General features: G+C 26.2%; 9 protein-coding genes across 14 annotated transcripts; 4 read left to right on the top strand and 5 right to left on the bottom strand.

The window, feature by feature from the left end:
- Positions 1 to 2079: 2079 nt before the first annotated feature.
- LOC112593614 (cytoplasmic tRNA 2-thiolation protein 2-A) lies at positions 2080 to 7601 on the top strand. Its single transcript, XM_025338098.1, has 9 exons — positions 2080 to 2374; positions 2486 to 2560; positions 2618 to 2817; positions 2878 to 3100; positions 3188 to 3323; positions 6017 to 6160; positions 6236 to 6385; positions 6445 to 6672; positions 7503 to 7601. Exons 1-9 carry the CDS (start codon positions 2316 to 2318, stop codon positions 7599 to 7601), a joined length of 1314 nt encoding a protein of 437 aa, XP_025193883.1. The 5' UTR covers positions 2080 to 2315.
- Positions 7602 to 8137: 536 nt separating this feature from the next.
- LOC112593613 (deoxynucleoside kinase-like) lies at positions 8138 to 11622 on the bottom strand (the record flags this gene model as incomplete). Its single annotated transcript, XM_025338097.1, has 5 exons — positions 8138 to 8510; positions 8936 to 9093; positions 9153 to 9271; positions 10990 to 11132; positions 11191 to 11622. Coding segments are annotated over 5 exons (1068 nt in total), but the record flags the coding sequence as incomplete, so codon positions are not given.
- A 2293-nt stretch (positions 11623 to 13915) lies between these two features.
- LOC112593503 (DDB1- and CUL4-associated factor 1) lies at positions 13916 to 24350 on the bottom strand. 2 transcript variants are annotated; one of them, XM_025337906.1, is made up of 27 exons: positions 24187 to 24350; positions 23884 to 23991; positions 23486 to 23636; positions 23273 to 23404; positions 23083 to 23210; positions 22822 to 22994; positions 21846 to 21991; positions 21623 to 21790; positions 20473 to 20606; positions 20263 to 20401; positions 19958 to 20191; positions 19734 to 19900; positions 19394 to 19667; positions 19199 to 19321; positions 18741 to 18894; positions 18481 to 18626; positions 17003 to 17179; positions 16362 to 16516; positions 16060 to 16278; positions 15817 to 15997; positions 15534 to 15745; positions 15373 to 15457; positions 15094 to 15303; positions 14820 to 15018; positions 14585 to 14739; positions 14462 to 14528; positions 13916 to 14372 (listed from the first exon to the last, which is right to left on the bottom strand). In XM_025337906.1, the coding sequence occupies exons 2-27, from the start codon at positions 23985 to 23987 to the stop codon at positions 14173 to 14175; spliced, it is 4233 nt and encodes a 1410-aa protein (XP_025193691.1). In that variant the 5' UTR covers positions 23988 to 23991; positions 24187 to 24350; the 3' UTR covers positions 13916 to 14172. The 2 variants fall into 2 exon arrangements, with proteins under 2 accessions (XP_025193691.1, XP_025193690.1); XM_025337905.1 differs by lacking the exon at positions 24187 to 24350 and having other exon boundaries at positions 14173 to 14372; positions 19728 to 19900; positions 23884 to 23987.
- Positions 24351 to 24461: 111 nt separating this feature from the next.
- Positions 24462 to 26435, top strand: LOC112593504 (cAMP-regulated phosphoprotein 19-B). Of its 4 annotated transcripts, XM_025337908.1 has the most exons (5): positions 24463 to 24600; positions 24774 to 24868; positions 25580 to 25644; positions 25720 to 25839; positions 26139 to 26435. In XM_025337908.1, exons 3-5 carry the CDS (start codon positions 25591 to 25593, stop codon positions 26340 to 26342), a joined length of 378 nt encoding a protein of 125 aa, XP_025193693.1. In that variant the 5' UTR covers positions 24463 to 24600; positions 24774 to 24868; positions 25580 to 25590; the 3' UTR covers positions 26343 to 26435. The 4 variants fall into 4 exon arrangements, with proteins under 4 accessions (XP_025193695.1, XP_025193693.1, XP_025193692.1 ...); XM_025337910.1 differs by lacking the exon at positions 24774 to 24868 and having other exon boundaries at positions 24462 to 24600; XM_025337907.1 differs by lacking the exon at positions 24463 to 24600 and having other exon boundaries at positions 24607 to 24868.
- A 1787-nt stretch (positions 26436 to 28222) lies between these two features.
- On the bottom strand, positions 28223 to 28792 carry LOC112593751 (cytochrome b-c1 complex subunit 10-like). The gene is made up of 2 exons (XM_025338277.1): positions 28583 to 28792; positions 28223 to 28444 (listed from the first exon to the last, which is right to left on the bottom strand). The coding sequence occupies exons 1-2, from the start codon at positions 28636 to 28638 to the stop codon at positions 28318 to 28320; spliced, it is 183 nt and encodes a 60-aa protein (XP_025194062.1). The 5' UTR covers positions 28639 to 28792; the 3' UTR covers positions 28223 to 28317.
- Positions 28793 to 31731: 2939 nt separating this feature from the next.
- LOC112593737 (succinate dehydrogenase [ubiquinone] cytochrome b small subunit, mitochondrial) lies at positions 31732 to 33730 on the bottom strand. The gene is made up of 4 exons (XM_025338254.1): positions 33505 to 33730; positions 33308 to 33408; positions 33038 to 33240; positions 31732 to 31968 (listed from the first exon to the last, which is right to left on the bottom strand). Exons 1-4 carry the CDS (start codon positions 33536 to 33538, stop codon positions 31791 to 31793), a joined length of 516 nt encoding a protein of 171 aa, XP_025194039.1. The 5' UTR covers positions 33539 to 33730; the 3' UTR covers positions 31732 to 31790.
- A 434-nt stretch (positions 33731 to 34164) lies between these two features.
- LOC112593735 lies at positions 34165 to 36374 on the top strand. Its single transcript, XM_025338253.1, has 6 exons — positions 34165 to 34756; positions 34815 to 35183; positions 35258 to 35394; positions 35530 to 35746; positions 35921 to 36091; positions 36174 to 36374. Exons 1-6 carry the CDS (start codon positions 34322 to 34324, stop codon positions 36372 to 36374), a joined length of 1530 nt encoding a protein of 509 aa, XP_025194038.1. The 5' UTR covers positions 34165 to 34321.
- A 4107-nt stretch (positions 36375 to 40481) lies between these two features.
- On the bottom strand, positions 40482 to 42614 carry LOC112593585. Its single transcript, XM_025338058.1, has one exon. The coding sequence runs from the start codon at positions 42525 to 42527 to the stop codon at positions 41958 to 41960; it is 570 nt and encodes a 189-aa protein (XP_025193843.1). The 5' UTR covers positions 42528 to 42614; the 3' UTR covers positions 40482 to 41957.
- Positions 42615 to 59735: 17121 nt separating this feature from the next.
- LOC112593699 lies at positions 59736 to 70867 on the top strand. Of its 2 annotated transcripts, none has more exons than XM_025338214.1 (3): positions 59736 to 61194; positions 62767 to 62925; positions 68331 to 70867. In XM_025338214.1, the coding sequence occupies exons 1-3, from the start codon at positions 60729 to 60731 to the stop codon at positions 70358 to 70360; spliced, it is 2655 nt and encodes an 884-aa protein (XP_025193999.1). In that variant the 5' UTR covers positions 59736 to 60728; the 3' UTR covers positions 70361 to 70867. The 2 variants fall into 2 exon arrangements, with proteins under 2 accessions (XP_025193999.1, XP_025193998.1); XM_025338213.1 differs by having other exon boundaries at positions 59738 to 61194; positions 62764 to 62925.
- The last annotated feature ends 1222 nt before the right edge of the window (positions 70868 to 72089 follow it).

Below are 72089 nucleotides of genomic sequence, written 5' to 3'. Positions count from 1 at the left end.
TTTAATGAAATATACTATTTACTGTTAGAGTAAAAAAGTTATATTTATTTTTGTAATTAATTTATTATTATTATATTGTTTTTTTTTTTCAAATTCTTCTAATTTTCATTTTTTTTTTTTTTTCATGTTGATATTGAATATTATTATTTTATGAAATTATAATATTATTGAACTTGTATTGACCATAAATATATAAAATGAAGTTCTATAATTTAATTCTATGCAATTTCTTATTTTAAGATAGTATTAAACTTTTTATTGACTTGTGTATGTTATTTAACATCTAAAATTATTGCTTGTTCATAATTTAAGCTATTATGTTTAGTTCCTATAATATATTGAAACATCATTTTTAGCTTAATTTTTAGTAAAATATAATTTCATTGTGATTTTAATACTATTTTATTTGTATTTATTTTGCTGTGCTAGTCTTATTGTAATACTTAAACTTATTAATCAAATTAAATTATTTTTTTAAATACTTATTTTTGTTTGTTACTAATTTTAAATTTTATTCATATCTGTATTAATAAAGTATGTACTAAAGACTGGTCCTCCATCAAGAGCCTCTTCCAATCTTAGTATGATGTGAAAAATAGGTAAATAAAGAAAACACATACTTTTATATTTATTTGTAACTTTATATAATAATACATTTATTGACGATTAATTTGCCATTATTTATTGTGATTTGGATTAAAGCAACATTTTGATACTAACTTTATAAAAATTTATACAAACTAAAAAAGTTGGAATAAAATACAATGGATGTTCTGAATAAATTTAAATAAAGGTTTTAATAGGAGGTATAGTTACATATCTTTAACATGTTATAATAGAAAAAAAGCTTTAATATACATCTTGTCTACATATAAAGCCCATTCTTTACTCTGCAGTCACTAAAACCATCTGGATTTCTTTCTTAAGGTTTAGTGATTTTTAGTAAAGTATTTATATTTGGAAAATTACTAGGGAGAGATTAAGAGAACATATTTTGGATCATTTTTGAATAATTAAATGAATTATTAATTTATTACGGAAATGTTTACAATGAATTTTTGCATGTTCATTTACTGTGGATATCTATTTTAATTTTTAAGATCCTTGTGCAAGAATTTGTTTGTAATAAGCCAAAGAACTCCAGATGTAAGTCTAAGATTAATAGACTAAAAAACTTGGATAGGATGTATGTTAGATGATTTTGTTGGATCCCAAATTTGTATGCCATATGACCAGACCATCGACTGATCTAACTGTGACTTTACTTACAATAGTTTTAAACTTGAGTTGCATTTTAGATTTAAGAAGACAGAAGGGGTCTAAGAAAATAGTCGTGTATTTGCCTGTTTACGTTCGACTTTAGCATAGTAGGCCCGTGTGAGGCGCTTATCGAGAATTATTCCTAAGTATTTACTATTTAGTTGAGGGCAGGATTAGGATTGGATGATTGGTTTGTTGTTTATTTGGAGTTAAACACATTCATTTTGATTTAAAGAGAAGTTAACTTGGACTGATTTCTCTTCATTGATATTTATTTTCAAATTTTTTGCCCAAGAATTTATTTTAGTTAGACGAGTCTAAAGGGTATTGACTCGCAGTCAATAACAGATCTTTTTCTGTTGCTAAAACCATATTATCGTCTGTAAATGTGGCCAGTAGGGTTTTATTTGAAGTTGGTATATCAGATGTGAATACATTATGTAGAATAGGTGAAAAGTATTGGGACTCCTACTTTTATTGGTTAAGTGTTAAGAAAGTTTAAAAGACGTAAAAAAAAATGGCAGTTTTCCAAATATGATTTTAAAATTAAATAGTAGGTAGTAGGAAGAAATGATTCAACTTGTAGAGTTAACCTTCGAGCCACATACGATAGAAAGCTTGAACAATATCTAGAAATACTTCAGAATAGCATTGTTAGTTTTCTAAAGAAGTGGCAATTTTGCTTGTGATTCAGTGGATTTGATGAATTGTAATGAGAACATAAGTCAAATTAAAATTTTTGGAATTATATTTTTTCTTAAAGTATATCTTTAATTTAATTATTTTGGAAGTATATCTTTTAAGTTTTATTGTATAAAAAAATCGTTTCTAATAACATTTACAAACCTTCAGATAATCGTTTATAACATCAAAGTTAAACCTCCAAGAATCGGTTATTAACATTATCATTTATCAACTATTAAGCAGAGTATCGCTTCTGATCTGAAGAGATGGAGACATGTAATAACTATTAACTAGATAATTTTATAACTTTTATTTATTAAGCACTGCAAATAATTATTAATTACCGTCAGTTATAAACATTTTCTGTGGCAATGTGTAGCGTTAACGAAGAAGGTGCAGAAGTCTTCGAAACACTTAACCATATTGAACCGTAAGACTTAATAGTATACTCATTATTTTGACAATTTGATATTAAATCATCGTTTTTATAAATTAAAAATTTCAACTAAAGTTTATATTTTTGATCCGTTTTTTTACACAGATTAGAATTAAAATGTCGTAAATGTCTAATTAAAGACGGAAATGTTGTTTTACAAAAAAAATATGTGTATTGCAAGTGAGTAGACATTATTCAACTATTAACTTCTTTAATTAACAATAATTTGTATCATAGGACTTGTTTTGTGACTATGGTAACTCATAAATTTCGTGCTACCCTTGGAAAATCAAAATTAGTTAACAGAGGTGAACGTGTTCTGGTATGTGTAAGTGGCTCCCAATCTTCAGTATCTTTACTGCATATGGTATGGACAGGACTACAGCAATCTACTTATAAGAGATTAACATTTGATCCTGTAGTATTATACATTGATGGTAATAACATGGTTAATTTAAAAAAATTAAATTAAATTAATTAATTTTAAACCATTTTAGAAAGTGTTTTACACAAGTACCCCCAAGATCAAGAGAATAATATTAAAGAACTTTTTGAAAAATATGGTTTAACTTATCACATAGTAAAGTTTGCTGCTGCTGTTTACTCAGATAATTGTTTAAATGAAGAAACACATGTCGACCTATATAATGATAAACTTCAAAATATTTTTAATAATATATCTGACCTTACATTAAAAGAAGATATGTTAATGAAACTTCGGTAACTGTCATATATATATATATATATATATATATATATATATATATATAATATTGATACCTATTTTTATTTTTTTTAAATTTTTAGCAAATATGCAATAACAAAATTAGCTGAACTATTAAAATGTACCCGAATAATGACGGCAGAAAATGAACATAAATTGTCTATTCAATTACTTTCAAATGTAGCTCTAGGACGTGGATCTCAAACATTTTTGGACATGGTAAATACAAACACTTATAATTTTTACATTTATTTTAATATCAACATTATTTCCAATATACTTACTATTGGTACAAACTTTCTACAATTTGTAATTCCAAAAACCAGACTAAATTTCAGTGACCAAGAGTATTAGATTTTTAAAGTTTTCTTAAAATAATGATTTTCAAGACACTATCTTTATTGTAATACATAAAATTTAATTTATATTTATTATTTTGTTAATTTAATATTTAAAAAGTAGAAAATACATACACATTTTTTCAAAAATAAAATCATGATTTGCAAATATTTGTTAACAAATAAACTTAATTCAATTTGGTACATTTTTTAAATTTAATTTGACTTCCAGTGCTTTAAATTTAAAGAATACTTTTTACTTTTAATAAATGTATGTTTAGAAACTTTAAGCTAGATATCAGCCTTAATGAACTCTATCACAGATCTACTACAATTTACTATGAGTTAATTATTATTTTTATACATCAGATTAGATGTTTATGTATTTTTTTTTTTTTTTTTTTTTTTAATAGTTTATTAAGGCTTCAACAACACAGGTTTTTAGCCTACTTTAATTAAAATTTATACAAGAAAAAGAAAGAAAGAAAAATATATATATGTATACATTAAGTTTTACAATAAATTTTACTACATTATTATAGTTACTATTTACAATGGGTGTTTAGTGTTTATATTATGGATAAATGTACTGATTGCAGCTGTGTTCTCATCTTTGAAGGCTTGATAGAGTGATGCTGGATTTTGGAGTATCTTGCGTGCTTCAGTGTATTTGGGGCAGATGATTACGATATGTTCAATTGATAGAGTTACGTTGCAAGTATCACATATGGGTGCTGGTTCTTTTTTGATGAGATGTACATGTGTTAAGTAAGAATGGCCTATTTTGGCTCGAGTGACTGTTACTTCGTCTTTTCTTTTTGTGCCGGGAGGGTAATTTAGTTTCTTGACGAGTAGTTTTGTATTTCTCAGTTTGTTGGTAAGGGGAATATTTTCCCAAAAAAGTTGCCATTCTTCCATTATTTTTTGGTGGATTGTGCCGAATATTTCAGATGAGGAAGTAGAGCTGATTTTAGTGGACTGTGGAGATGTAATGGCTTCATAGGCTGATGTGTCTGCTTTTTCATTCCCGGGTATCCCAATGTGTGAAGGGACCCACATGAAACATGTGGGGATGTTTATTTCAGATATTAATTTCTGTATGTGTTGAATAAGTTCATTTTTAGGGTAGGGGTTAGAAATTGCAGTAAGAGCACTCAGAGAGTCACTGATAATGATGTGACAGTTTGTTGGGTTTGAAGTTGAGATGATTGATAGTGCTTGGTAAATAGCATGAGTTTCAGCTGTGTATATACTAAAAGACGACGGTAGTTTAAAGAGATGGTTCTCCCAATCTGTGATTACAGAAAAGCCCACCCCATTTTTACTTTTGGAAGCATCTGTGTATAGTCCGGATATTGTTGTGACATTATTTCTGCAAAACGGTTGAGTATGATTCGACTATCTGTATTATGTTTGCAGTATTCTGCCAATTGGGTGTTGATTTTTGGCGACCAGAGCCACGGAGGGAGAGGAGGCTGAATTTTGTTTAGTGATTGTGATTGGAAATCTAAGTTATTACTGATTATTTTGAAGTTTTCGAATACTGTGTTTCGGGAGGGTAGTATATTAGTAGGTAGAGGGCTGTGGATGATGTTTTCAGTGATGTGGTTAGTCAGATTTTTAATTTTAGTCACATATTTTAGTATATGGCTATGGCGTTTATATTGTAGAGGGGGTTCTCCTGCGTAAAAGAGTATGCTATCGACAGGACTCGTCCTGAAGGCTCCAATGGCCAAGCGAATGCCTTGGTTGTGTATAAGATCTAGGGTATTTAGATCTTTTTCTTTTGCTGAGTTGAATATTATGTCTCCATAGTCAATTAATGAGAGTATAAGTGCTTTATAAATTGTGATTACACTAATAGTTCTAGTATTTTTAAGAATAATTAATTTTCTGTTGTATGAAACTACTTTATTTTCTGAAACGTCAAAGCCTGTTACCTAAGACAATATCAAAGTTTATCATAAAAAAAAAATACTACTTAGTTCTTTATATAGTGTTTTAATAAGCATGGCATATTTATATGTTAAAAATTTTAATAGCCCAAACTGTTACTTTTTCAGTTTAAAATAGACTGGAGATTAATAATATTCAATAAATAAAAATTAACTATAAAATAAATACATTTTAAATCTTGAAGTGTTATTACTTCTTGAACATTTGAATAAGACTCCTAAATTACTTTTAATCAGCGAATAAATGTAATGGATAGACAAAATCAGTAATATAATGATAGGTAATTTTAAATTTGAACACTGAAATACAATGCATGGACATTGTTAAGATAATGTTAGTCAAAATAACGGATAGTTTTGTATCATCAGTTAATGTTAGATAAAATCATCAATTTATTTTTCGATACTTTTTCATTTTTATTTGTAATGAGCACTCATTCTAACCATTTATGACAAACTACTGGTTACATTAAAAGAAACAGGCTAATCTTAGTAACTTGTTATAATTTATTTCTACTGTATTCTTTGATTGGTAATAGATAAATTTTTGTGGCAATTTAATTAATAGTTTTAATTATTAACTAGCTGTACATTTTTAAAATTTAAATGTTTATTTTAGGGACTTGCAGTTAATAATAAAAATAATGACAAAACATCTTTAATTACAATACGACCTATGAGGAATTTGTCTGCTAAAGAAATTTCTTATTATGCTTTGTTCAATAATTTAGATGATTTTATACATTCAAATTTCTTAACAGCTGTATGTATATAAAGTCTTTAAATAGTTACATTTATATTGTCTGAAAAAGTGTACTTATATTTCTAAAAATTTTAGACCAATGATGATGAATCAATACAAAAAACAACAGAACGGTTTGTAAATGATTTGCAAGTTGATTTTCCTTCTACTGTGTCTACAATATTTAGAACTGGAGAAAAAATATCTGATAAATCATCAGCTATAGCTTATTGTTTATTATGTCAAGTATGTAGCTTATTCAATTCTATTATATATAATGTATTTATGTAGAATAATGTTCATAGGGTATTATGGATGTTAACATGTCACCTTCTTCAGCTATGGAAGCAACAAAGTATTCAAAATATGTTTCACTTATGGGAGTTAAAGCATTAGAACTTAGTTTAAAAGACGTTAAAAATGAAGAGGCTAATCAAAAAAATTGTAATAGTTGTAAATGTAAAAAACAGGATTTAAAAGAAGAAATTATTGAAAGCTTATGTTATGCGTGTACACATATAATTCAAAACTTAGTAAGGTTTAATTTATTATTTTTTTTAAGATTAAGTATAGGCCTGTTAGTCCAATTATCACAACTACCACTTTTATAGCTCTAATAACTCAAATATAACATGCAAATTCAACAATTTCAGAGTTCTATTTATGTGCTATAAGTATTTAAAATTTAGTTGAATTAACATTTTGTAAGATACCTTTATACTACACCCCTTTCATAAAAGTAAAAAACTTAAAAAATTATTTTGGTAAAAAATATTAGATATAATTTCTTTTTTTTAAATATTGTTTATTTTAACTTTAAGTCATGTAAGAAAAACAAATAATTAGTTATTCATGTTAAGGATTTGCCCTATAAAATGCAATATTGAATAATACGAGGTATAGCATATAGTCTTAAAATTATAATACAAGTTCATACTACTAACAAATTTTTCAGGAATTGTGAAGTTTATCATGATAAATCACAAAAATTCTCCAGTAATTGAGCCCTATATTTGTTTGCAATTCACAAAATAAAAGTAATAAATCTTAGTGAAAATCATACCTTTTCTTTATTGTTCTACTATAGATTTGATCCAGTCATTTAGATTTACTTATCGAGAATCCTACTTGAATACTTTTTCATCTTTGCGAATGGTATAATACAATTTAGTAAGACATTTAACAATACATTGTATTCTGTGTTGAAAAATCATTAATCAGTCTAGTTTTTGTAATCCATTCCCGATAGAATTTAATTATTTTAGGTTATTATTAAATTTAAATTATAACATTGATAGTACATAAAATATATAGTTTAATTTGTAATGTTACAAGATAATTTATGATTAAATGTTATTTTCAGGAATCTTTGGATGACTTACCAAAAGAAATACTTAATAAAGAAAAAGAAAGATTGCAGTTTAAAAAAATGGAAGAACAAATAAAAGATTTTTTGTTGTGAAATTTTAAATACACAATAACTAAGTCTTTTGTACAAAACTTTATTTTTATTTTATAAATTAGGTATTAAAAATATTTATCTTTAAACAAAGCAATAAATCTAAAAGAAATATTATTCTTTAAAATATGTTTACATAGTGTGATAGGATACTGTGTTAGTTAAGGAATAATAATGAACTTGAAGTAATCAAAAATATTTACTTTATTTATCACAGTAATTTCTACGATTTTAATAAGTATTAGATTGGTAATAATACTAATAACTAATTGGTTTTTATAAAGAAAATTGCATTTTAATTTAATAGTATAAACAAAAAGTAATATTTACTTGATTCTAGTATTGTCAGGTATAGGAAATTAATTTATTTGCTTTTATACAATTTTGAATAGTGTGTTAAAGTCAATAAAATAAATTTCAATGTGCAATAAGTAACATTTACCCAGTAAAATAGTTTAAACAAAAAAATTAATTTCATAATACTAAAAAAAAAAAAAAATTAAATAATAAATAATGATTTTTTTTATAAATAATTATATTGCAATATGTATTATATTATATATAATTAAAAGTTATGTAGGAAATTTCAAGTAACCCATGTCCTTTAATTCAATATTATGTAAATATAAGTATAAATTGAAAGTAAAAAATATATATGTCTTACATCTAAAGCTGACAAAGTAAAGAATGTTTAAATTAGACTCTTTGAGCTGGAACGATAGCAGAGTCTGATATCAATTTACAATTAGATGAGATGTGTTGAATGTCTTTTATATTTTTACCAATTTCAGAAATTGTAGGAATCGTCTTTGACTCTACAAGTGCTGAAGCATTTTTAGTTATTAGATCTCTAATACCTTTAAATTGTTTCCTAACTAAATCCATACTTTGATTAGCGTCAACAATCACTACCTAAAACAAAAAGAAAAAAATAATAATAATACATTCAATAAAAATTTAAATATTATGATCAATAAGAATTAGATTCTTTTAATATTTTTAGTTTTTAAAGTGAACTTAATTTTATTAAGATATAAATAACAACAATAATGATGTAAAAAGATTGAAATTGATAAAATAATGCAGTTTTACAATCAAAAGTCCAGTTTGTCTCAATATCTCAGATAAATCAAAGTATTTTATGCTATTTTAAAATAAAGATTATAAAGAATATTCTAATCGAACGCACGCGCCGTTAATGGGTTGAAAAAACTGTCAGTATGTAATAAAATGTTTGTCAAATTAAGTGTAGGAATGATACACAAAATTAATAGAATATACTTTATATTGTAAACTTTTATTACTACCATATCTAAAATTTTGATACATTCACTTACAGGTATATTTTTTGGTATGTTAGTATTATGTACATTTAACCACTTGTCATGTAATTCATGTAAATGTTCTATGTATTCAAATGAAACATCTTTTTCTTCAAACCTATTCCTAGTTTTAATCCTTTGGTAAGCAATTTCAGGATCAGTTCTCAGATAAACTAAAAATAAAATATTAATGTTTAATAATAAAAAAAAAAAAATTGATATTATTCCATACTTATGAGGTCAGATTCAATTTTAACATTTTCTATTAGCCACTTATACCATGCATCTAACACGGAATACTCAGGAGCTGCCATAAGTTTGTCTTTGTATAAGTTTTCAACAAATATGTTTCTGAAATGTAAATATTTTATTTTGTTAATCAAATTATAACTTATTCATCTAATAATTTAACAAAAATATTTTTAAAATAATGTACTTAAAAATTTGTTTCATTGTGTAGTAATTTAGTACTACTTAAAACCATAATAGCAAAAATATAAAATATCACCTATTTTTTTAAAATTATATTTGAATTTTTTCTAAGTAGACATGGCATTTATGTAATTGTAAAATTTAGGGATTAACCAAAATTTGTGATTAGTTGTTAACTAATTTAGTTGACACATGTATATTTTTTTAATTAATTTAAATTTAATTGTTGGCAACTTTTTCTAACTACTAAATCTAATATAGATTGGAACAAAAATATAAGAAATTAACATTAGCTATATTGAAATAAGATAAATGTGGTGCAGTAAGATTAAATTTCCATTACACCATTAATAAAAATCCACAAACACTACTGTGAGAAAAATTAGTTTGTCATTGATTAAAAATTATATGACCTATTCATTACTATTTTGTTGATATTAATATCAACAAATTAAATTTAATTGAAAATGTTAAAAAATGTTGAATTAAGATTTATAAACGACAATACCTAAAAATTATAATTATAGTTAAGCTATTATGAGTAATGACTAGAATTCATATTTTACTATTGTAATTTAATATAATCATTAATTAATATGGAACAATGAGATTTTTATTATTTAATTAAATGACTCAGTAACATTAAAAATCTATCAATTTAAATAAATTATTGTTTGAAAACAATTATTTATGACTCATTTATTGAAATGAGTAAATCATAAAATATGATAAATCATATTGTATTTATATCTAATAGACATGGTCTATTACTTTTAAGACTTTATAGACATTATTAACATAATTTCATGGTAAAATATTGTAAAAAATAATATGCCTTAATAGTTTATTTGTATATTATTAAAATATTTAAAAGATAAATTATTTTTTAAAATTAGAAAAGAAAATATTATTAACTACTGTCTATTTACTATAGATTAAAATAATACTTGAAATAATAAATTATGAGTTTAAACAATAAAATGTAGTATTATTGGACTAGTTAACATGAAATTATTTCCATAATATAATACTAAATATTGGAAAATAATTTGGGTAGATGCAAATCAAAACAAAATTTAAATAGTAGATGTTGGAAATACTAGATTGTTATAATTATAATAGTTGGATATTCTTTAAGGTTAGGAATGTCATGTCTGTGAATACATTAACAACATTAAATTATAATCAAACACATTTGATTGGTTATCAAGTCACTTGAAAACAAAAAAACCGTCATAGCTCCTACTATCAATACATAATAAATATAATCAAACACAAGTCACAACACATGAATAATTTAATATGAATATCTATCGACTAAATTAGATATTTAATTACATAAGGAAATCGAAACTACCACGTAATATTAATATAATATTTTACAAAACCTTATAAAACTGAGTATAATACCAACTGAAAATACCTACTGTAAAAAAATATTAATTAAAAAAAAGTCATCTATACTATCCATTAAACTTGTTAATTCAATTGTCATTATATTTAAACGGATAATGGGTATTACCCTAGAGATGGTCTGCCTACGATAATAATAACAATACAGTATTATTTTAAAACAATGACAGTGTGGGCGGGAAAAATAATACGACTGCACATCTGTCATCTACACCAGCTATTACCGGGCACTGTATATGGATCGTTCCATTATCTTGATGTTTTGACCAGGACGTTCCGGCCTGGCCTGATGCAGTTCCAACATGGTTCTCTGCACAATCGACTGGAATGCGAAGCTCCATCGCTTCGGGTCCTTGTACATCAGTCCCTGAAAAACACGAAAACTTATAATACACTATACAGGTGTACATCGACAACGTGCTCACCAAAAAGTTGTGGCCTTGCACGTCCTGCCACTTGTGCACAGGTTCCTTAGCGAGGTACACATTCGAACAGTCGGCGAATTGTTCCAAAAACGTAGTTTTTCCACTACCCACATTTCCCTCGACAAACACCGTGTACGGCCGATTGCAATATTCGTTGACGGCCATGTTTGATCTAGTCTTGGAAATAAACTCCGCGACAATGTCTTTGACGTCGTGTGGAAGTCGAACGGAACAACTGTGAGACGTGTTTGATGGTTGAATAGGATGGAGCAAAAGCGGCGAAGCACAACGGAGCAATGACGTCGCGGTTGTCGACAGGCCGCGGTAGCGGCAACTCAAACACAACGAATTCATTGCATTTAACCGCCAAAACTTGTTGTCCCCCCCTGACTGGTTGTTGTTGAGTTGTAAGCTTATGTTGGGCCGCCGCTGTTATCGCTGTAGAGACTATTATCAAATCAAGTGCCATGCTGCCATCACCCGCGCATGACCGGCAACGGCACCATAATTGGGTTTAATGTTTAATTTGTCACTTTGGAAACTTTATAAATTATAATATAATAATAATAATTTCTTATTCGTAAACTATGCAAAAATCACTTCTGTACTCCTCCGTGGTCAGTGCTTCAGTGGTGATCATACGATTTTCCTAGAGGTATTTTATTTTTCACTTAATGTTTTATTTTAATGCATTTTAAAATATTTTTTTAAGTTAAATGATTTTAAATATATATACATTATAATTAATTAAATATTAATAATATACTAAAAGCAATGTTTTCCGTAAAGATTAATTCAATCTATAATATTAATGAAAATAAAATAAATATCTGTAATATGATAATATACTTACCCAATGACGGAATAAGTACATTCAATACTTATCAGTTATCATCAATAGGCTATAAGGGTTTAATGGCTACAAACCAAATTTAGGTGTACCTAAATAATACTTGACAGTTGACATACACGTGTTATAAGCACATATATAGTAGAACGGCCACCTATTATAGTTGGTAGGTACTTAACCACTTTTTTTATAAAATCCATTTGCAGGTAGACGATTGTTTTAAAGGGATTAAAACGAAAAAAATCATCAATGTGTCAATATTAATTATGAGTTTAAGACATACACATGTATTTACTATTTGATAAGTTCTTATATAGTATATACTATCAGTAGACTTGGATAGCTATTATAGTTAGGAATGCATTAAAAAAAATAATAAGTTCTAATTTTTCTAATTTTAACTATTTTTGTTCGCGTATACGCAGTAAAATAAAAATTTCTTAAATAAGAATCAGTGTTTTCGAGATTGAATTTGGATGGTGTTATTATTTCTATGTAACTTTAACTTTAACAGTTAAATGATATTTTCAAAAATTACATATTTGAGATGGTCAAAAATTTCGAATTGGTTAATTCGTAATTATTGTATTTTTTAACCATCTATTTTAAAATATTATATAAATATTTAATTAAACAATATATCATTTTTTTTTTTTTTGGATTTTATGCTTTCATCAACAATAATAGTTATTAACCTGTGGTTGGTTTTTTACTATGGAAGAAAGGACGAGAAGGTACTGTTTTTAGAACATGTATATATAAATGTGACTAAAAAGATTTGTCACTAAAAACTCAGATAGTCATGTAAACTGTACATATTTTTTTATAGTTTTGACCAAATATAAAATGTAGTTCTATAAATAAATATATTCAATTATAATAGGTAGTTAATAAATATTTGTTTCTCAAGAGCCAGAAAACTAATTGCCGTGTGAACACTTCTTTAAAATTGACTTTTGTGGTGCACATCCTTGGATATAGGCTTACTTATGTACTCATTTCAGAACTGAATATAGTAGACTTACCTGTGGATAACTTACACACAAAAATTACTTTTCATAAATATATTATATATTATAATATGTATGTACATGTAGATAATAATTTAAGTTTTTTTAAAAATATTTTATGATAGGTACATGGAATTTAATATTTATTCAAATTTTATATGCAAATACATGATCTTACAAGTCTTATTGGTCATAATTGGTTGAGTTAATAGTTTAATTAAACTTTTTGTCTTTTCTACTAAAAAAAACAACTCAACATTATTTTTCATTTCATTTCTTAAAATAGTTGAAATATCATTATTCATTATGTTATGTGTTTTTATATGCATTGTCATGTTAACAATTTAATAAATCATTATCTTAATCCATAGCTTAGAAATTCAATACTGAGGTAGTCATTTTAGCTTCCAATTATAATGATTAAGACATTTTTAACACTGATATGAATCAGATAACAATCATACTTCATTCACACAAAACAAAATCAGATTGTGCTACTTAATAATAAATTTTAGTAAAATTGGTTTAGGCTTAATATTCGAACATTGTTAAATATGGTAGGCTTAAAAAGTCACACAAGTGTAGAGCTCTAATATTTAGGCCATTCTTATTTTTAAATAAAATATAAATTAAGATACATAATACATATAATTAATAGTTTATATTTGGGTAATGAGTAGGTGGTTTTTTGTTTGAATAAAATAAAGCAATGTTTGGAATATTTAACCAGATTAAACATATAAATATTTAAAAGATCAGAATTAAATGAAAAATAATTTGTATTAAAACTAGAAATTATGATATATTATTGTATAATTGACATCTATGTACAAAAATTATTTTATCGTGAACAAATTATATAACAGTACTCTCCAGAAGTTTTCAGAAAGTCTTCATTAAGTTTTCTTTTAAAACTATTTTATCATATTATCATACATACAAATTTAATAGTAAAATAATACATAAGATAGAAAACTTTGTTATTAATCATGAACATACAAAACAACACAGTGATACAACAATATGGTAAATTGAAAATTTTATGTATTTCAGAAGTAATTTCTTATTACATTTATCACTTCTTAAATTAAAACAATAAAAATATATTAAATTTAATAATAATCAAGCATCTGTGTTTTCTGGGTCTGAATTTCCACCAGCATCATAACTTGCGTCATTACTTGAATCAGATAATGGAGTAAATGAACGAGAACTATCACCGATACTGTCAAAGCTGCTACTACTACCACTTGAAAAGTTATCAGTCATCCCACCTGCAGACATTCCTTCAGCTATCATATCTTCCAATAATGATGGAAACACTAATAAATAAACACAACTTGTATTTTAAACTACTGTTAACTAGCTATTTATAATATGAAACAAAATAATCAACTATTGAATTACGTACTAGATATGTTTTCGTCTTCTGAACCTGAACCTTCAGAATCAACTTCTTCGTCTTCATCTTCTTCTACCTAAAATTACAAATATGATGAATTCTAATTTATCAAAAAATCATAAAAAACCTTACCGTTTCGTCTTCATTTCTAGATCTACCAACATCATAAATTCGTACAATTGATTCATCAATATTTTCAAACATTCCTTGATTTTCAACAATAGCTATTTGAGTATCAGAGCTATTGCAAGCCATATGATAAATGAATTTTTTAACATCAACAGTGGCTAAGCACATAGAATTATTATATTTTAAAAGGTGTTAGAAGTTATAAATATAAATTTAACATTATGTTCATTATATTTACCAATGTTTGAGTAATCATCAGGATCTAAAGTTTTAAATGAAGTTTGGTAAGATGAATCATTTTCAATTTCTTGATCAATAACATATAAATACATTCCTTCTCCAGATTTGGAGAATGTTACATTGCATTGATCAAGACTTGACACCGTGCGTAATAACTGGAATGTGCGCATATCCCAAACTTCTGTATTTGATATAATCTACAAAGTTAAAGAAAAAAATTGTTTTCAGAATACAAAGTTAATACAACTAAATTTATAAAAATTATGTTTTACCTCAAGTCCGTTTGGATGAAAAATTCCACTCACACATTGATTTAATTTATCAAACTTGTGGATTTCCTTTCCAGCAATGGCATCCCATAATACACCATCAGATAATACTAATTCATTAGTAGCATCAAATGCTGCTCGATTTCTACTGTACTGATTTGAATGTTTTGGAACTAATGTTAATATTTTTTTACTAGTTTCTAAATCATATATCTGGAAAAAAATATTATAATTAACAATTTATTAAAATAATTAATTTGTAAGCTGAGATTTAGTAATTACTGTTGCTATTTCAGCTTTAGTTCCAAGTAATTTAGTTTGGTCATAATTGCTAAAAGTGCAGAATTCTTCATGGTTCAAAGAATATCTAACCAAAAAAAAAATATTTTAGAACACAAGATAAATATGTTTTTTTTAAAAAATTCAAGTTTAAGTATATTTACTTAATATTGATAGCATCCTCAGTTATAGACCAAATAGATGTTAAAGGTGGTCGCCAAGAAGCAGAAGATATCAATAGCCTTTCATCATTACTACATTGTAAGTCTATAATATATGAATCGTGGGCTGAAAATGATAGTTCTTCTTGAGAAGTAAATAAATTAAATATTTTTATTTCACCATTGTATGTCCCAACAGCGACACGATTTTGGTTCTACAATTTAAAACTTTATTATTATAACAATATAAATATACATAAATTTTATATTTTTATAATAGATTTACTAAAAACTCGCAACATGTGAAATATGCTTCTTCATCGTCCATATGGAACATACGAGTTGGACAAAAACGACTATGTATGAGTCTTTGGTTTAGTTTTCTAGAATGTATATTTTTTGAAAATCGCATAGCAAAATTTGTACACATTGAGCTCCTTGGTTTAGGATCAGGACATTTGTGTGGACTACATCATGAAAATATGACTAAGTATATATTTTTTTGATAATGAAAAATTTAAATACTTACACAAATAAATTGAATTGAGGACATGTAACCATAGGATGTTTACACGAAGCATGTTGATTGGTTAAGTATTCTGTAACAATAGATTCTAAACTAACTTTTGAGTTAGTATTATTATCAGTAAGTGATGTTATATCTTGGTCAATTTTTTTATGAACTGATTTAGACATAGGTGATTCAAGTTCTTGTTCTGGTTCTGGTTTTGGACGAATTTCTGATCGTCTAGAAAAATAAAACATAATTAATAAATTTGCTAATGATACTTAAATATGATTAATAAACTAAATATTAAATATATACAATACCTGTTAACATTCAAACGAATTGGAGTTGAATTTATTCCTCTGGAATTAAATCCAGGAACTAAAGGACTATTTGATAAATTAGATAATTCAGATTTTTGGTTTTGAACAGCGTGTCTAGAACTTATTGGGGATATTCCTCCTCCAATTGACCGATTCTTAAGAAAAATTTTTTTATTAGTTTGCATGTAATTACCAAAAAATTAAGAATCATACTTAAAATAATTTATCAAAAGAATGTGATGCCTGCATTAATTGTTATTTGCCTTTACCTTACTACAAACATACAACATAGAATATTTTCATTCTGAAGAATTCATTTTGTGTTATAGTATAAATATTAGATCAGTTATTAAAATTATCTAGGTTTTCATGTTTATTAATGATAAAACAAATTATGAACATTTTTAAATTTTAATAAATTATATATTTATAATTAACTTTAAAATTTATAAATAAAAATTAATAAGATAACACATACAAATAGTATTTTTAGCTTTTGAGATTTGATAGTAAATTTACTTCATTATGAAGACTAATAATACAAAATAAATTCTGCTGAATGCAAATTATTTATGGATAGGCGTTTGTAAGATAAAGATACAGGTTAGGTTAGGTAACAACATCTTAAACATAATACTTACACGGCAATGGGAAATATATGTAAATGGTGTAGACTTTTTCTCAGCTATATTAAGGTTTGCTTCTTGTACTAATGATTCTGCAGTTGTGGACAAACCTTTAGCCACTAAATGTTGATGTATTAAAAGAAGCAATTGCTGCTCGTTGAAATGAATTTTAGTTTGTGCAACAATGTTTGCCTAAAATTAAAATACATTTAGGTAAACAAAAAATAACTAAAATTGATTACTATATTCTTGTCATTTAGTTGTCCTTAACAGTTAGTTATTTAGGGAGAACTAAGCCTGATAAAAACTATACAATATACTTAGAAAAAATTAAAAAAAAAAACATATGATGTATATTAATTAAAAAATTAATTTTTATTATTTGTCAAGATACAATTTATTGCCTCTGTTTAGCAAATGCGTAATATGGTAAATATAAGTTCTGTGGTTCAGACTTAGATTTTCAATATTAGAGTGAATTGAGCTATAATCTAACTTAAAGGCCAACAGTATTTTCTGTGTTTATTTTAAGGGTGTTCAATAATATTTTAATTTTGAAGCAAGTAATGAGTATTTTTTTTTTTTTTATAAATTATTACTTAATATAATGAATTAACTTATTGTCAAATTTTAAGTCCAGAGCATTATCCGTATTATTTTAATAGGTTTTCTACAACATTTTAATTTAAAAGCAAGTAACAAGTAAAATATGATTTAAAATGTTAACAAAACTAAAATATTGTTAAGAACCAACGATAGAACACAATATAATATTACTTTAAAGTTTGATAATAGGTTATATCACCCTAATATTAAAATTAACTTTGAACTCTTTAACTCAATTTTGTTTTGTTATCCATTTACAAGATAGACAATATATACTGTGGCAAAATCTTTTTAAAGTTTTATAAAAAGTCAATTCTCTTTAATAATTAAATTAATACATCTTAAATCAAAGAATATACTTTTTCTATAGCATGCATTTGTAAAAAGAAGACAAAAAATGATTATGTGGTGTCATCTTATGAGTATACATGAGTATACACAGTTTGATATAACTGTATATTTAATTTTGATACTGATTTATTATATCCATGATTAACTCCATGTTGTTAAAAATTAGCACAAGTTTTGCTGATATCAAAAAAATTATGAAATCCAGTCTATTACATAAATTAATGATTAGTATCAATGTTTTTCTTGATGAATTGAACATATTTAACTATAAACATTTTTAATTTCATAATGTGTAACACAAAACATCTACTATTGTGGTTTTATATGCATTGCATATTAGTTATTGTTTGCAAACAGAATGATTAAGTTTTTACAGACATGGATGAGATGATAACAAACAAATCAGTACTTTAAATTTTCTTTTGAAGTTAGAATAGTTTGAGTGAAAAATAAGTTTGAAAATTTAATTTCAACACATTCCTAATTATTATAAAAGTTAATAAGTTTATTTGAATTTTTATAAATTAATAACATACTCGATTTATATTTGCCAATGATGCTTCTATTTCAGCCCCATTATTTTTTGTTTTCCCTGAAACCAATTCCATTAATTCTAAAGCATATTTTTGAAATGTTACATGTTCTTGACGCTTTTCTTGCAAAACAGGATTTTTCATTAAATCTATAACATGTAAATGACAACAAAATAATTAATAAAAATATTATTTAAAAATTTATCACATTTTCATGATATGTAATTTTCTAATAATAAACAGAGTAAGATGGATTAACATACTTTGTAATTGGCCACTGTTAAATAAAGGCAATTTACTAATAATTTGGCGAACTGATTCACTGCGAGCCAATCCAGCCAATGCACGACTTGCTAATCCTCGTATAGCATCAACATCAGTAATTGGTGTTTTAATAGTCATTAAAGTAAGTAAAACCTAAAGTTAATAAATTATGAGCAATCTAAGTTTATCAATTATAATTAAAATATAATTAAAAATAATTACTTAAGCACATTATCTTAGTTAAATCAATAAATGAATATTACTTTTCTTAATAATTTCAAAAATAAGTTAAAATAACTTTATTTACAACTATATAAGTAAAAAGAAAAGATTTTGTTATTTTTCAATCTTAATATCATGTAATTATAGCTATCAGATCAAAAAAGTTACTATTAGATAATTTGCACCATGTTCAAACTTACCAACTAATTAAACTTTATAATGAAAGTAAACTTACCATAATTCCATTATTATTTCTTATACAATCCCAAATTTTTTCAATGGCAGCATCATCATAAGTCTTGGGTATACGTTTTTTAGCTGATCCATATGATGAATAGTATGCTATACTTCCACCTTCCTAAAGTATAATGTTTATTGATTAGGGAATAACACCAAATCAAATCGAAATTAAGAATACAAAATTATATACCCTGTGTATTGGTGCACAAACACAAGTAATAATGACAGAGAGAGCAGCCTTTTGAATATCAGCATCTAAAAGATCTCCTTCTGCTGCTTTTATAATAATATTTAGTCCAACATTGTCATTTTCAGTATGTTGATCATTTCTCTGTATTGCCGATGTATCATTTTGATTATCCGCTGGAATTCTAAGAGATGGTATTTCACATAATGCTAATTGAACTTTTGGTAATACCGCACATATGTTTAATACTTCAAGTGCATTTTTAATCATTTCACATCTGTAATAAAATTTAATAGATATAAAATGCATATTTAAATAAATAAATAATTTTATCTACTCATGCCTTCCGGAAAAATTCCATTCATGGGCCAAATTGATTATTTGTAATAATAAACTTAAGCCACCCAATTTAAGTAATTGATCAACTGGGGTCCAATGGCTTCTCAAGGACACAGCATTTGCTATTAGCTCAATTTCTTCTTGAACTTCTGCGCGAGATTTTTTGGTAGACTAAAAAATGTATAATATAGAAACCATAAATTAAATTAAGTTATTAAAATATCATACTTTATAACCGGGTACTGAGAAAAGATCATGAATCATTGTTGAAGACATTAATAAACCAGAATCTCTCATTTTCGCCCTACGTATTTGTTGAGCTTTAATATGTAAATGGGCTTCAAAATAATGCTTTAACCCAGCACAGACATGGCGAATAATTTGCCGTGCAGAACATTCAGCATCTTCAGTTAATGCACTAAAAGCTGGATCTTCAGATGAAAGAATAGGCAATGTACTAACCTGCAGAAATTACCATTAGAAGTAGATTTCACAAATATAATTTAATTTGAAATAAGTAAATGAATTAATACCACATTAAGAAGTTTACGTAATCCATCATGGTTATCAAATATTTCTTGAATAACTCTAAAATGAAAACTATAACTGAAGAACATAGTTGCATGACATCTACTAGAATCATGAGAACATTCTAACATCCATAGTGCATACCTTATGAGTCATAATTAAAAACATGTTAATCACAATACAATACTAAAATAAGTAATAATATTTTGACATACTTTACAAGATCAACAAGAACATGTACAGGTAAAAGGCAAATCCTTTCCATGGCTTCCTCACAATATGACAAATAATAAAAGCAAATTGAAACACCAGTGGATGGAATACTAGGTTTTGGGATAAGAAGTAGTTTCTAAAAAAAAAAAAAAATTCAACATTTCAATAATAAGAAAAAAAAATAATTATTTAATGTCAGATTAAAGTAAAGCATACTATAACTATTTCTGAAACACATACATTTAAATTATAAATGTAAAATTTTTGATATTAAAACAATATTAAGTTGTATTACAGTGAACTCAAACCTTTCATCATAAGATATGAGTCTATTGAACGGTTGCAAACATTACAAACTCTTATTAAGTATTATTAGCTATGTACAATATAAAATTATTTGCAAAATATATTGTTATTGCCACAACATTTATTATGTGTTATAAACAGAATACAAAATAGATAATTATTAGAGGGTGTGCAAGCATTTTTGGTTCAGGTCAAAAAATTATAATCCAAAATAATTAGTTTGGAAAGTATAAAAATATTCTTTGATGCAATATGATAAGTACAGATTATATTAGTAATATTGGTACATTAAAGCATAATAACAATTTTTTTATATTTTTTAAATGAAAATAATTAATTTAATTTAAAATTAGCGTTCACAATAGTATTGGATTAGAAATTGATTTAATACATTTTCAAATTTTTTGAGTTAATTGTTTTCTTGAAAAAAAAAAGCTTGAAAATTAAAAATAAAATTATACTTAAGCAGTTCATATAGTAGTTTAAAAATACATAAGCAAATTATTCTTTAAGTTATTTTATTATACGGTAATATAAAAAACATTACTAGTAGAAACTCATGAGGTATATCATTGTTTTAATATTTTCTATGGATAATGATACTTTTTAAATATTTAGACCAATTTTAAACTAATTATATCACTTTATTAACATTGTTTTAAAATATCTACTATCTGCATTACAATTGAGTTGAAGATGATTAATAAAAATAAAATATGATATAATGTATTAATAATATGCATTATTTTAATTGTTTTAGTGAAAAGATTCTATCTTGATCTATTGTATTTCCTAATAAAATTAAGTTTGGTACTATTGAATTTACATTAAACATAATAAACATACTTGTAATCCTTGTGAACCTATGAATTCTGTGGCAAATTTTTTATGGCAGAGAAGAGCAGCTAAGTATTTTAATGCTTCAAAAGTTAAATAACCATTTTGTTTTTCTGAAGAATTGACTATTTTCATGACCAAGTTGAGAGCATTTTTTTCGTAGGCATGGCTTAAAAACTGGAATTGAGTTTTTAATTTTATTATACATATCATACAAATGGAAAACACATACCTCTTGATATTCTCCAGTAGGGACTAAATATTTAAGGCAGTAAACTAATTTTGTTGTCAAAGTTGGTGGGTAGATTTGTATCCAGTTACTTGCAGCACTAGACTCAGTAGAGGAAGAATTACTATCACCACAAATACCATTTTCTTCTAAAATTAAAAATATTATTAGATTGAATAATTAAAATAAAATAGAACAAAAACTAACTATAGTGTTTAGAAAGAAAAAGTCCTTTTTAAGAAAATGTGTTGAATAAAGTTAAATTTTATTAAAAATAAAAAGGCATGGTTAATAATCCTTTTATTCACAAAACATAATTAATATTTTCTGTTAATTTAAATTTTATTCTATTATTATTGTTATGAATAAGTTAATGTTGACAGTTTAAGTATATATATAAATATAATTATCTGTTAAGTGTAAGGAAGTAATACAATGTTTTAATTTTTTTGATAAATAAGAGATTATAAAAAGAATAAATTAATTTAAATAAGATTCAAAATTTGAAACATGTGATTTTATAAAGTATTTGCTTCAAACAATAAATTAATATGTTAAAATTTTGTATTTTTAGTTCTTGTTTATTTTCTTAAGGAAATTACACAAATAAATTATGATTATAATTTTAAAAAGAACGGGAATCGGAAAAAATCCTTTTTGATATGTCATAAAAACTGGAAGTAAATACACTTGATTTACTTAATGATTTCTCAAAACAAATATTTCAATTTTAATTAAAATCTTCAATAATGCCATAAACTTCATTTGAATTAAAAGTAACTTGGTGGTAATTTTTGTACTATAGTCATAAAAAAGTGATTTTTTTTTTAGTATTTTAGTGATCAATTTTGATTTTATGTTGTGTAAGCTATTCATAAAATATTTTTAGTATTATCTAATATATTCAAATACTTGATATAAATAGTAATTTTTTAAGGTTTAAAATTTGTTAATTATTATGTATAAATTAACTTATTACTTTTTCTTTTTGGAGATGGAGCATCTATATCATCATTATTCTGATTAATACTTAGATCTTGTCGATCTTGACATGGATGTATGCTTTGATGGATTTCATTTTCTTTGCAGAACTGAGTATAATATGATTGTAGACGATCCAATACAATTGGGACAAGTCTATTATTATCTTCTCTGTAAAATTTAAAATTATGTTTTAGGTAAAATTTATCTTAATATACATAAGTATTAAAATAAATACTATAAATATAATTTAACATACTTGAAATTAGCAGCAATATCTGTCAGTTCCATACAAGATGCCAATAATCCCGTTGAATAAGTTTGTAATGGTTCACTACTACTTTCAGCCCAACTGAATAACCTTTGAATAAGTTGATCATTTGCAGGCTAAAAAACATTTTTATTTTTATATCCTCTAATGTTATCTTATGAGCATAAGATTTACTTACACTTTCAAAAACAACAGTTGTTTCTAAGCCAGGTATAAGATTCATTATAAGTCTACATGCAGCAACATTTAAATCGTAATTATCTTTAGTTCGTCTTGGCCAATGATGTTCTTTTAAATAATCCATTACTAACTAAAAATATTTAAAAACAAACATGAATTATTTTGTATACTAATTTATTATAATCAAAATATGGATAATTTAAAAACCTACCTTATTCATTAAAGCATCTTTACGGAATAGAATTTTATACATCTGACCCAATACACAAGTAGGATCTATTCGAGATGGATGACGATCATCAAAAGGATCTGGATCTTTTTTGAGATAATTTTTTGATTCTGCTTCAAATAATTCACATAATCTAAAATAAGTTATAGTCTTAATAAATTTAATTAAATAAGATATTTTATAAATATGTTGAATAATGAAAACGTAATGTTGAAGAGTAATTTTAATTATAAAAAATCTAAAACTCATATTTCAGTAAAATATTTATTTGCTAAAAATTATTAAGTATCAAAATTAAAATTAAATTTTCATCTAATAACCTATATCCTTAGCTATTGATTTAATATATAAATTGAAAAAATTATATCGTTTTCAATTACTTGATTAAAATTGGTATAGGGTTGTAGTTAGGGGTCGGCATTTCTTCTTCCCATCTTCGGAGGAAGTTGGTCAGCTCGCTGACAGCGCTGACAGACTGCTCCATCGCTCTATTTAACGACAAAAAAACAAAAAATGACTTCTACAAGTTCTATGACAGAACGTTTGGAAATCGCAAAGATTTTTCCTGTTCAAAATATTAAAATAAATAACAAGAAAAAGCGTCTGTAATAATGGAATTTTAAGAGAACCGCTTTTCAGATCTATCTTTTTTTTAAACAAAATCTATAATCTATTATAGATACCTTGCTAATTACTACTCGTGACTCTAGATGTAGCCAACGGTAATAAAAAGAATGCACACACTATTCAGTAAAATAATTAGCGTAAGCTAGAAACACCACATCACAAGTCAACAACGACGAGCAACAACGACTAGAACGCACGATTCTTGTGTGCAGTTATGCACGGATCGCACTTGTTTTTCGAGGTTATGTCACCACCGTAATTCAACGAGATAAGACACTGGGAGCGCTGGTCAACGTTATCAGTTGCTGTCGCTCACGTTTAGTATAATTTTCTTTACGAAGACAAGATATTATATTCAATTTTACATTGAATACTGATACTAAATTAGTGATTACTGATCACCTTTCACTATTCAAGACTCAAGTATTCATTCAATATAGTATTGTCTATAGTTTACACTGTTTACAGACGTAAGTGGCAAGTGCGCAACTCGTAGTTCGTACTTCAAACTGCCGAAATCCGCGCGGCTTGCATTTAACAATAATAACAATATATGACGGTGGCTTTTACGTATTTTGCTGATAAACAGATAAAACAACAGAAGACAATAATAACATAGAATAATATTGTATTTGTATTATAGTTTAAGAGGATTGGCTGCTCTCACGTCTTATCCGCCCAATCTTTGCCTTTGCCTACAATACAACTATTCCCTAACCGTTCGTGTCCGTTCCTGACGTGAGTGTTCACAATTATTGTTTAAAATTTTAAAATTTTTTCTTGCGCAGAAACAAAGCGTTGTCTCCGTTTTTCGCGGCTTTTTTTTGTTCTCTTATTTTACATTTTTTACAAACGTCCGTTAGTTGGTAGTGTTAGTACTGTTAGTAGTTTAGTACTTTAATTTTTATAGTTACTAGTAAGTCGACGCCCGACGGTAAATCCACAGATACTACCATCACTTTTATTATCACGCGTGCTACACAAGTAATAATAAATATTTATTGGTGTATTTATTAAGTTTGAAATTGTCTTGACAAAATTTTCTCATGCCGTGCAATTTTCTTCGTTTGTATCCTTTCTTTCGGGATTGGATTAGACAATAAAAGATCGTTGATACCATTTTTCTCGTGACCGTGTCCTTTTAGTTTAGTTATATACATATATTTTTGTTCACTTCAATTCGAGGTCAAGTATAACACGATTGATAATATTTCTACATTATTATTATTCCCTTTACTGAATTATTCAATGCTATATTATCTGCCATCTCATTTAGTGCCTGATGCTCCTGAGGTTTATTTTTTGCTTGCACTAATTTATTATAAGCATGTCTAGAGATTAAGATAAACGTATTCTTTCATCTTCAATTTTTTTTTTAAATTTAATAATTGTGAAATTATTTTTTGTGTACTTTATCAGTATTTCTAATCTATAGTTGCTTATTGTCAGTTGTTTTAGTTATGGCCGATCAAAAATCAAATGAGAATCAAAATTCTGAATTTTGTAAGCCTAAGGTAACAATTGTTTGATTGAATAATTCAACTTTATTTTTTTTTTTATTGATATGTACCTATATACAATTATTTTAGGATCCCAAAGATGTTGAAAAAGCTCAAGAAGAGTGTATGAAGAAACAATATCAAATGAAATCAAATTGGCCTCCAGTCAGTGGTCATTCTGCTCTCCTCCAAAAACGTTTAGCTAAAGGGGTATAATTAACTTAATGGATCATAATATATTTAATATCCTGTGTAGTTAAATAAGTTTTTAGTATTTCAGCAATATTATATTTCATGATATTGTTTTAGCTATTTTACAAAAAATTAAATAATTATTAACAACTTTAAACTTTTTTGTATCTTTTAAAATATATTATGATTGTTCATTAATAAAAGAAAAACAAGCAATATTTGTCCAAGCTAATATTAAACATAATTTTTTTGACTACACATTCTAATGATAATATCAAAATAAATAAACTATATAAACTGCTATTTTTGACTTTCAGCAAAAATTTTTTGACTCTGGTGATTATCAAATGGCTAAACAGGCAGGTAATGGTAATAAATTGATTAATAATCGTCCTGTGCAACAAGTATTGGGTTTTGGTACTGGAGATACCATACCGACACCAGACACAGTTCCAGCACGTAAGACCTCCATTATTCAGCCAAAATTTAACTCAAGTTCCACTCCATCATCCACTACGTGATTTGTATGTCTAATGGGTTATTAATATTTATTTACATTTATTTTATTCAGTAATTTAGTTCAATCAAATGTTAATAATTTTAATTTTGTTAATATTATGACTTGTAGCCCATGGAATAAACAAAAAATAGCCATTTGATTAAGCTATTTTTTTTTTTTTTTTTTTTTAATAATTTTATCTTTTATAAGTAATTGAATTTTGTGTATTATTAATTGCATTATATTTCAATTCTATTTTAACGCTCATAATAAAGCATTTTACCAACAAAGTACCTATGATTTTTAATGTATATTTTTTAAATTATAGTTTCACAAAATTTTTATTAGATATGTGAGCACATTCTTTTAAAAATTTTACTTCAATCTGTAACTGCAGTGTTTAGTTCTTTTAGTTATTTTTAATGGGTTATGAAAAATGTTGTATTAAGTTTAATAACTAAATTTTTCGTGTTTTTTTTTTTTATAATGTATGAGTAATATATACACAATTTCAAATTTGTAATTTGATAATTAATTAAAATTAAGTTTTTTTTTATAAGTGTATTAAAGTATTAATTTAAATTATTGAATGATAACACTGAATAACTGATTACTAATTAATAACTTTTTATACTTTACTGTGTTAATAATTTGTTAAACTTGAATTTAATCAAAAAAACTTATTCCTATATGATTTTTTTCACAATTCTTTAAACCTAATTTCATGCCATAGGCGTAAGGCTATATTATTTTTAACTGTATCATTTATATTAATAAAATTAAAGTATTGAGTAATAGGTTCCACACAATATTTACCAACTTATTTTTTCATCAATATGATATATTTGGTACCTTTCAGGATAATAATGTATTTTACATTTAAATACCTGATCAATATTGTTAGATTTGAAAATAATTTTTCTTTTATAATATACTAAGTATGTTCTAAAATTTAAGCCAAAAAAGGTAAGTGAATTCTGCTCTACTGTGCATTAGGTGTCAAGTGAGTCTAAGTGATGAATGTGTCAAATTTTAATTCAGTAATATATTAAAAATGATTAATGATTCAGAATGGAAACTGTTTATCAACTTATATCACTTGGTAAGTTTCATTTAATGCTTTTTAGGTAAAATTGTTTATTTTACTATTAATAATACAGTAGGTTAGAATTATTTTTGTTGAAAATATTTCATTCAAAATATAGTATTACATGTTTTAGCTTTAAGCCCCATAAATAATAATTTTGAATTGTAACAAATAACTAACATTGTTATTTTTTGTTGAAACGTGTAATTTTGTATAAATACAAAAATTAATAGTAGCTGTATATTTTAAATTTTAAATATTATTCATAAGAATACAATTTTTTTACTTAATATGACACTAAGTGCTTTTCAGAATATTGTAGTTCATATAGTATATTATAATCAGTTTTGTTACGATACTTCAAACTTTTAAGTAAATTATTCATATTTTATTATTTATTTATAATTTTTAAATACTCATAACTTGTTTATAAACTAAAAAACTGACAAAAGAACAAAAAAAATATTTATACCTTAAATTTTGATAAGTTATTTAAGCTAAAAATAAAATTAAAATTGCTGAATGTATATTTCTATATGTTACATATTAGAATTAGATAACACAAGAAGGTACGTAGTCCTCTTAAATGGAATTTAATTCTTAGAAGTGATTACATTATATTTCAAATATTCAATTCTTCAAGTGTAACACATGTTACAATATATACTTTACACTTTCATCATTTAGGAATTATAATTCATGACAAATTAGACTATTCTGCTAAAAAGTAAAAATAAATTGAAGGCTAATGATAACTTATATTTTAGTTAATAATTTTTTTTTTTTAAATAGTATAAATCTTACAAAAAGAAAAATTATTAATCAATTTGAGTACATACTCATCAAAAGTACTGTTTTTATTTTAACAGATATTAAGAACACTAAATTGTTTTATACATTGTTTAATTGATTATTCTTCGACTTCTTTTGGAAATTTTGTGTTGTAGTATGGTACGTATTGTAATACCAATTTCCAGTCAGTGAAGTAACACAAAAAGGTGAATCCAGTAGCGCCGTACAAACTTGCGCTCGGGACACTGTAAAAAAATAACCAAACTATTAATACCTAAAAATAAGTATACCTTAAAATCACATTATTTCGATAAAATAAGACCTAAATTTGACCTTAAAATTATCACCTTAATCAATAAATTACATTAGAACATTTTACTTACTACTTGAGTGACTGGTAAATGTACCGTTTACCAATTAATTTCGATACAAGACTCATGTTGAACGGAGGAAATGGTGAATCTGCAAAGATTTAAAACAATTGACAGATACCTGAGATACCTATTTTAATAATTAATGTTTTACAGATTAGGTTACACTCTTGAAAATTACCGAGAGTTCTGACGACAGACAATGTTGAGTTTCGGAAAGAATTAAAAGTGATATTGACTTTACCATATGATATTTATCAAAAAATAAAATTGATAAGATTATACTATTCATATGTATTCTCTTTGGTTTATTAGTATTTATATTTTGGTGGAATTATATTTTAAACTTTGTTGAATTTGAATATCCAACATAATAACATAATCATTAAATATTTCTCTATAAGAATCAATGTAAAGAATTGATATTTTAATAAAGTCTTATTGATTCTCAACAAAGTTAAGGAGAGAATGAAAGGTATCTATCTATAAATAATTATTTCACATTTTACATTAAAATTGTAGTCAAGTCTGTAACAATATATTGTAATTATTGTATTATGCGTGATATCGTGGATATCCGAGTAGCCTGTAAAATCTAAGTTTACCGAAATTTGCATTTTTACTATAATATTGCTATAAAACATTAATTAGGCTGGTTATTTATAAATTATAATTTGATATGAATAAGCTAAACAACTAATTAGATAAGTAAAAATATCATAAAATAAAATCGTTTTAAAAGTTAATCTTAAAGTCAGTTGTTATAAATATTATCGGTGTACTTATATGGTTGTATAAAATATATTTTGGTATACCTAAGATAGTTATTTTCTTACCACAGAAAATAAATATGAAAACGTATATCTATAATTTCAAGCTCTAGTATTAGACTCAAGACATTTATAAATACCTAAAAAAATAAATAAAAATGATTGAATATTATTCAATTTATGATAGATTCTAACAGTAAAATTTAATTAAATGAATAATATTGATTATTAAATCTTAATAATTTTATGTTTTATCAAGTATTCAAGTGACTACAATAGGTAGGTAGGTACCTACATGTATAATAAAGAACATAAAAATATTAAATTCAAATTTTGCTATCGATGCCATTATTAGAAGGTTATTATATATATATTTTTTTCTGTGTCATATTATTCAAATAATTATAGTTAATTATATTTACTTATAAAACACTCATTAATTTTTCAAACTTGTGTAGTTGTAAATAATATTGTTGTATATAAATAATGTTATTTTTTAGAAAATGAAACTGTTATAAATAGTAAAATGGTCACTGTAACGGATGTGCATAAATGTTATCCTTGATGGTATCAGTCCAAAAAACGTTGAAAAAAAATGTTGTTCTGCGCATAGTTAATACATTTTATAACAAAGATCAGACCGTACTGGACTGATGCGTTTTTAAAACTTCGAAAATAGAAATTTCTTTCGTTTTTTCAAAATTGATTAATTTAAAAATTGTTTTAGTTCCATACTACATATAAATAACTATGAAATGAGTATTTTAGAACTTTTAAATTAAGTGATTTTTGACCACTGTAAAAAGACGAATAGTCATATTCATAAAAAAAACACTGCACGAATGCACTACAATATTTGCATTATATTTTGAATTACAGTTACTGATAATACTAAATAATATAATAAATAAATAAGAAATATTAAAAAATATGATGTATACCTAATTTGAAATAATACATTTAATTAAGCTACCTATAAAACAAAATAATATAATATGTAAATATTCTAAATATTTTAGGCGATATCTCTTAAATATGTCAATTGGCTGGCATTGAATTCTGAACAAATATTCTTTATTCTTAAAGCCGTGTTTTTATAACATTTTTTTTTAGGTTTTGGTTCATTATTCGCCATAAATTAGTGTATTTTTAATCGATTTAATTTTCTTCTTTTTCAAATTATCAATAAATTTCTATATGGAAGGATGTATTGCATTTAAAATTGAAGTAAATTAATTGTGCCAGCCTTTTATTGAACTACCTTTTGGTTTGGAGTATATTATTTTCAACTAAATAAAGCAATTTCATAGTTCTATAGGAAATTTTTGATTGCATTATCCTATTATAGACAATATAGACCCTTATAGATTATAAAATTTATAGGTATTACCATATTATTTCATTGTATATTATATAGGTATAATATTTAAAATTTGTCTCTATAATGAATTTATATGTTAAATTAGTTTGCATTAAAAAGTCTGTGTTAAATTGTCCATCCGCCCAATTATCCAGCACTAAATTTTCTGCGAGTACGTGTCCTGACACCCATATTTTTATCTATAATTTTTTTTGTCAACAATAATTAAATAAAATTCATAATTTATATTTATATTTCATATAATTTTTTTAACATATGTATGTACAGAAGTTTATGCAATTTTCCTTGATTATTAAATTCCTAAAAATGTAGCATATTGTAATATATATATTGTTTAGTGTTATAATAAAATACATAATTCAAAAATTTGAAAAGGTGTATTAATTTGGTACTCCCTTATTCAAAACAGCTAATGGGGTCGCTGGAGTCCGATTGTAGTTAAAAAATACTGTTACCTACATTTGCATTTGGAAATAATGATATTATAACCATAAGGTATAAATTCCTCAACTAATGTTGTTTACTACCTTATACTTATTAGAAATGGATGTACCACATACCCATATAGAAAATACCTTAGATATATATATATACAAACATAGGTATTTGAGAAATTTTTAAACAATTAATATACAATATATAGATTAAATAATTATTATAGGATAAAACAATTCTATAGAATAATTAGAATAATTCCAAGAGGATGTTATACTGGTAATTACAATATTGATACATAGTGCATGTATTTTTTCTGACTTCCATGAACTAAAAGTACAGCACAATAATAGATATAAGCAATAATGTCTAAAATATACAAATTAAACGGAAAATAGTTATTTTTCTGCAGTCTCAAATTAAAATTGCAATTGGCCACTAGTAGATTATAATTTTAGAAAATGGTAAAATAAAAGGTGTACAAAATGTTGTTTTAATTATTTTTTATTATTTGTAATTGAATTTTTATTTGATTTGAATATCTATACAATAAATAAATAGATAAAATTAAGATTTTATTCAACACAATATTTACATGTTACTGTTATACTACATGAAAATATATTAAGTAATATTACAATTTCCAAAGTTGAACAATGGCATTTCCAAGTCCATCTCCAACAAAAATTACTTGTAAAAATCCAGCCAAAGTGACAATCGCAAGAAGAGCAACTGTTGCATGTCCAGCTTTGTTAGCCAGCTGTCCTACAACTGGTACACGTAAATAGTCAACTACTAATGCTTCAAGTCCCCTAAAAAAATAAAATATAAATATAATACATATATATTATACGAATAACAATCATAATTTAAAAAAAAAAAATACTTAAAATATTATTGCATACTATTTACAGTATTATATTAAGGTAACCAGCATAAAAATAAAAAGTTTTCTGTTTTAAATATCTTAACTCCAGGTAATTAAAAAAAAATATGTAAGTCAGTTAACATACATTTATGACATTTGTATCATATACTATCTATGAACAAATTTTTGGAGTATATGTTGTCTACAAGTAATTATGTTATCTAACATAGTCCGTATTGAAAGTATTGACAATTATATAGGTATATAGGTGTAGGATTATCCACGTACAGGTGGTCCAACACAGAATATTGGATGCTTATGGAAACACATGAAAATAAAGTATGGAATCAGACCTCATGGAATAACCAAACTTCTTGAAAGACAAATTGCAAGAAAAATGATGAAGATCTGTCAATTAAAAAAAAATGTTTTTGAATATTTTTTACGAGGTATAAAAAAACATCTTTGTAAAAAATTAAAGAAATATGAACAACTGTTAACAAACAGGCTATTTAAAATGAGACAACTATTAACTGACAGGCTATTGAGCAGGTTAGTAACAAAAGTTTATAGATTTATATACATGATTTTTTTTGGAGATAGCATACGACATGTGTGCCAAATTTATACATTTATCTCATATTGATAAGTAATTACATTCTTTTAATAGGAAACATATACCAACATGTATTATCTGATTTATAAATATATGGCAGTAATTATGTTAGCATTAAATAAATAAAAATTGATCTATTATCAAACTTTTATTATTTAATAAAAGGTAAGAATTTTATGTGTATTTAGACCATAGAATACTTTGTTTGTATGTTGATTTTTTACAATATTCTAATTTTTAATAAAGTTAAAAAATTAATTTTTGAATTAAAGTATTGTAAAAACTAAGGTATAAACATAGATAATGTTCTTACCTGAAATTCTGATAAATGATCAATTTACTTTAAAATTTAAACAATCAAATGATATTGTACATTTTAATAATATCATGGCATTACCAGTAAACGTGAAGACTAATACTTCCTGCTAATAAAGTATCAATTATTGGTGATGAATATAATACTGCGGCAGGAAACAATCCCATAAGTGCTATAGAAACAATACGTTCCGTTCTCCAAAGACTTGCATAATTTTTTCCAGTTTTAACAGCTGCAGTACTTCCAGTGAAACGAGCTATCATTGGAGCACTTAATAAAGGCTTCTAAAATTAAATTAAATACCTAGCATGTTATTAAATCTAAACTGCGTTGTTTATATTTCATACTTACAGTTAGTGTTTTATTGCCCAAGCGACTGGCGACATTAAATTGATTCGCACATTTTGACAGTGCATTAAAAGATATTGACCTTTGGGCAGCAAACATTGAACCTACATAAAAGTATACCATTAACATACAAATAAAATTGGAAATTTTTTTTTTAGTAGAAAATAATTTTAAATATGATGAAAATTGTAAATACTAACATTTGGTTTGACGAAAAAGTTTCAAACTCAACATTTTGCTTAAGAAACACAGTGAAACAATAGTTCTACTTAATAAATGTTTATTTGAACGATAGTCAATTAAATTGTTGCACTTTATTACTTTAATTTATCATAAATATTAGCGTTCTCAGTATTGTGCAATTGAGTATTGAGACTTGATAAATATTAAAATAATAACATTTATTAATTGTCCTTAACAATCTTAACATAAGAACATATGACAAAACCACAAAACTAGTCGACCCTGCTCCACAGATAACATAGAATTATTATACATAATAAGATATCGCTTATCACCATAATTTATATTCTATCATCTGATCACTAAATTAATAACTTAATACTGATGATAAATTGTTTTTATTTTATGAACTGTATATTTTATGTACAAAAATGTATTTGTAATTAATATAATATTAAATATTTGTTTGTACTACGAACCATGAACGTAATATAATAGCCTCGAACCATTATAACAGTTAATAAATATTAAATACCATAAAAAATATTTATAGTATCTGTGAGTCTGTGACTGTGTCACCGTCCAAGATTTTATGTAGTCCATGATTTGTATAATTATTATTATCACATATTATTATCAATTCTATCGTATCACAAATTTTATTATCAAAAAACAACAAATGTAAGTTAAGTGACCAAATACCAATTATAAATATATAGTTAAATCTTTTTTTCTTCAGTAGTTTATTCACTTTTGTTGTTTTCATTGTTCAGTTATTTAAATACGTTTTAGTTAGTTATTAATATTGATTTTACTGATGTAACCGTTTCACTCATGTCGACCCATTCACCAGATTTAATTGTCCACCGTCGGTCTAACACCAAACAAGTGCATCCAGTGGTTGGATTAAAAAGAGTGTCTTTCCATGAAGACGTTATTGAACCTGGGAATGGGAATCTCATTCAAATACGAATTGGAGAATGTGGTGAAAGAGGAGCGCCTGAAGGTCAAGAAGACCCACAACCAAATGAAACATTGTCCAAAAGTTCAGTTTTAATATCAAAAAAACTAAAGTTTCCTTCTCTCTACTTGAATGTCTTAAATGTCGATCTCAAATGTCAACAACCCGTTTTAAATCAAATAAAACAGGAAATGATGAATAAAGAATTTAGTGATGTTTGGAATAAACATTTGGATATGGGATCTAACCAACTGATTAGTATAATTAAAAGAGATTTATTATTAAAAACCAAAGAATCTATTTATAAAGTATGTGGAAATAGTTTACTTTTGTAAATCCAATATAATTATGATTATTTTATTTCAGATTTATAGAATGCTAAGCACTGGTGGATCACCTCTATTTGTAGTTATAACAAATATTAGATTTTATGTTTTAACTAAAAATGTATATACTAAACGGTTAGAAGTATTCTATAGTTCAAATTTTACAAGCATAGACCTAATAGCCTTAGGCCCGTGTGATCAAACTGCAGTCTTTGTTAGCGAAAAATCAAAAAAATGCACCTTAATAACAGCGATTGATGTTAAATCTGCATTAGAAATGATTGGCAGTCTTGAGTATGCTTACAGATGTAGTGGATTTTATGACCCAAATAATGCATTTGTTGTCATAAATATCAACTATGATGATAAATTATATGAGGCTGTAAAATGTCAAATTTCAATGCCTAAGGTAAGCCTTTCCTTATAGTTCATAATTTCAATTTAGTTTGTATTAACTATTATACTAATATTTTTTTTGTCTAGGATGAAAAAATTAAATATTATACGTGGTTGTGGTATTACAAAGAAAGTGAATCTTCAAATAATTTAAAATCTCATTTAGAAGAATTTTTAATGGTTAAAAAAGGATCTATATGGAAACCAAGATTTGTGCGTTTAAGGTATTATTGTAACTATATGGCTAAACATCATTATTAACTTAAAACCAACTGACTATATAAACAATAATTAATATTGAAATATAAATGATACAAAAAAAGAAATAAATTAAATAATTAACTTTTATTTCATTTTAGTGAAGATATTTTGTACATATTTAAACATCCAGATCAAAAGTTACCATGTGAATCCATACCTTTAAGATTTGGCCGCTGTAAGAGAGTGAGAAAAATTCGTTCTGATCGACCTTACTCTATTGAAATTTTACTGATTAATTATCCAATTATTTTGGCACCTGCTGATTGCAGTCAAGAAGAAAAATGGTTTAATGCTCTAAGCTCTGCTATGACAGGTGTAAGTTATATTGCTTTTAAATGATAAAAATTAAATTTTTAATTATTTAAAGTTAAAATAAAAAAATAATAACAATAATAGTAATAAATAATAATTATGAAATTAAAACATTAGTTTATAATAAAACAATTTATTGATAAATATATTGTATTCAAATGTTAATAACATTTTTAGCATAAAAATTTGAATGTTGAATCCAAATTGCCCGATGGATATCGTTGTTTATTGACCAGCAGTCATATAGTTTTGTACAATTTTCCTTGCACAATTACAGACAGCATGTTATTAGTTAATATGGATTCAATAAAATGTTCACCTTCCCCATCACACTGCTATGTTGTAATTGTAAGTATGACAAGTATATTTGTATTCACAGTTAATACATTTTACTATAGTTAAAATATTTATGATATATTTGATAAACAAGGAGTGGTCCTGTTACGATGCTACATTAGAGGAAAGCTGCAGTGATTGGGTTGTGCATTTTTCTTGCAAATCTAGTTGTGATGAATTCATTTCATGGTTGTGTACTCTAAGACCAGATTTAAATGTTTTGGAATTAGTTGAAAAAAAATCCATACAGCGACACCTTAAAAATAGTATAACTTTACAAAGTTCACTAATTTAACTTATTTTACTTTTTTTATAGTTTGTTTTATTTATTTATTATTAATTTTCATAAAATGATAAAACTAAAAAGATTGCGCTTTCATACTTGTAAGATTTATTGTTATTGGTTATATTAATTTTGACTTTAACAGAGTAAAAAAAAAGGTGCTTATTTAAAGTTAAGTTTTGCTTGAATTAAGTGATTTATTATGTGTATATTATTTCAACATTTTGTTTTTAAATTTTAAACTAATATAAATAAATTATAAGTGGCGTACTTAGTCCTAAATTTTGAAAGAGGTTTTAAATCTAGAAACTGAGTGACCTTTATTGATAAAAAAAAGAGAATTTGAGAAAAAATTTACATGTTAAAAAACATTGGTTTGTGAAAGATTATCCTTTCCTCTACGTAGTGCGCCACTTAAATTATAATTTAATATATTATGTATAATTAAATAATATTAATGCAGTGTAATGTAATAAAAACTCATGTATATATATATTGATAAAATGTATAATATTAATTTCTGTGATAGGATTCTTATAAATCATCATTCTTGTTTATTTGATATTTTGATTTATATAAAATCCAAGATTTTTTTATACTTTAATGTGACTGTTAAAAATGTAAGAAACAACTCATACATTAGAAATAAAATATTATGATAATTATAATTGCTTTATGAAAATACATAAATAAATTGTAATACAAATGATGACATCTTTTTTATTGAATAAGATATCTGTTTGGGATTTAGGATGTTAGGTCAAATGCAAACACGGATATACCTATCCAAAAAAACTAGTCAAAAAATATTATGCAAGTTATTAATGTCTAATTTATTTTGTAAACAATTTATTTAGGCTAAATTTATATTAATTTTTTTTGACAAAATTAGATATTGAAACAAAAATTAAAATTTTATTTTCTTAGTATTATTTTGTTATTAAAAAAAAATATTTGCATATGAAACTATATGTATGTTGCTATTGCATACATTATTTATTATACATTTATACACAATGGCATTTTTTAATTTTTTAGCTACTTATACCATGAACCCTATGGGTATTGACTATTGCTTTATGTATAGGTCATAATGTTTATAGTGAATGTAATTTGTTTTTTATAAAAATTACTTCGACTTACCTTATTAATTATTATTAGTAGAAAAATTAATATTTAATAAAATATTCTTATGAATAAAGATAGATAGACTGTCCCTGCTCAATATCGTTTTTTGAACGAGATCCTTTATTATTAAATTAAAATTTTGTATCTATTACGGTGACTTACTTAGTATCTCAATGACGAGGTAGGTAAACTCAACACCTATACACTATTATACGGAATTTTAGAGCGATATTACCTGTTTTTATTTTTGCTCGATTATTTTATGTACTGTGCATTTTTTTTACCCTTCTCCCTTCTTAGTTTTCACTTTTAAAAGAATCAAAAGATCAAAAAAAAAAAAAGAAAAAAAAGAAAACATTAACCAAATAAAATTATTATACAGCCAATAGTCAATACATTTAATGCTAAGCTCAGAATCTAGAATTATATAAGTATATTATAAGTAAAAAATGTAATTATATCGATGTATGAAAGCACTTCTAGAATCAAATTACTCCCTCATTTAACCTAGTGTAGCCTTTATAATTAGTTCCTGATTAATAAAAATTTACTTCCTAAGTTATCACTGGATGCCTCCATATAAACAACATAATATAAGAATGTTTTGATTATTAGTTCCTACTTAAGTGGCTAGTGGTTTTGTATATTGGGTGAGTGTGTACGAAGTGATCGAATCGGAAAAAATAAAATACGGGGCACTGATGAAATAATTTATTTATAAATAATGAGTGAACTAGAATAATGTGGCCAATGACCGAGTACTCATAACTTGGGTTTCCGTGGTCATCCCGCGATTCAAATACTGATTAATTGGCGCTCAGTATACATGCAACTATGCAAGTACCTATCAATGTTCACATTGTACATTATATTTACATTATAAGATTTGTTTACTCTAATCACTAAGTGAATATACCAACAGCAATCATAACAATATGGTACTGCATGGTCTGTTGGAGCGGGAACTAAACGTATAATTGGCTGGAACAGTTATGCTTATAGGTGGGTAGCTGTATATCTATACATATGTTATCTATCTGTATTATATTATTATGAGGAGTGAAGACGTTAAAATAAAAACTGACTGTGAAATCGTTTCGGTGGTTTAAACTATCTTAATCGAAACTTATTGTGTATTGAATCGCTGCTTAATTAAACGAGTTTTAAGTAACTGTAACTATATGGGTACGAGTAAACTACAAGATCTAGAGTGACTTTTTGTTTTTAGCGTATTGGAACTTTGGAACCCATTGAATTAATGATGATACACAAGTATACAACAGAGACCAGAGTATACCTATTAGAATTTTTATTGTGTAAACAAATATTCTATATTGCTATGAAATATAGGTAATCTATAATTATTTGGAATTTTTAATTTTCAGATGATAGGTAGGTACCTATAGTATCTTCAAAAAATACTGTAAATGCATAATAAGTTTTAATCAGGACTATGAATTTAATACATTAAAAAATTGTTAAATATGCATGCATTTATGCACTAAAGACAGGCAAAATTTGCACTAAAAATTCCAAAAAACGTCTGTATTAAAATAATAATAATAATAATAATAATTAAAATCAATAAGGAAGTTTTAAATTTTTTATTTATATACTTTCTTTAGGTTAGGTTTATTTTGTCGAAAATTACGGAATTATGATTGAATTATAAGCTTATAGATATCAGAAGAATAATGACTTTTTTTATTGGCTAATAATTCAGTTTAAATACCTACCCAATTATAAATATATAATAATTTCATTGGATGACTGGAAAAATATTGATATCAAAAATAGAAACATTAATATGCCCTAGTTTAAAAATATGTAAAATAAGATTTAGTTTTTGAACTATAATAAAATAAAATACATTTTTCTCAAATCCATTTCTTTTTCTTTTACGGTGCAAAAAAAATAAACATACTAATACATTAAATTCATAATCGTGTTTATAACTTATAAGATTTTAAATACTACATCATACCTATTTACGTAAAAAAGGCGTAAAGTTTTTTTTACAATAGGTAACAGGTAGGACATCACTATGGAACTGTCGAGACTCGAGAAAATGTGTAGTCGCGCTCGTAGGCATTATACATAATATACTTAGGTGTTAGGTATACTTATATACGTTATAAATTTTCATAGTGTATTTATATAATATTAGTAAACATATTAAACAGTTAGATCTATTGTGAATGTTCTTTTAAATCGGAATTTTGCTGAGATAAACATATTTTTAAAAATCATTTAAAAAACAGAAAAGCGCACGTGACTAACTGTTTGCAGCCACTTAAGCTATGTATATATCTTAGTAAAATATTTTATTGTATAGATAAATTGACTCGATTCAATTTACATGCTTAACAGGTTTTTTTTTAAGATGCACGCTGTTAAAATGACTTCGTGCATATCATTTTATTCCGCGATTGTATAGATAATATATATATATATATATATATATCCATCATAATACGAAATGTTCCAGTGAAACTTAAAAAATGCGTGAACTCACTTTCTCCGTAATAATACCTAACTATAATAAAATACGATATGTTTTGTGTACCATTGCCCATTTCACGTGTGCAATTACAATATACAACGGGAGGTCATCATGACCTATACTTGTGTATCTTTATACGATGTTTGAAACGTTCTATTCGTTGGTGAATTGTGAGAATAGATAAAACTTCATACCTATAAGAAATTGGACTAGTATTCTGACAAATCCTGACAATATTTGAATATGCGTTTAAGTTCAAAACTACTTTGTTTTCAAATTCAAAATTGAATAACTCATCTGCTTGACGTTTCAGTGGCCTTTTCATGCAGGTTGCAGGTACCTACTTAAGGTTTGATGGGAAAAAAGTAATGCCAAATGACACAAAAATTATTTTAATTTACATTAAAAAAATAATATATCTTGTAATATAATGTTTTATTTGTGATTTTTACAAAAAGTTATAACTTATAAATAATACATTGAACTAATTCAAATTTTTAAACTGATCTTAGGTATTTATTTACTAACCTTAAGGATAGGCTATTGATTATAATTTATTAACCATTGACATTTACAATCAATATCGATGACGCTAAAATATGTATTTTTGTTTGAAATGGTGTATATAGGTAAGTCCTGCAAATCGTTCGTATACTACACAATTATATTATATTTATATAGGTTTATACAAGAATAAAATAATTTTTGAGTAAAAAATCTCTCCTACACGTAGTATATACGTGATTAATACTTAGGTATACTTATTTCTAATATGAGAAAAAGTGCTGTTTGAAGTAATTTATAGAACAGATGATTTGTCATAAAAAAAGTAACAATTTTTTTACGTATATTAAATTGGTACAATGTATATAGGTAATATCTAAAAAAAAGGTAACTCGATTTTTATAATATTACAGCATTCGGCATTTTTTCTGGATAAGACGACGGTGTACTTCCACGTAATGACAAACGGTATATGATGTAAAATAATATATAAGCATTTTCATTACATATAAAATCTTAACTTACATATAGATTACAGGATATCTCACAAGGATGTCTTACATGAAGCGACTCAGTAGCGTGCTCAGCTTATTTTTAACTATTCTCAAATCATATTATAACAATAATAATTTATATTCTTGCATTTTAGTTCATTATAGTAATAGGTATGTCATTAGTCGTTTATAAGCTGTAAGAATAATTTGTATATTATAATATACTTGGACATTATTACTTATTAGTAATATCTTGGCGTAAATTACCCAATATGATGGAAATAAATATGCCTTATTATATTTTCTTGCCATCAATCAACTTAACTGACATGAAAAATTAAAAATCAAACAGAAAAAAATACTAAAAACATGAATTTTTAGTTTAATAATAAATTATGAGAAATTAATATACAATAATTATCCAAAGCGGAGATATGTCATCCTCATCTATGAGCACGCGCCTAAAGCGACTTCAGGATAACATTAAGTTTAAACACGTCCATTTGGCATAACTTAAAACTTAAAAGTGAATCTTTATTGAACATTATAGGTATATACCACTTTGGCACACTATACTCTGTCATATACCTAGTTGATATTTGAGTACGCACGTTTTATACTATTGTCGAGTTGCATACAAAACTCGATTCATTTTATGATTCACTTAAGTTAAATGAGCCATTAAATCACGTTTAAGGGACCATATACCTATTATAGCTATGATTATTGAATATTGATTAATTATTCTATGTTTAGCGATTTTCAATGCAACCCGATATTGTGAACTTTAGTACTTAGTACTTACATATTATATGACACCTAGGTCAAGCCTCTGGGCTTTTATTCGACCGTACGAATAAAAATGCAAAATAAATTAATAAATTGATTAAGTGGACTAGTCGATGTTTACATAATAACATAAATTATTAAAAGGCGCGTAATAAATAAATAAATAATATGGTTTTTTTAAACTCTGTGCTTAAATAGTGGCGGTGACGTCCGTCGTCGCAACGAAGCAGCGACGGCTAAATCCGTCCTTTTGTGGTCCCAGTCTGTAGCCGTTTGCGTTCCTTCCAAAGACGTGTGGTGTTGTAGTGACGGCGGCTGCTGCTCATTCTGTCTGTCGTGGTAGTGATGCGAACGATCGCCGTCTCCTTGGCGATGATTGTGATAACCGTGGTTGACGTACTTGACCTTGGGTCGCGGACCGAATACCATGTTGCGGATGGTCATGAAAATGGCCGCGTTCAGAGCCATGTTGTTGATCATTAGCGCTGACATGACCATCATCTTGAGGTTGGCCAAAACTATCGGCGCGAAGCCCAGCGCGATCAGCTGCGGTATCAGCATGTACGGGTTCAACATCATCTTCTTGAAGTGTCCGCGACCTTCGGCCGGCACGAGGGTCTTCGTTGTCTGTAGCGTGGCTACGTCAGGTCCGGCCGGATCGGACTCGGCGGCGGTGACGGCCAACATGAGCGCGAACCCAAGAACAGACGCGAGCGAATCCGCGACCGATCGCGAAGCGTTCATCATACCTATGCGCGTGACGGCTATCTAAGAGACACTGACCAACGGCAGTGGCGATTGCGGCAGCGACGTCGACGGCGTTTACGACCATGATGCTATAGCGTTAATAGCGTGTCGATCCGTCCGGATGCCTCGAGCGGTAGCGGGTTTTCGCGAGCACCAGTTACCGGGTTGTAGAGAGGAGGTGTGGTGCATTCCATGCGTAGGACCCGTCGTCTATTGACCCACAAAACCATTGACCGGCTTACCACCGCCGTCATCATTGCGATAATGAGGGCACACCGCAACATATGACGACGAATAGCGTATGATTATACTAATATTATTTTAGACCAGTGTGTTGACTGGACCGGTTTTAAAAATAATATGTTTTCTACTGTTTGTTACCGTTTCTTCGAAATTTCGAATACGCGCGAAAATATCGTCATTTACAGTACCTACTAAATATGATTAGATACTTGTAGGTACAGTCTTATGTTTAGCACCTAGAACCACTGTATTGCTTATGTCAATTTATTTGCATCTTCTTTTTAATCGGATGAACATTACTGTATTAGTGTATAATCGAGTATTACTTAGTTAATACCTATAGTAAACTTGATTCTTTTAAGTGAGGAAAAGATTAACTAGATTACGTTGTACCCACTACTGAATAAAAAACTGTTGATAATTTTCAACGTTTTCAAAATATTACTGTGCTAACTGAGTATATATTGAGATTTCATTGAAAACGCCATAAATTTTTTTAGTAAAGGAAATGGTACATCAATTTTGTCAGTTTGAAGTTTTTAAAGTTTGAATTACTCAAGGTAGAGCTAAGTACTACTTTTTTTTATATTAAACTAATATATTAAATGTTAATTAATCGTACCAGTATTTATTAAAAGATTATAAAGCTTAAAAAAATAATTGTTTACACTACATTAGTTTGATATAATTTCAAAAAATAATATTATGATATAGACAGCGTACGTGAGATAGAAAATAATGTGGTCTTGCGATAAACATTTTTACTAGTATAAGTGATAGAATGCAAGTATTTTACTGCGTTATTTGAGAAAACGTGAGAAAAACGGCAAACTAATTGCTTTTTTTAACTGTAAGAGTACAATGAATATGAATTTATTAAATAATAGCCATGTCGGTAAATTATTAAATGGATGAATTTAAATTAAAAATGATTTAATCACTTGCATAATCTGTGTATTTAATTCGCTTCTTACCTATTTGAAAAATTGTTTTCTGGTAAAATTAAATTAGGTAGTACCTAGAAAATTCAAAATTTCTTAATTAAATATTTTTGCAAATTAAAATAATTTATAAGTAATTTAATAATTAAGTATGGCTTGCAAAGCATAATTCAAATTTTGTATTTACTAATATAACACCTGTATTCTTAAATAAAAGTTCTCGATCCATTTGTAAACACATAACGGATCTTATTATATAATATGTTAATCCCGAAGAAGAATTTCAAAAACTGATGAGCCACAACAATGGAGAAGACCAATCAAGTACAGTGAAAGTTTATATAAAAAAGAATATATCATTTTTTTTCCTTCAAAAACAATTGAGTAATAATATTCCTATTTTAAACCATAATGATTTTATTCAAAACCACAATTTACTTTCATTGCCATGTAGTTTAATTTTATAATTTACGTCCATAACAATGTTCTGAAGTTGATAGATATAAATAGGTATAAAGTGCTCCAAAATTTTATTAAATATTGAGCAAGGCTTAAAATATGAAAGTAACAATGATTATTTATCCAATATTATCATTAAATAAGTTCAATCTGATTTTACAAAATTTTATTCTGCATTTCCACTAACATTAACTGAGCATACTTTCATCTACGAGAATATTTATGTTAATGCACTTTTAGTTGAACAATAGATGAGTTCTTTAATTTATTCTAGAATAAAAACCAAAAGATTCACATATCAGCTAGTTTAAACGTTCATAAAATAAAAACACTAAGGAATATGTCTGAAGAATGTCAAAATAAATTATCAATATTTTTATTAAATGAAACTGCAATTATAGGAAATCGAGTTAATAATATACATTATGGAATATAAATAGAAGATATTCAATGTGTTCTGTGATATGAACGAGTACAATATTCATTGAATTAAAAATGGGTTGGTTGTCCATTATGGTAGACCATAGATTAGTGTTAATCCTGATAGCTTAGATTAAAAAATGGAAACAATTTTTCAGTTTTAAATATTAAATGTCCCACCTCAATACCTCATACAAAAAAAATCTATATAGTTGACCAAAATTATCAGCAAAATCAAATATAAATTGTATTTATGTAAAAATGGCGAAGTTAAGTTAAAATATAATCATACATATTATACACAATAATTACACAAATAAAAATGTTACTGTATTGTATAGATTTAAATGATTTCACTTATTTATTTTTAATGAAATTAAGTCTTTGTTGATAATAATTAAAAAAATACTTAACCTATTTAGAAAATATCATTTCAAAATTGAATACATTTTAATTCCTAAATTTTGTAACCAATTAAATAAATTATAGCAATTAGTTAATAATTTATTGATATTTTATTGTATACGATGAAAAACGATTTTGAGCGAATACTGTCTAAATTTTGGTGACCATAGTTACAAAACAATTATTTTAATAATAATATAGGATTTACGTAAAAGTTTTCGTCTTTCCTTTTTTTATTGTTTGTTATAAATTATAAAAAAAAAAAATGAGGGAAATTTTTTAATTTTATTTCTTTAAAATATGAATAAGATCTAATTTTCTGTTTAAAACCACTCTTGAAGTGAAAATTTAATCATTTTATTGACTACTCTCGTGCACACACTCAAAAAAAAAAAAAAAATAAATAAATAAATAAATAAAAATATACACACACATTATTGTAAAATCAATATATTCATCGTTAAGTTAAGAATCTAAAAAAAAAAATTATAAAAAATGAAAAAAAATGGTCTTAATTTATTATTATTTAAAGTTAATAATATTATATTGATTATTAAATTTTTATTTTATTTTTAGGTAATTGATACAATGATACCGGATTCATTATTTTATAGATAGCTAATAATAAGGATGGGCTCTCTACTTGTCAACCTTTATTTGTCACTCTAAATTAATTACAGCATTTTTTTAAATTTAATTTTTAGTTTCCATTGTTACAACAATAATATTCACTGAAATTAAAATGGCAAATACCCGATTAGGTTAAAAATAAAAAAAATTATCGATTTTTTGTAGTTTTTTTCTAACATGACTACATTTATAAATCAAAGTTTAAAAATTGTTGAGAAAATCAAATTTACTTTTTAGGCATTATAACAAACAGATAAAAAATAACATTCAATTGGAAAATTTGTGAACTTATTTCAACCATGAACTAAATCAGCAAAATTAATCACGATTCATGAGTAATGGTAAATTTTTTCGCTGATTGAACTTGTTTGGAGTAGCTAATGTCAGATGAGAATATTTTTATGTTTTAAAAATTATTGTTATATAACCATTTACCTATTAATTATTTTATTGTGGTTTTAAATTTAACTATGAAATATTTAAATACTAAATACCTATAGTGTAGAAAAATAATTTTAATTAATAATTATTAATTTACTATATTATAATAAAAATGATTAATATTATCTGTAAAATTTTCTTTGTTTCAAATTAAATTATTTAATAAGTGATAATATATACATATATATAAGTTGAGTTCGAATAATATGAACTTAATGAAATCAATATAGCTATATATTTATTAATTGGCTGATGAGCCATAACTAGTAACTATTATAATAAATATTTCTATTTTTGCCTATTGTAATTTTTAAATTTATCTAAATTGTATTCTTAGAAATACATTATGTACATACTCAAGTTTGATTGGTTTGGTTTAGATAAATGTCCTAATCTACCTTAAAGTAATAATCAAAATACAAAATTATATATCATAATTGGCTAATTAACTCTACTGTAGTACAAGTAGAAATAATACTTAGGAATTATATAAACAATTATTGTTTTTACTCTAAAAGTATTATCTATTTTTTTATAGACTCATATCTTTGATCTAGGAAGTAGGCTATTATTATTAGTAGTATTTAGTTGTTTATACAAAATATACGAGAAATACCTCGCTTGATGAATAATGATCGAGAATGTTCAATAACAATACCCTTATTGACCAAGACAACACATGGGGTGTGGCGTCCTTTTATAATATGTTTATAATTTTATAAAGTTTGTATTTACCATAATTTAAAAATTGATATTAGGCATAATCATAAATTATATCTTTAATGATAAAATTCGTGTTAAAAATATCAGACACCTCTTTTCCCACATGACAAAATCATTTTACCGCCACTGAATGTCTTGGCTTAGGATAGCTGAACATTAACTAGATAAACAATTAATTTAAAATCCACTGACTTATTGGTGGTTGATTGTACATTTGTACGTGAACGTAATATATGCTATAGCTGTAGTACCTAAGTTAGAAATTATAATATATTACCAGTTGCCCACATTTGATAAATGATAATGATCCGGTTTTCTATATAAAGTAGTAAAGTACTACTACTCTATGGTTTTCTGATAAAATTAATCCTAGTTCCTAAGTATAAATTTGTACTGCAGTTGGCCATTTACTAATAACTCGTTAATTATCTATTATAATCGTAATATTCATAAATCATAATAAATTTTAAACATTTTTGAATAATATACATAATTATTTGAAATATTGGAAGTTTTACCTATGATAATATGTAAATATATCTATATACAGATTTAAAGGTAATAATTATTTTCATTGATCTAATGTATTGATCATAAATACTTACATTTCATGTTATTTATTATTTTGATTTTATATGACCGATGACTATAATATAGGTATGTTAATAGTTTATGGCATGAAAATAAAAGAATACATTATTTATTTATTAGAATATTCATTAAATTCTTAATGGTTGTTCATACAACTCGACATATAGGTCCTAGTGGTCATACTAGATTTTAAGCATGAAAATGTATCGATGTCTTGTACGTGCTACGAGATAATACTAATTTAAAATGACAGAGTCATTTTTTCTGCACTACTCAACTATTTTTAATAAAGTGTCTATATTTTTTCTGGGACGTTCATCGTGTTTAAATATATGTAGATTGTAGGTAATAGGTATACCTTATCTGTATATGTGAATAACGTATGATACAACTGGTACAAGTGACTTATATTCCATAGATCGTGATTAAACATCAGCGGAGTAAAATGAAGGTCGATTAGTTGAATGCAAGAAATTAGTTCATTTTTAAATGGAGTATAGACACGTCATGAGGATCTGCTATAGATAAATATAGCCTAAATATATCTGTATGTATATCGACTATTAAATTAGATTTATTTATTATTTTAAATAAGTGTCTCAAAAGCCAACATAATAATTACTGTACTACGACCTAATAAATAGAATTAAAGTATCTTAGTAAATAATAAGTAAACATAAGAGATCTAACAATTTTTTTCGTCATTAAAAATCGTTATTCTTGTATTATAAATAGGGCTAGACTTGATAATTATGCACATCTTTATCATAAACTTAGATAGATATTTATTTTTAGTATTGAAGTAAGGTTTTGGCTAGTAATTATAGTAATTAATAATTATTATGTTTTGTTTTATTTTACGATGCAAAATGGTGTCATCGGTTTAATAGAAAATTTAAGCAAAATATATCTAAATAATTTAGAACAATAAAAATAACCATTAATTTTTATTGTGAGAATTAGGATAAAAATAATTCCCTAATACATTGTAAATATGAAAACATACTACTGTTTACAATCTTATATTACTTAATAAGAAAACTTGATGGTAAATAATGTTAACAATTTTATAAATAAATAAAAATAAATAATACCATATATACTATAATACTATCTAATATACTTAAGTTTAGTATTTAGGTATTTTAATTTAAAATAATTATTTTTTCAAATGTATTTAAATTGTATATTTTAGCATATTTTGAATAAATTTAATGCATACTGAATAGTGAAAATACCTACTAATATTATGTATAAAATATAATTTTTTATACTTTTTTTTGTTTTTAACCATCTACTACAATAATTGTATGATATAATGACTATTGTGACGTATACACACTACATCACTGTGCACATACTTATCTATTTTAATAGTTTATTTATTTCCTGTCTCTAATGATAATGAACGTTAATAATTAATTAGATCACTTTTTAAACTTCTTTTAAGATTCTAATTTGTGTAAATATATAAATGTTATTTTTATGCTGCCCAGTTTTGTTATTAGGAATAGTTATAAAAGAATATGAAAGTTATTAAAAAATATAGATCATATAAATATTTAATATTGTATTAAAATTATTTTCTTAATATGTAGTTCTAATAACCAGTATAATATAAAAACCTTCATTTTGTTGTTTTTATCGTGTCATTAAAATATATACATTGTTAACAAATTTAAAAAATAAAAATGTGTATTAATTTGTATATATTCACACGACACGGTTTCCAAGGATTAGTACAATATCTTTTTTTCAATATAATGTAACATTTACAATATACAAAAAAAAAAAAAAAAAATACAAGCTATTTAGTGTAGAACCTTTTTAAAGAGTTTTCAGCTAGGTATCTGATATCGGTCTTATTAAGTTAGAAGATCGCTATATCAATGTATTTTGAGACGTCGTGGTGGACTAATTTTTTTTTACATAATATCCATGATGATTAGTGATTAAATAAAAATTTAATTAGGTACTTACTAAAATCGATAAATACCATTTACTAATAGAAAAGTGATAAATTCAAATATAGATATATAATATTCTAATAAAAATTGCGATCTCATATTTTTCTGCACTCACACACGACAACTGACTATAATTATAGGTATATAAATGTATTTGAGTTAAAAGCCATAAACGTAAAGTAATAATAACAAAAATTACAACTATAGAACAAAAACATGATCATAGCAATTAAAGGATTTCGACGAATGTGTTACATATAATTGAAAGACAAATGTAATGTTGATTGTATGGATGTTTTATGAAACTCGCATAAATAATACTTATATTTATATAATTATAGGTACTTTTGTTTACTTAAATTATCAATTATGTATTAATTTTGTAATTATTTATTAATTTGTCATTTATATATTATGATTATAACATAACCATTATACTAACTATTGCTATGTGTGATAAGTTTATTACTATTAAGATTCTTTTTTATTTTAACCTATAGCTATGTTTCAATGGTCTTTAACTTAGTGCGCCATTCATAATTTCGAGTTAAAAGCTAAACAATTTCCAATACCTATTCATCTATAATTTGAGTCTATCATATGGTAGGTGCTTTCAAATGTATAAAAGAGGAAAGTAGGTAACCTAACCTTGCCGTCATATCACGTGACATCCACCCAAAATATCATAAATAGGATAGCTCCTTAGGCAGCTCTAAGGAAGACGGAAAGGACAAAGCGTTTTCGAGATCTTTTAACTTCTCTTGAACTGGTCGTGTGCAACTTTGGCAACAAGCCAACGTTCGTAAGGTAGGTAGTGCTAGAGTCTCACCTCGTCCTTACGTTTAAGTTATAATCCGCGGAGAACTGCGTCGATGACTGATCAATTCTAGAGAAGGAATCCATGAACTTTCATAAACACATACAGAAGTGTACAGCCTCAGTATTTCTCGAACCCAGCTTCGGGTGCAGGTGTAAAACTGTAAGACGTACAAAAAACTTGACTTATTAAAGCTCGTCAAGATACTCAAGCACAGAGCGCAGCCAATGGTGATCTCAGTGGAAGAAGAATGCAGGCAGACATCGTGCTGCTAGCATGCCAAAAGCCACCTGCAACAGAAATTTCACGTGCCATAGTAGTGAGATAACAGTATCACACGACGCGATGGCCTTAATATCCAGCGTGCCTCCTTAGCATTTTTATTCGAGGAGAGACCTAAGATTTACGGAGGAATGGTCAGATAAACAGCGAGAGAGCACAGCTAATGAACAATAATAGTAAGCACAATGGGTAAAAATATTGAATGGTAGATGGCCGAACCGGTTGCTTCTAGATATCAGACTATGGTTTATTAGGAAATATGCAATGTTTCTTTACATCTAAGCCAGATTCTCACAGTACGTGGTTGCTTTAACGGGCACTTGTACCGTTTTGACAAGTCAAATTCAGCCGGGTCCAATTGAACGAGATCATACAACGTGGAATATGTCGTATATGACTGCGACATATAGGATCATTGGGCGAGGGACATCTGCGCCTACCTATGTGCGAATTTTATAATCCTCGAAAACGTGATAAGTTTCATGTTTAGTTCCGACGATGCATGGTGATGAATTTTAAACACGGTGGAAGGAATCATGAGTAATGTATAGAGTTTAATTCATTATTTTTGCACTCTTGTGCAAGGCATACAGTTTGAATTTTTTTCCACCTATTAATAAATTTTAAATAAATACCTAAAGTTAAATATTTAAATAGTGTAAATAATTGTACAGGTATACCCACCACGAATGACTAAGATGAAAACGACATCCAACAATATTTACAACAAGAAAAATTTCTCTTGCTCTTTGATGAATTGAAACTTCAAAATCAATTACTATAGAAATTATGGTTACAAATATTTATTGAAAGACAAAAATTTTTCACGAAGTTTTTTTGGTAAAGTGTTATAATTGGCTATAAAATTGTTCAAAATAATTTTAATATTATTGTGTACTTTTTATATTATAGTATAAACTTAATTGAGTATTTAGTATCAAATATCGTGATCTGAAACAATAAATGTTGGTAAGTTTATAAAAAATAAGTTTTAATTTGGTTGTTTCTGTTTGTTTTTCATGTATATACGTGAATCGAAATTTTTTTTATGTGTAGTTCATTTGTGCTCTGAGAGTTCTGGAAATATAACGCTAAAAATAAAAAAATAGCACTCTGATTATAGCCCAATACGATTTTTTTGGTATGCAAATGTCAGTTTTAATTTAAAAAAAATTCGAAAAATGTTAATCGTTCTCGAAATAATAACGGTTTTATGTTTTAATTATTCTATATGCGATCATTTATTATTTTTAATAAAATTCATAATAATAATTTATACAATGATCGAAAAATCATATACATGTTTATATAAAATCAAAATAAATAATAAATGTTACACATATCTAATTACATATTATTCATTATCAAAATTATAAACGTCAATAATATGATCATTACAGATATTATAATTATATAATTATTAAATCAATTCCTCGAAATGTATACAGTATATATTATTTAATTTTTTTTATTATTATAATTAATTCCACGTTTTATTATCACATTTTGTTCATTGTTTTTCGTCTTTATATTTTGGTATCATTCACTTGAATTAACTAAAAATTTTTCATAAAACTGTATGTTGAAGCCTGAAGAGTGAAGTGAATAAAGTCGAGAATTAAAGTATTTATAAAATGATTTAACATAATTTGTAATGCGTGATAATTCAGATGAAGGTTTAGCCTGCAGAATTGATGGTAGATATTTACATCCTTCCACGTAGTTAGAAAATTCGGAAAAATATGTTAAGTATTTACATGCTTTTCTTTTACACCTATAATTTTATATATATATATATATATATAAATTATATATATATTTTATATTTAATAATTTTAAACTTTCTTTAGTTTTCGGCTAGTAATACTAATATATAACTTTCTTTTTTTTTTATAAAATATTTTTATTATACAATCTATAAACAATGTTTACAATAAATATAAGTGGATATAACTTATATAGTTATAATTTATAAATGTTTTTAATTTCGGCTATTTTTGTTTTTAAATTATCGATTTTGATATTATATTATACATTACAGTTATTTTATGTCAACTACTTTCTCCAAAAATAATATTTCTATTCATGTGACATTTAAAATAACGTTATTTTTTACTGAAAATAGTTATATTAAGTTCCATTATTACTTAAAAATATTCACTACATAAACATATTTGCGAAATTGACACACAAATTATAAACTAATAAATTTATCATAAAATTATCTTTATTTATTGGTATTTTATAACATCGGTTAACACAAATAACAATAAGATATTATTTTAGATTTTATTTTTATCCAATAAATAGTTGGTTGTATTTAGTGTTTTACTTGTTTTAAATTGGGCACATATATGATTTGAGAAAAAAATGGGCTATGATAAATGGGTTCGAACGTAAATGGGTTGAATGTTGAACTATTTATGTATATATTTATATCAAATACTTGCACAAATAAATTATTTTTGAAAAAATTTTATGATTGTGAAAGTACTTTATTAAAGACTTTATTTTATATACAAGACAAAAATATTAATTATGATACATATAATAAATATACAATATATATTTTAGTAAATTCATTAAATAATTTATATTTTTAAATTTTAATTACTATAATACAAATATAGAATGTTGAATACATACATAAATCTCTGAAAGCATAGCTCTATGTTTCTATTTGAAAAGAAAAAAACCTCTAAGCAAATATATTATGTATAATTACCGTGGTACAATATTTGTAGTGCATTTTATTGTACACATTCTTACTATTTTCAAAACAATATGATTAAAATGAGCATTTAAATTATTAATTTAGTGATAATTGATAATTGAATGATAATGCATAGTACAAAATTGTTATGTAATTTTTTTTTAAATCCTACTTTAGTTTTTACTGAAGTTAAGGGTATGGAATTTATAAGTATTTATGAAAAAAAAACCTGTTATAATTTAAAAAAACAGAACAACGGTTAATTTAATGTCATAAATATCTATTATAATGTAATATTTTGTGTATAAGTTTTACATATCTAATATTCTGCCAATAATAATGTTTAATATGCAGTTGGTAATCCTTTTATTTAAATTTAAAGCATGACTTCAAAATATACAAAGGTCATTAACGATTAGCCCTATATTTCAATAACATGGTGATTATAGTTTTATAAACACGTACCTACAATTCTATACAACTAATTTATTTATTTAAATTTGTTATATAGTATTGATATGAAAAATATTAGGTATATATTATAAGTAGTATAATGGATTTCATAATTATATTTTTTAAATGTTGATATTTAATTTTCTTATTTCATTGTTACAAATTACAACTAGGTAGCTTAATGTTGACAGTGCATTTAATGTAATCTGAAAATAAAATGTTCTCTCCTGTTATAAGTATATGGCAATTATAAGGCTACTACTAATTTACGCATACGCAGTAATGGCTGCCGCTTCGAAATGAAAATTAAAAAACTGATAATTCTGCATAACTCATTCCCAAGAATAGGATTCAAAGCATTAGGGTTTATGCAAAATGTATAAATTCGAATGACATGAGATTATCAAACTTATCAACATATCAACATGAATAATTAACCAATACAACAATTTTTATATTAATTTAATTATAATAAAATTAATTCTTCATCACAATTTATAAATCGGTAAAATACGTCTAAATCACGTTAATCTCAAGATATTTTTCTAGAATACTACCCAAATATGAAATAACTAATATAAATAAAATATTTTATCATGTTTATTTGTATTTATTATTAATTCATAACATTTAAAACATTTAGTATAATTAAGCAGTTAATTAAATAAATTTAAAAAAAGAGTTACTTGAATTGGACATAATATGATACAACTTGTAGGTATAAAGCATATAATCATGGTTATATGGTTTACAATTAAAATGGATAAGAATGAAATTATAATTTGTTCTAATCTTATTAAAATTAGAATAGCACATCTATTCATTATCTATCAGGTATTAATTATTAAAAATGAAAATTATTTTAAGGTTAGTTAGGTAGTAGAAGTTTGCCATTTCTGAACGGTGATACACCAAAATGCGCTAATCGTTAATTTTTTTGATAGCCTAAACACAAAATACTGATTTGTGTTTTTGTATCTTATTTGTAAGATAAAAGCGCTAAAATAAATGTTATTTCCTGATATAATATCGTACACGTTGCACTTTAAGTTTCAATTTAAAATTTGGATGAAATGTATTGAATTGTTTTTCAAGTATCTATTTATTCTAGTATTAGTGTTTACGCTATAATCATGTGCACTTAAGTCTGCATTCGCAAAAAAATCAAAATTACAAGCATTTAAAATTTAATTGTTAAAAGGTCATTTATACTAACTTAAACAAATAAAGGCGTTCAGTGAATTGTGTATAACCATTTTAAATAAAGACAACAGCGAGTATTGGCTAACGGTGTTATATTTTAACAATGTACTTACTGTACAGAGAAATATCAAAAGTCAATATACTTCAATAATTATTCAAACTAATTTTAAAATATCAAGTATTTTGACGGAAAATTTATTTCATATTCATAATACTGTAGTAAATCGGGATTTATTTAGTGGCAAATGGTTTGTAGTAGTATATTAAATGAAAAACGACTAAATGTATTTCGGAGCAATTAAATTAAATTATTCGTCTTGAACAACGATGGTTAAAATACAGAATATCCATCACATGATGATATGTCTATTATAAGAAAATCTATAGTATGATGGTATAGATAATGGTGGAAAATAATTCTAATAGCACCTACTACATTAATCGAATTCGTCCAACAATTAAAAATTAATAGCTTTAACTATATATCGAAACAAAATATTTTCCCATGTAGACGAATTGTCCAAATGCGATATTACTTTTAATTTTTAAGACAAACAGTAATTTAAAATATTTACTCAATATCAGTGATACTATTCTGGTAATAGTGCATATGTATATAATGTTTGTACCGCTTATTTTGAATAACTTAATACAATTTAATGATGTCTTACATAGATTAATATACGTTCAAGTAGTGTATTGTTTGTTACTATTCAAAACAACTGATTATTATGAAACAATGTGGCATTTTATATAAAAAATTGTGTATCAGAAAATTTTAATTTCAAATGGTAATTTGGAATTTTGAATTGTCTTCACTCTCTTCATAGTGAGGTTTTGAGTATTTTTTCAAATTCATAAATTAAATGTTGCTAGTTTTATCTTGGATAATCTTGGTGTACGGAAAAAATAAAATATTGAGTTTTAAAATTGAAAAACTGAATCTTAAATTTTACATTGGTTATAGTATTTTTTTGGATTGACTTTTTTGCTTTCTATTAAAATAACTGATGAATTTTATTAATTACTATCTATTATTCTCAAAGTTCTGAAAATAAAAAAAAGCAACAGCATCTTTTGATTATATTTTAATAAAATTTATTTAAAACGATACAGATATGATATCTATTGATATCCACTATTCCTGTGGGCTGAGCCACCTTTAAACGAGCAGAGGGCTCGTAACCAATGACTTAGAGCCATATTGCCGTCATTTGCAAGTTAAATTTATAATTTTATTGAAGTACTTAAAGAATATCAAGTTAAAGTTGACTTAAATACAATTAAATGGACGAACAACTACGAATCACTACTCTAAAGTAATCTTTAGGTATAAAAACATGAAACATGTACATAGAAAAAAAAGCCTAGATTAGACTAGGTACTTAAAAAATGTATTATTTTTTACGCTTATAGGATTTTTATTTTTATACTTTTGTGTTACGTTTAGGTCCTATTTTGCGCTTATGAATTACAGCATTTATTAATTTTATTCTTACGGTTTTTCAAATCAGGATTATTGACTAGCTGTTGTTTAGTGTGTTACCGCCATGTTATTTGTGACTTATTTTAGATAATTTTTGTATGTTATTTGTTACGTGTTGTATTTTAATTGTGTGCGATGTCGTCTATATGTTATGAATTTTAGTTAGATACTTTTGTAACTATGTTTGTTCTAGTTAATTCTTCTAAGTTTATGAACAATAGGTATTGACGTATAGTGTAAAGGTACAAAGTACGGAGTTTTCTAAGTGTGTATCAAAGTTTATTAGTTTTTAGTGTTGGAATACCCAATAGAGCTTACAATATATTTACTTTTGCTATTTTAAACTCTCTGTATAATACGTTAAAATAATAATATATTGTTATTTAATAAAATTTTATTTGATTCTTTTATATTTATTCATTATCCATTTATTCTCTTAAAATTTAAATAAAAATGTTGTAATTTATCTTTAACTAAATGATTCATAACGTATAATAATTATGTATACATTGTATAGTAAGTACATAGCTTAATTTATTGACCTTCAACCAGATTCTTTCTCCAATCACTTATTAAAAATTGATAGTTTTTATAATATAATTTTACTATAGTAATCAAATTAACAATGAACCGTATAATTATTTGAGCTATTATTACATTTAGAGAAAAATAAAAAAGATTTCTTGTTATAAAATGTGTTCCCATAACTATTAAAAGTACTCTATTATAGTATAGTAACTAATAAGTAATAAAAATAATAATGTATGTATTGTTTATGGAAATTGGAAAATGAAACAAGTTTTTTTTTATTAAAATAGTACGCCATGTATATTTATGGTGAACAAACATATCTACTATTTTTTATAGGACAGTACTTTTCTTGACGCATTGTTTTAGTGTTTATAACAATAGTATTAAGTACATGAAATTATACTCATATTTTTAAAAAATTACGAGCTAATACATAGTAATAATTTTTTATAATTTGATAATTCATTTATATTTTATGGTTTGACCTAATGCATATTAATAAGATAATGTATAAAATGTATAATGTATGGTCTTGGAGTTAAACATCTAGAAAACAAATTATTAATAAATAATTTATTCAAAGGTTTATTTTTTCAGTAATCATACTTTAGAATATTTCTTATATTTTCAGTATATTAATTTCAAAATATTTTCATCATAAAAAAATACACTTATTAAAACCTAAAAGTTGATACAGTAATGAAATTATAATTTAAAGTAAATAGTTTTTATAGTTGATAATAATAATTGAAATTATAGAATAATCAGATAAAAACCTATCAATATAGATAGGGATTATTTGTGTTATTAATTTTATAAAGATTTAAAATTTGCTTTTTTTAGATTTTCAAATTTAGACATCATATATTTATTTTATATTCATATCACCTAAAATTAAATATCATTATTTATTATTACCTTTTTTAGTTACATATTAGTTATAATAATATGCATACATTTTAATTTATTATATATTATTAATTAATTTAAATTTACATGAATATTAAAATATAATTATTCAAAACATATTACAGATTTAATAACAGTAATGTAGTACCATAATTGCTACTAAAATGAATTATTATAATTTATATACTATACATTATATATATATATATATATTTAGTAATAAAAATATTAAATCAGTATTTATATTAAAATTATTTACTTTCTTTTTTATTAATATTTAAAAATTATGTTTTTTATTGTGATCGATTAATAGGAACATAATTTTTTTGTTATCGCAATAATATAAATTTTATCAAGCTTGTATACTTGACTCATAAATATTGTTTGGATGAATTTATTTAATCAATATGATTAAATATTTATATACTCATGTAATGTGCCTTTTCTTGAACCTCTTATTTTTTGTTCGCTTCAGAGCACGTTCTTGGTAAATTTATATTTATTTTATGTTTGTATAGTTGGTAGAAAAAATATAACACATTTTCATAATATTATAGTTAAATACACGTTTTCAATGATTTGATTTGTAATTATGTTTTTTAAATCTAAATTAATAATAATTATCAATATTTATTATACTTATAACTTATAAGTACTAAAAGATCTATAGTTTGTTTTATTTTAAAATCATTTTTTTTTAAAAATAACAATAACTCTATCTATTTTAAAACAAGATTAAATCATATTGATTCGTACTTATTAGCCTTAGAGTTTAAATATATTATATATTTGATTTTTCTTATAAACCATAAACAATAAAAGAATATACTTTAATGATGATTCATAAAAATGTCTGAGATGATTCAGGTTAGTCATTATATTTTAAAACATTCCAGCTATTTTGGTAATTTTTAAGAATATATTATTATTAATTACTCGTAATTATTGACTTGAAAACTGTAGAACATGGCTCATACTTATACATTTTATCTGTACATAGATATATAAAATTAAAATACCCTTTACTGATTGGTTGTAAACTTTTAAAAACGATAAAAGTATGAAATTGAAATTGGGAATTTTGGTTTTATAATGCTTTAGATGTGTAATAAAAAAATATTTTAAAAATATACTCACACATGTATTTTGTTTTCAGCAAATGAAAATCGAATATTTTTTGTTTTTATAAGATGGCCATTGGTTAGAGAAAATAAAATAATTATTATACAATCGGGTATAATTTTTGACCAATATATTTTGATGTATGGTCGAAACAATCCAAAGAACTGTTAAAAATCTGTGTAGATATTATAATAATAATTTAATGTTTTTTTTTTTCAGAAATATAAAAAACGACGACTATCCACGGATAAAGTTGTTATGTTATAGTGTAATAGAAAAGGTATTTGAAGACATGTAATATTGTTATAGACTTGGAAAGTTGGAGGATTTATCATAACTTATAAGCTTGTGACAAATTATTAAATCGTATGCATATATATTATTTCATATACATTGCTTTAAATACTTACGATTATTATACGGTCATACGAGTAATCGTTAATCAGTGATGATAAATAGGAATTTACACGGCATCACTATATACCTCCTGTTGTACAGTTTGCAATTACGTATATCATATAAGTAATAACTCAATAATTAGAATATATGTTTTATTTTAATATATTAGACTGATAATAAAATCCTTGCTGAATCCTGAAGTGACGTTCTAGAGCTGAAATGCATCGCAATGAAAGAATACGATATCTATAATGCTGGTTCACTTCTGTGGTCGGATACATATTTATATTCAATGCTAAACGTTGATTTAACTTTCCAATCAAATGATTTGGATTGCCAAGAATTTATACAAACACGAACACTATAATAATAAATAATAATAATATGTAGGTAGTCAAGTTTTGATTTTATTGGCGTCTCTTTACGTAGACCTTATATAATCAAGAAACTCGCGGTAAGTACAACAAACGTATCACGTTATCATCGTGGCATTATATTAATGATAATGATAATGATATTATGATGTTGATTTATAACGTCATATTTTGTCATGAGCTTACGGCGATTGGGTCGCGGAGCAGCCGTCATCGTATCGGTGTGTCGCACGCGCATAATGTTATTATACGATACTAATGTACATAGTATGATCGGCAGGTGGCGCGGAGGATTGCTGGTGTCCTGCGTACGCTCTGCTTACATGCGCGCGCGATCCCACGTATAAGGGTTGGGTAGTAGTCACGTCGGGGGTAGGAAGGGGGAATTGCGGCGCCCGTAACTAGAGTGCTCGGCATTATCGACCTGTACGCCATCTGATTTGCCGCCGAGTCGTTTCCCGACGAAACGCGCAGTCTGCCGCTCATTCATGTTCGCCGCGATCCTGTGCCCGAAAAACACCTAAAAATACTAACTTGCACACACACATACACATACTCACACACATACACACTCACACACACGCACGCAAACACGCGCCCCGCACACACACACACACACATCGGAAATTATATTGTATTATCATAAATATATATTTTGACTAACCGTCGTCATTATATCACGTTGCCGTCGTTGTCGTCGAGAACACCGTCGCGGATTACGAGTGTCTATATTTTGGGTTGATTTTATCGTCGTTGCATCCCTCAGTCCGCCGTTGCTCGTTGAATGTGCGGACGATCCGATGCTTGCACTTTGACTGTGACTGTAGTCGCTGATTTTCCGCGGTGTATCGTCATCGACCAGGCGTTTGGGTATTGGCGGGACGGTAGCGAAATCGAAAACGACGACAACGGCGGCGGCGGCGGTGACGGCGACAACAGCTTCGAGGTCGGTGGAGGTGCTAGCGGTGGCGACAACAAAAACGACGACGGCGACGGCGACAGAGACTGCGGTGACTGTTGATCGGTTTGACGGATTCGACATCATGGATAATGTGAATTTGAAGACCGATTGACGACCACCGTCGTTAAGTCATGAAACAGAAGAAGAAGAAAGACGAGCCGCCGCGGCCACCGTCTGGCACAGACGAACTGCAACAGCAGCAGCAACTATGTAACGGTGCAGGCGAGCCGAGACCTAAGAAATCGGCACTGAAACGCACAGCGACAAGTGGCAGCTCCAAGGCAGCAAAGTCCAGCAAGCACAAACGGCACGTGCAGTTCAACGAAAGCTTGAACGTGTTCTTCGAGTCGGACTACGTAATTGTCATCCGGGACGATGACTGCGAGTTTGACGAAGAGGACTTTGATTTTTGGTCACAGCAGCCGTGCAGCTGTGGCGACGAATCGTGTTTTCAGCCGTGGCTTGACGATGACGATGGCCGTGGCATGCCACCGCTCGACCCGTACGAAGAACAGCCAGCCACGCTCAGTCCACCTGATGGATACAAGGACGGCTGTCCCAGGCATGTGCCGCCGTCTCTAGACCATCTGAAATATGGTAACTATGCAGTAACCAATAGTTATTAACCGAGGCTACAATTTTTTTCATTATAATTATAAGTCACACATTAATTTAACACGGATTTTAAATATGTATCTAATAAAGCACTAAAATACTTGTACATTCAACAAAATTCGAATCACTATAATTATTAATATTGTGACCTTATTTAAAACAAAGATTATAATAAAAATATTAGTGTTAATTTATTATTTTTTAGATATTTTGTCTTCGGCTATTGAAAAATATCTAAATTCTGAAGACAATTACTTCAATTTTTTTTTTTTATTTCAAAATAAATTTGTAATTAAAATATTGTTTATGAAATTAAATCCCAACCCGAGTAAACTCACAATAATATGTATTTTATTAAAATAATTCATGCCTCATTTTAGTTTTTTAAATTGCATCTACATCGTTTTTACAAATTATCCCTAAATAAATAATTTAATTATTATTAATAATAATAATTTATAGCTGCAAAGAATTTATTTTCTTATTTTCTTATTCATTTTGATCGATTTTTTTTATTCTAGTTATTCTCAATTGACTTTTTGTATTGGATTATTTTAAACATAAACCTTCCATTTCTTAAATATTAATTATTAAATATGTTTAAATGTTTTTTTTTTTACAATTTTTTTTTTTAAATCAGTAAATTTGATAGTATATTCAAAAATTGTACTTGATATGTGAATTAGAAATTTTCTGTGCAAATATGGTTTTTAAATAGCATTAAAATAAAAACATAAATAGGTATTAAGTTAGTTATCTATTAATAATTTAGATATCCACGGTAAACAATTAATAAAATATTTTTAATTTGAACTTATATTTTAGATTATGAAGATTTAACATTGGTTATACATTATCTTTAACATATTTACTCACTAAATAGCGCATTCAATTTAAATGTTCCCGTTTTTAATTAATTAACCACAGTGGTAGCCGATAATTGTACTAAGCATTTGATAAAAAAAAAAAAAAAACCAATAAACACGCTTTAAATTTACTATCATAACTATATAAAGAAGAAATATAGAATATTTATAAATCTATTTGATTTAAAAATACCTACAAATATAGACATTGCATAACCCTATAATTAATACGTTTGCAACTTTGAACACAAATTAGAGTGATAAAATTATTATAATATTATATTATATAAATAGATTTATAATTATAAATAAATAATAAAAAGTTTTACATTAAAATAAATTTTTTAACTGTTTAAGTAAAATATTGAAAATGATACGTATAATGCATAAATTAGTAATAACGATTATTTGTATCTGGTGTGAATTTTTTTAAATATCAATGAAATATTTTTAAACAAAAACTAATTTTTTATTTTATAATTTTTAGTTATAAAATATATTATTTTAAATAAATACCTATCTATAATGATTATTATAGGTTATAACTCTATAAATTATTACTTTCTTAGTTTAAAAACAGAATAAATGACATTATAATAATTAATGAATTATATTGTTTAAATGATTTAAAACATTAAAAATTGAATCATATAAAACAAATAATTAATATCGAAATATATTGTAGCAGATGATGATTTAGCTACAAGATATGGTTCGGATGTGATGGACAATTCTAGCGATACGCATGTCGCTATGCCATATAATTCCAATGTCAACGCAACTTCCTACCTCGATGATAATAGTCAAAAAGTTCGTCATGAATTTTCGTCCTTACCCCGGGCATGTAGTAAGTATAATTTTTATTATTTTGTATATTATGAACAGTAAACATTAATCCGATTTTGTGTAAATTATTATATTACCTTATTATTCAAAATTTTTATTAGAAATATAATATTATTCACATTATACAAAAATTCAATATAAAAACTACTAAAAAAATGTTTAAATGTGAAAATATATAAGAATAGTTGAAATACAACTATAAAAAAATAATATAATTTATAAGACAATAAGAGTGAGTAAATTTATAGAATTAGTTTCTAATACGCATAAGTGAAAAGTGATTATGAATTATGGTAAAATATTTCAATATTAACTCTGTGCAATAAAAATAATGTATCGTTACTGACACGAAAAAACCTCCTATGACTAAAACCTGATTTTTCGGGAGACATAAAAAACGTTTTAAAAATCAAAAATTATGAATGATAAACGTAAATAAATGTTATAATTATAAAACTATGTAATAAATTATTTCGAAAAAAAATTAAAGTAAAAACTTAATAGTTATGAATTTATTATATAAATTGGTAATATTTTATTATATGAGAGGTTTTGTTAGTTAACATTTTTTTTCTAAAATTACATAGGAGATTTTCAATTTTATATAGAAAGTTTTTAATTATTACATGGGAAGTTTTCCAATGGCGATAAATGTCACTTAGGATGAAAGAGTTTTGAATAATTTTATAAAAATAAAATAACTTAGAATATTTTAATGATCAACTGAGACTTCTTCTTTATTTCAAGAACAAATTACAATGAAAATATAATTATTGCATAAAACAAAAATGTTTGCTTAAAGCATTTTAATTATCAATATTTTTAAAGTATTGCGTTATATAAAAGTGACAAGTAATAGTGATTTGTAATATCCCTTTTTTGATTTAAAACAAAATATTGATTTATTACAATATAAAAGTTTAAAATACCTAAAATAAGCAATAAGCATTCATCGAATAACAAATTTCTAATTACTAGATAAAGTTCAATTTAATATTCATTTTTATTGATATTATCATTAATATAATTATTATTAACATGAAAAAAATTTCCAATGTACCAAATGTCATACACGACACTATACTGTACAATACCACAGAATTATTCTGTGACAACACCTCCTAGTAATTTTGACCGAATTTGTAATCATATAGGTGAAATTTTATAGTAGGTAGCAAATTAGAAATTTTATCATTATGACGGCCAATTTTTTTTGAATCCAGAGATACCAAAATTTCAAAATTGTAAATTTGGTAAATAGGTGGTTTTTTCGTGTCAACGACGATATGTATGATGTACATTATTTATTGAGGGTATATCCTACCCTTTAGAAATCGTTGTAGGTTTTCAATAATAGTCGGGTAATAAGGGAAATTATTAAATTAGCCCACGGATATCGAATATAAGTGGACTTTAGGCGCGTAAAGGTTTTCATTTTTTGAGTAAAAATTCAATTTTTTTTTCTCGAAAATTTATTTTACATATTTTTTTTTTTTAAATAGAACTAGTAATCAGTAGTAGCTCATACTATGTTTTAATTATTTTTTAGTCTTAACTATTCTGAGGGCCGTATTGTAATAAATAATAATATTATCTTGGTTGACAAATTTTAATTACGCATTTCCGATAAGTGATTTTTAGTGTTTTTGAAAATAATTTTCAATTCATTAATTATTTCATCATTTTGATAATTTTTTGTTAAATTTGAAATGAGATACTAAATATCAACGATCTGTCTTGATGAAATTATAAATATTTTAAGTACCTAAGTGATAGTATTAATTTATTTATGTATTAAAATATTATACATGCAAGTTTATGTAGTAACATAATATTTTAGTTTTGTGCCATTTATAAATAAATTATGATTTATTCATAGTGATTAATAAATAATAATTTATAGAATAATACAAAATTGCTAATAATTTTATTGATTATTTATAATATTTTAATCAAATAGTGTTTTACAATTATTATTTTAAATAAAATACCAGCTAATATAATAAAATTATATTTACGAATAATAAATCAAACAAACGAACAAATCAATTAAATTAAAAATAATTATTAATCCGTTCTTCGATTAATTAATAGATTAATGATTTTTTATTTAATCAGTGTAATGGTGTAATTAGTTGACTCGTCATTATCTGTCATATCATTTTACACATACTCTTCGTTATCTAAGTTAATATAATAGTCTTATCCAGTCCAATATATCTTAACATTCTAAACTTAGTAAATAATTTAATCGTTTTTCAGCATTGTATCAATTCGTTATAATTATCAGTCAAAAGTCCTCGTTATTGATAATATGTATCTTAAATAAATGTGTTTAACTTAAATTCAATGATAAATCATTGTTACAATAAAAAACAATTCTGAATAAAATACAAAATTTTAATTCTAAGTGAAGTTGAACTATTTGGTATACTAACCATCAAACAATTATTCTAAAAACAACAAATTTTTTCATTAAAATCTGAGTGAAGAGATAAATTTAATGATTTTACAATTATGTATGTGTATTTTTTTTTTTTAATTTGTCTAAAAACACTTTTGAGGGTGGTTTATGTTTTTATGTATATGATCTTGTTGATACTGTTGAGATACTAAAATAAAAAATTATTTGCATCTTTCAAAATAAGCGGAGAGAAAAAATGGTAATTTGATGAAAAAATAATTTTAGATAGAAACAATATTGTTTTTTTGGTATTGCTCATAAACGATATATATTCTTTATATTATATCCTTATAATTTTCTCTTTATAGTCTATTATTAAAATTATTTTTACTTTTTTAAAGCTATTTATAGAAAAATTAAATTTTCGAATTTATTTTATTATTAATTAAAATATTTTTACCGAGTAAAAAAGTCTGAAAATTGACTACAAGGTTCCACATAAATATTTTATATTGTATCCAAAAAATCTAAAAAATATATTAACTTTATTTTTTTATAGTAATTTGAAATTAAAATTTAGACAAAACTTAATGTTTAAAAAAAAAAATAACGATTTTAGTTATTTTTACTATATGCATTTTTCTGATAATATGCCAACAGGCCGTTTCCGCTAAAGATCGTTTTTTTTAAACAATTATATTTTATTAAATTCAAATTTAACATATCCATTAAATTACGAGATACATTTAACTTTATCAATATAGCAGAAAGGTTAATACTTTTCCTTTTTTTCTACAAAATATGTTGTTTATATCATTTTTATAAATCACCGACACATAACAATTGTATACAAATAAGAAAAATATTTAAAAAAAATTATACTTTAATTTCAGTTTTACAAAATAATACAAAAATCATTATGGACCTTTGTTAATTATACAATTTAAAAATAAAAATAAATGATTTGAACAAGTAAGTCTATATAAGAGATTGAGAATAATGTACGTAATCTTTTTCAATATACCCCCTTCCTACGCTCTTAAATAATCTAAAAATGTTTCACACATTAATAAATATATATTGGTACCTATACCATTGTTTTGTCATGGTGATTTCGTCGCTCGTTATTTTGAGGTATGCTGCATTTTACCGCACATCAATTTTTCGCAGTGGCGGCGTTAGGGACGGGCCAGGTAGGGCCATGGCCCTAACTAAAATGATTAGTTCTAACAGTAGCACTACCACTGGCCTAACCTTAGACATAATAATATTCTTATTTTTTATAAGCAGAAAATAATGGTATTTGTATTTTGTTAACTTTACAGTCTGTATATAATTTAGATTAATTTACTTCTATAATATTATATTATTGCATAATTTTTTCAATTAAATATTTTTTATACATATTTTAAAATTTTTTATTTAAATCTCATTTTTTGTGGTCCTACTTTATAATTCTTGGTCTCACATTAGCTCTGTTTATAAAAAAAATCATGGCCCACCACTGATTTTCGCTTATTGATAATTGCAATAATTATTTGGATAAAGTTTAAGTATAGTATTGTTTTTGTATGTAACCTAACCTATATTTTAATTTTATTTTACTTTTAATAAATAAATGATATTTAAGTTGTGAAAAGTATATACTTATAATGTATATTTTAAATTTATAATTATTGCTTTCAATGTTAAAACAAATATAACAAAATTATTTAAAAACTAAATTTCCTATACATGAATGACAAAATTTCGTAAGAGTTCAAACGTCGTGCGTCTGAATGATCGTGTCAAATTGACGCTCGAAAAAATGATCGTGATCAAATGACGTATATTTAATAATACTTTAAGTAATAATTTTTTACTAAATTAAAAGTATTTTTATATTTATTCTCAGAAGTAGTTATAACTTCAAGCCATGTATGGTAGCTGGCAGGCTATAAAACATATTATTAATCTTAGAGTTTATTTATTTTTATCAATATGTATTATAAGTAATAGTTTATCATAAGAAAAGTACGAAATATAATTTTGTGTTTGTAAATATCCAACATGGAAATGTTTGAATGTGTATTTGGGAACATGTAACTATGTTAGTTTTCACCTGGTAAAAAAATACGTTGCTAAGGAAACTAAAAACATTGCACTTTTTCGTCACTTAAATTTTTTTTTTTTTTTGATTCCCAGACATAAAACATAATTCATAAAATTAACAATAAAATAATAAAAAATATACCAGTGTATAGGTATTGTACACAATAATTATTATTGCAATAATGATTAATGAAAACATTTAAATGAGAAAAAAAGATTTAATTTTTGTTTAACAACATCAAAAATAGTCAATATTCTACTAATATTGATGTTTGCAATATATAATATATATTATAATTTAGTAGGTACCTATACGTTAGTATAGTATTAAAATCAATTTATTTTTGAAAAAATAATATAGGTACTATACGTCTGTATGAAATGTGAAATAAAACAAATAATAAAATAATTTAAATTGACTATGATATAAAAAATAATTCTAAAAATTGTATTAGTGTATAAGAATTGTATAATATAGTATATTAAAGAAAAACATTTAAATGAGTTAAATATTTATTTTTACTATTACTATTAATGTGAGATGTCACTGAAATGTCATTGAAAAATTGAATAAAAAGATTTTAGTAATAAAATTCATTACTCCTGTATTAATGGCATTTTCAAAATAATAATGTAATATATTTCAAAATAAATTTATTGTACTTGAAGTTTAATCTAATATAAAAAAAATGTTTTTAAGTAAACGCAAAAGTCATCGAATGATGAGCATACAAATCATACAAATTATACATTATAAATATTGGTAAAGAAAATTTTTAATAAATTATAAACAGATGGGACCGGGGTGATGTATGTAGATTTGTCTGATATTGAACACAACATATAACGATAACCTTATGTATATATGTAATGTTTTACAATTTTAACTCAATTTTTTATGATATTTGCAGAAGACGAACAGAAGCAGCAGCAACAACAGCCACCGACAAACTCATCTGCCCTTCAGCTATCAAAAACAAACACTGTCTGTGATACAAATTCAAGTACAGGCCAGCAACCACGGTGCATCGTAGAAACAATAACCATGACCACAGTTACCGAGAGACAAATTGTGCAAGAAACTAGGCCAATGGACGTTCCTAGTGTTGACGGTGCGTGCAAAACCGAAGATGCAAAAGTCGTTACCGATACCACTGCTGTTACCCCGGATGAGGGGTATGTAATGATTAAATGTGGTAACAATACTGTGCTGTACAACAACCGAAACCCAAACTCGGCAGTTCGACAGTTATTTCCGTCAACAAAGTTTGTGTGCCCACCAACCCGAATAAAGGAGACGGACGATGCAAGATTGTTGAACAAGTATCTCATCACGGAAGAGTCGCTCAGAGCGTTTGATAGTCGGTCGATGAACGGTGGCTTGAGTGGCGGAGGATTCAAGAGCGAACCGCACAGCGACGACGATGACGATGAAACGTCGAATAGCCTCATTAGGCGAACTATCGAACGAAGTACTTTAAGGCGGAACATCGTAAAAAAAAAGAACGGTGGTGATTCCAAAGAGATATCTTTAATCGAGAAAATCCGACGGCTGACGTGTGATAGCGACGACGACGCCGATGACCCGACCAAAAAGGTATCGGGTACCATGCAAGATCAGGGGACCGCTTACACTGTATTGGTGCAGTGTGATTCGGTGACGCCGTCAGCGGCCGTCGCTACTCCGGCGTACAAAAAACTCACAGAATTATTGAGTAGTGGTAGTAGTGGAGGCGGCCGATATGATCAATCGCCACCATCAACCGTTCAATCGACGGCTGACAATGATCCTACTGGCAAAGCTGACGGGCTGGACCTGTGTGAGGGTCACTCGGCTATCAGCAGTAGAGCGGCTGTTCGGTCTGCAACCGGTGCCAAACCCTTCCTGTCTACGTTAGCGACTGCATGTGTCACAGGCAACATGCATCCGGCCACCGGTGGATCAGTAGCAGGAAGCGCATCGCAACCATCACATTGTCCGCAACCGGACGTGGTGGCTGGCACTCAAGCTCCCAGCACACACAGACAGGAAGAGCTTGTGGCGTTCGTGCAACAGGACTCGGGCCGCCTGGAGAAGATCCGCAAGCGGTATATGCCAGCCACTGCCACCACAACCGCGACAGAGGACGAAGATGACGAGAACGATGATTACGGGTTCAACCGGCGTCCGGAAGTACATGGCATCCGGTCCGGATTCTCAGCGCAGATTACCATAAAAAATAACCCGCAGCCGCCGCAACGTCCTCGGTCTTATTATGGTGACCCAGCTCTTCAGGCGCCGCCACTCGACGTCCAACCTGACTTTGTGCCCAGGTATTCGGCAACCGCAGTGACGGCTGTTCGCGCTCGGATCCAGGGTGACCCACGGGCCCCTCCACCGTACCCGGCCGCATCACAACGGTCCATCATCAGAGTGACTCATGGCCAACAACAGCAGACCATCCGCGTACCATACCAGACGGTCGGACCGGTTCAGGTGCACCTATTGACCACAGCAGCCGCGGCTGCGTCCACCGCTACCGCCAACGTCATCGGTCACCCACCGCAACCACAGGTTCAAATCCGACACCCGCCTAATGAGTACATCGTTCAACATGGTCATGCCAGAATACACCATGGCCAACAATTTGTTATTGCCCGCGGCACTCAGACGGCTGCGATATCAACCACTCGGTATTACCAGTTACCACCGCCTCCGTCGCCCAACATTCAGCAGCAGCAGTTACCACAACCGCAGTTACCGCCACACGCATTTCAGCCGTCTGACGAGCATTCGGCGACACAATTCAAACAGACATCTCCCACCAGAGGAGTTTCATCAAGCGGAAGGCTGCAGATGCAACAGCAGCAACAACAACAAGAATATGTCGACCATAATTTACAGTCATCGGTCTCGCAGACTTCCAAAAATCCAATGCTTTTTTATGGTATGAATGTCTGAATGGTGTCATTAGTTGTGGTGTATAACGCTTAAATAGTACCTAATATATATTATATATAATATATCTACGATGTTTGATGGCTCTTAAATAAGTTTTACTATAACATAGATATATTTGTAAATTGTTTTCGATGCATATGTTGATAAGAGGCGAGAGGCGATAAATTTTACCATAAAACAAAAAATTAAATTCTGGTATAATTTATGAGTATTATGTGATTATGTGATCATAAATTATATTAGTACCGACCTACTGTACAAGTCTTCCTTTAATATGCAGACGATAACGCAATGATAATATCAAATTATCAATATCTAGATTTAAATCCATTGTAAAAACACTATCATTTCAGTGAAATAACATGTAGGTGCCCAATTGTTATATTGTTATGAATAAAAACTGTATTATTAAGTTCTAATAATAAAATATATATTATATACGTACGCTTATTGTCAGCATTTATCGAATTAAGTAAAATGGTTTAAAAAAAAATAAAATAAATTCAATATATATTTTATTTTTATTACATAAAGTATTAAAAAATATACATCAAATAATATACATGAAAAAAAAATTACTCCTTAAAGCAAGAAAACAGTATGAATAATAATACATTAAAGGAAGGGTGATTTTCATGCTTGCAATTTAAATGAATAGAAAAGGAAATTTTATCTGTTTTAATTTGTGTTGAAATATATTAACGTGAACAAAAATATAAATAATATAATATCAAAGAACTTAATTTAACAATAAGTATATTAATATAACTCTATACAATCACAGGCCACAGGTCTTTAACAATATTTATTTACCTACTTATTTTTTTTTTTTTTTTTTATAGTTAATAAGTTTCAAATTATAATAATGTATAAAATATAATTAATATAAAGTAATTCAATAACAGACTGTGACGAAAATTAAGGGTTGTGAAATTGTATTTATAATACGACTATACCACTAGAAAAAACGATAATATTAATCATATCGAAGACATAAATAATAGCCAAATTCGCATCAAAAATAGAAAAATAATTTTTGAATTATTTATAATAAAAATGCTTAACGTTAGAGAATCATTAAAAATCGTTTATTAAGCTATTTGGTTTGTTATGATTCAATATTGTAAATAGTAATCAAAATAATAAAAATAAATGTATTTATTGTTTAAACCACTAAGTTTACATTTCAAATTTTTTGGGCTGACAAATATCCACAAATTATAGAAAAAATATATTTATAAAAGTATATAAATATGTGGTACTTATTAAATATTAAATTATGCTTGACATAGTAGTCTATAATTCTATACGGTTATGTTATTTTTAAGATAAAAATATGAAATATTTATAATTTTGTTTTAAAAAATAAGATTTTTTGGACTCCAAAAATATAACAATAAAAATTCTATGATAATTTGTTTGCTTTTAACCCTTATTTATTACTTAAAAATATATATATAATAAAAAAACACAAAAATTTTATCAAAACTACATCGTAATTTCAAGCCAATTATAAAGCCATAATACATTTGAATAATAATTGCGATCGAATACTTCCATGTTATAGTTAACGATTTTACAATAAATTAATATATATAGGTATATATTTAGTTATGCATATATTTGCCTAAAAAATGTAATCATGATAAAATGAGTTTCAAGAGTATTGTGAAGATCATTAAGTTTTTTTTATTTAATACTATAGTAAAACTGTTAAAACATTTGATTA

The sequence above is a fragment of the Melanaphis sacchari genome, unplaced genomic scaffold (assembly GCF_002803265.2).
Source record: "Melanaphis sacchari strain LSU unplaced genomic scaffold, SCAv2.0 Contig20_pilon_pilon, whole genome shotgun sequence".
NCBI lineage: Eukaryota > Metazoa > Arthropoda > Insecta > Hemiptera > Aphididae > Melanaphis > Melanaphis sacchari.
The sequence above is the reverse complement of the archived record's forward strand: the minus strand, read 5'-3'. Positions and strand labels throughout refer to the sequence as shown.

Bases quoted from the DNA above. Each gene is read 5' to 3' on its own strand.
- LOC112593614 (XM_025338098.1), top strand. From the start codon at position 2,316: ATGTGTAGCGTTAACGAAGAAGGTGCAGAAGTCTTCGAAACACTTAAC. The intron at 2,375-2,485 runs GTAAGACTTAAT...TTTTTTACACAG, and splicing joins ACACTTAACCATATTGAACC to ATTAGAATTAAAATGTCGTA. The intron at 2,818-2,877 runs GTAATAACATGG...AAACCATTTTAG, and splicing joins TGTAGTATTATACATTGATG to AAAGTGTTTTACACAAGTAC.
- LOC112593503 (XM_025337905.1), bottom strand. From the start codon at position 23,987: ATGGAGCAGTCTGTCAGCGCTGTCAGCGAGCTGACCAACTTCCTCCGA. The intron at 15,304-15,372 runs GTAATTACTAAA...ATTTTTTTCCAG, and splicing joins CTAAAGCTGAAATAGCAACA to ATATATGATTTAGAAACTAG. The intron at 14,529-14,584 runs GTAAGGTTTTTT...TTGTAATTTTAG, and splicing joins CTAGAAATGAAGACGAAACG to GTAGAAGAAGATGAAGACGA.
- LOC112593504 (XM_025337910.1), top strand. From the start codon at position 25,591: ATGGCCGATCAAAAATCAAATGAGAATCAAAATTCTGAATTTTGTAAG. The intron at 25,645-25,719 runs GTAACAATTGTT...CAATTATTTTAG, and splicing joins CTGAATTTTGTAAGCCTAAG to GATCCCAAAGATGTTGAAAA. The intron at 25,840-26,138 runs GTATAATTAACT...TTTGACTTTCAG, and splicing joins AAAAACGTTTAGCTAAAGGG to CAAAAATTTTTTGACTCTGG.
- LOC112593751 (XM_025338277.1), bottom strand. From the start codon at position 28,638: ATGAGTCTTGTATCGAAATTAATTGGTAAACGGTACATTTACCAGTCA. The intron at 28,445-28,582 runs GTAAGTAAAATG...ATTTTTTTACAG, and splicing joins ATTTACCAGTCACTCAAGTA to TGTCCCGAGCGCAAGTTTGT.
- LOC112593737 (XM_025338254.1), bottom strand. From the start codon at position 33,538: ATGTTGAGTTTGAAACTTTTTCGTCAAACCAAAT. The intron at 33,241-33,307 runs GTAAGTATGAAA...ATTTAATTTTAG, and splicing joins TGGGCAATAAAACACTAACT to AAGCCTTTATTAAGTGCTCC. The intron at 31,969-33,037 runs GTAATGCCATGA...TTATTTTTTTAG, and splicing joins ATTAGTCTTCACGTTTACTG to GGGACTTGAAGCATTAGTAG.
- LOC112593735 (XM_025338253.1), top strand. From the start codon at position 34,322: ATGTCGACCCATTCACCAGATTTAATTGTCCACCGTCGGTCTAACACC. The intron at 35,395-35,529 runs GTATTATTGTAA...ATTTCATTTTAG, and splicing joins CCAAGATTTGTGCGTTTAAG to TGAAGATATTTTGTACATAT. The intron at 36,092-36,173 runs GTAAGTATGACA...TTGATAAACAAG, and splicing joins CACACTGCTATGTTGTAATT to GAGTGGTCCTGTTACGATGC.
- LOC112593585 (XM_025338058.1), bottom strand. From the start codon at position 42,527: ATGATGAACGCTTCGCGATCGGTCGCGGATTCGCTCGCGTCTGTTCTT.
- LOC112593699 (XM_025338213.1), top strand. From the start codon at position 60,729: ATGAAACAGAAGAAGAAGAAAGACGAGCCGCCGCGGCCACCGTCTGGC. The intron at 61,195-62,763 runs GTAACTATGCAG...AATATATTGTAG, and splicing joins TCTAGACCATCTGAAATATG to CAGATGATGATTTAGCTACA. The intron at 62,926-68,330 runs GTAAGTATAATT...TGATATTTGCAG, and splicing joins GTCCTTACCCCGGGCATGTA to AAGACGAACAGAAGCAGCAG.